Genomic DNA, 72,089 nt, shown 5'->3' on the forward strand with positions numbered 1-72,089 from the left:
GGACATACTGCCAAATTCTCTAAAACTACGTTGGAGGCGGTGTTTATGGTAGAGAAATTAACATTCAATTTTCTGGCAACAGCTCAATAAACAAATGTGTGCAAAAAATGTCAGCGAAATAGTATTTTTGTTTTTATGGAAAATTTCGGGGAAATGTTATTTCTGCCCATGAAACATGGTACCAACACTTTTCATGTTGTTTTAATATTTTTGATCTGTGTAGATGAAGAACATGACTGAGTTTTTTTGGTTGTTACACTTCTCAGCATTCTTTAGAGTACATTTACAGTTAGTGCATTGACTGTAGCTGGAGAGGTCAGACTCTTAGTGGATAAACTTGTACACCCGGGTCTTTGGATTCAGCTTGTGCTCTAAAAGACATGGCGTGTATTTTCTTTTTATTGGGTACATACTGTATCAATGGAAGAGCAATGACACAAAGCATCTTCAACTGTGCTCTTGTGGTGATGGAAAATATTCTCTCTGTGTTCAGATAGGAAAACTTCATTGTCTTTTCAGTGATGAAGAATGGTGTATCTCTCTATCATTATATGTTCCCATGGGTGTCAAGGGCAGAAGCATGAGTGAAGGATTTCCTATTGCGTGTTTTCATTTTCACTGAAGTCTCTCTTTGTGTAGGTGTTTCACTCCGTTTGTGTGTGTGTGGCTGTTTGAGAGAGAGCATTTCTGTGTCTACTCTACACTATTCTCGATTCAGTGTGAATACAGCACCCAATGACACTTGTAGAAACCTGTGTAAACTGAAATCACTCTAAGCCCAAACCAACTGGACGTCCTCACAGACAGACACATAAATCCAAGATAAAAACATTAGTACAGCTGCACCATCAAGAGCATCCTGACCGGTTGCATCACTGCCTGGTATGGCAACTGCTCGGCATGTGAGCGCAAGGCGCTACAGAGGGTAGGAGGGTAGTGCGAATGGCCCAGGACATCACTGGGGCCAAACGTCCTGACATCCAGGTCCTACAGTTGATGTCGGAAGTTAACATACACCTTAGCCAAATACATTTAAACTCAGCATTAGTTAGGATCATCACTTTATTTGAAGAATGTGAAATGTCAGAATAATAGTAGATTTATTTCAGCTTTTATTTATTTCATCACATTCCCAGTGGGTTAGAAGATTACATACACTCAATTAGTATTTGGTAGCATTGCCTTTTAAATTGCTTAACTTGGGTCAAACATTTTGCGTAGGCTTAAACACAAGCTTCCCCTAATAAGTTGGGTGAATTTTGGCCCATTCCTCCACACTGAGTCAGGTTTGTAGACCTCCTTGCTCACACATGCTTTTTTTAGTTCTGCCCACATATTTTCTAGAGGATTGAGGTCAGGGCTTTGTGATGGTCACTCCAATACCTTGACTTTGTTGTCCTTAAGCTATTTTTCCACAACTTTGGAAGTATGCTTGGTGCTATTGTCCATTTGGAAGACCCATTTGTGACCAAGCTTTAACTTCCTGACTGATGTCTTGAGATGTTGCTTAAATATATCCACATAATCTTCCTGCCTCATGATTCCTTCTATTTTGTGAAGTGCACTGGTCCCTCCTGCAGCAAAGCACTCCCACAACATGATGCTGCCACCCCCGTGCTTCACGGTTGGGATGGTGTTCTTCGGCTTGCAAGCTTTCCCCTTTTTCTTCCAAACATAACGATGGTCATTATGGCCAAACAGTTCTATTTTTGTTTCATCAGACCAGAGGACATTTTTCTAAAAAGTACGATCTTTGTCCCCATTTGCAGTTGCAAACCGTAGTCTGACTTTTTTATGGCGGTTTTGGAGCAGTGGCTTCTTCCTTGCTGAGTGGCCTTTCAGGTTATGTCGATATAGGACTCGTTTAGCTGTGGATATAGATACTTTTATACCTATTTCCTCCAGCATCTTCACAAGGTCCTTTGCTGATGTTCTGGGAATGATTTGCACTTTTCGCACCAAAGTGTGTTCATCTCTAGGAGACAGAATATTTCTCCTTCCTGAGCGGTATGACGGCTGCGTGGTCCCATGATTTTATACTTGCGTACTATTGTTTGTACAGATTAATGTGGTACCTTTAGGCATTTGAAAATTGCTCCAATCGATGAACCAGACTTGTGGATGTCTACAATTGTTTTTCTGAGGTCCTGGCTGATTTCTTTTGATTTTCCCATGATGTCAAGCAAAGAGGCATTGAGTTTGAAGGTGAGCCTTGAAATACATCCACAGGTACACCTCCAATTGACTCAAATGGTGTCAATCAGAAGCTTCCAAAGCCATGACATCATTTTCTGGAATTTTCAAGACGTTTTAAGATAGTCAACTTAGTGTATGTAAACTTCTGACACACAGGAATTGTGATATAGTGAAATAATCTGTCTGTAAACAATTGTTGGAAAAATTACTTGCGTCATGCACAAAGTAGATGTCCTAACCGGCTTGCCAAAACTATAGTTTGTTAACAAGAAATGTGTGGAGTAACTGAAAAAATGAGTTTTAATGACTCCATTATAAGTGTATGCAAACTTCCGACTTCAATTGTATATGCTAGGTGTTGTCAGAGGAAGTACTGGAGCGCCAAGTCAGGGTCCAAAAGGCTCCTTAACAGCTCTTACCCACAAGCCATAATACTGCTGAAGAATTAGTCAAATGGCCTCCTGGACTATCTACATTGACCCCCCCCTTGTTTTTACACTGCTGCCACTCGCTGTCTATTATCTATGCATAGTCACTTTACCCCTACCTGCATGTACAAATTACCTCGTCTATCCTGTACCCCTACACATTGACTCGGTACCGTCACCCCCTATATATATAGCCTCGTTATTGTTATTTTGTTGTTTTACTTTTTATTAATTATTTTCACTTTAGTATATGTAGTAAATATTTTAATAACACTATTTCTTGAACTGTGTTGTTGGTTAAGGGCTTGTAAGGAAGCACTTCACAGTAAGGTTGTATTCGGCCCATGTGACCAATAGCATTTGATTTGATCAAGGCACCTCCATTTTCACCTAGGACATTCTCTTTTTTTTTCTCCCTCTCTATTTCCACGCAGGATGTCAGCCTCCCTTTCTCATATCCATCTAACATCTGAGCGGCAGACAGCTGGTCCAGACCGAGATCTATTACCTACCCATAATTCACATGAAACAAGTTGTTAAAGCAAGTCCCATTGCCTAAGTGTTCCATCCCTAAACTAAAGCCTCTGTGAGAGCTGCTTGGCACCAGTAGTAGCAGACAGTTACGTAACCTGTATTTAACTAGGCAAGTCAGTTAAGAACAAATTCTAATTTACAATGACGGCCCACCAGGGAACAGTGGGTTAACTGCCTTGTTCAGAGGTAGAATGACAGAGTTTTACATTTTCAGCTTGGGGATTTGTTCCAGCAACCTTTCGGTTACTGGCCCAATGCTCTAACCACTAGGCTACCTGCCACACCCCCAAAAATAATTGTAAAAAATCATTACATTTTTTACTTTTTTTTAACTGAAATAAAAATAAATGTTAAAAGGCATAAACAGAATACATCCAGGATGAAATCAATCCCTTCCATTTGAACACATTGAAAATGTAACAATGCACAGTAATATGGAAAATTCACATGGACGTTGTATGGATTATATACATTTAGACATTATTATTGTGACTTGTGAATGGGTTTTAAAATATGGGGGACAAAAACAGAGTAAAGGACTGTGATTATACAGTAATTTATATTGGCTTCTGTACCAACATTTTCATTGTTTAGATTCTGGAGATCAAACCGTTCATATAGCCAACTGTACACCATCACATCTCAAGGACAATTCTACAATGTCTCACATACAATTCCACAATGTTTAAACTGAATGTGAACAGCTTTCACGAGGGGCAGTGAAATCCCAAACATTTTCACAACCTACAGAAACAACTACAGTCACTTGACATGACTCACTTTGCCTATGTACATGTACAGTATGTAATATGTGCCGTATGTCAATTATATGACACATCGTCAACTTACCATTTCACATAAGTTAGAATTTTTTTATCTTAAAAACAATATTTGTTCTGACCTGAGGCAACCTCTCCACCTCTCTGTAGCTATGTGAGTTTTGGGCTCCAAGGCAGGGCTACCAGGCTTTGTCCACTCACCCCCCTTGAGTGACATGAGTTCTTCTCTGGTCTAGTCTGCTGCCACCTCCATTTAGTCCTTAGCTTGGCATCTGCCAGTCTTTCTTTCCAGTTTCCAGTCTCCCCCAGGCCTCCTCCCCCACCATCTCTTCCATCTCCCCTGCCTCCCCCCCTGCTGCCTCACCCCCACTTCCTCCAGCCTCCCGAGTCCCCTGTCTCCACACTCCTCCCCCAAGCTGAAGGTCAGTGATGTCTGAAGGATGTAAAATACTTGTCTAAACGAGAAGAAAATGTTATGTCTCATTTTCCTAGAACAATATCTGCTTAGCCCTTTCTGGTTATCGATAATTGTAAGGAGGGGGCACTCTGAATAGGTAATTCTCTATTCAGACAATTTAGATGTTTTTTCAACAGATGGCTGCATAGTCACGAAACTGGCGTTTGTTTTATTTGCTTTTCATTATGTCATACGGTAGGTTTTCAGAGCATCTGATTCTTAACCCTATAGTTATGAGAGGAAACAGAGCTTGGGAACACTTACAGTTACATTTCAAATCCGATCCGTTTGTGCCACACTACTTAGACACTCAGGGACATAACAGTACATCATGCCAAAGACTATTACCATCAGTCATTAGCCAGGGCTCCCCCTCAGACCATGGCAATCTGAATGAGAACCATTCTAGGAATTCTATTTCTGTGGGTTGTTCCATCTCCAGGCAGGATGAATCTCCTCTGCAACCACATGTTAAATCCTGACTCACAGGCCAACAACCGCCATGCTTGTCACACACACACACACACACACACACACACACACACACACACCACAGAACAGTGTTAGCGTTGATATCAGCGTCACATGCCTTGTGGCTTAAACAGAAGCCTCTCTCTCTCTTTTCATCTGTCTCTGTCGCTCTCTCGTTCTCTCTCTCTTCCTTGCATCCTGCTGTGATCTACATCCATGTTAAACTGCCAGAGGTTAATGGTCAGCTAAAGGTTATAGGGGACTCTGACGTTTTTAAGTGTCATAACTTCCTGCATGACCTTGTTAAAGCTCATTCACTACACTCCCATCTCTCAGAACATGATTGCCTTCTATGTAGATGGACAATGTATACCAGCATTCTACAATATTCCTCTTTCTCACATTTTCTTCATAGAATACAAAGGAAATGTATTCATTCTCATGAATGTCATAAACAGATATTTCTCCTGAGTAGTTTGAACTCGGCCACCTTGGGCTGATGAGTCGTGACGTGTGACATGTTCAAATTGCATTGTGCCATTATTCAATCAATTATTCATTTTTCATTCCATTCTGAAAAGTAGTTCCTAAAATGGCACCCTATTCCCTACATAGTACAAGTGTTCTGGCCAAAAGTAGTGCACGATTTAGGGTGCCATTTGAGACGCAATCCATTTTGTTAGGGATCCACGATGAGAAGATGATAGTACACAGAATGGGCTTGAAATGCTCTGTAATTCTGACAGTGTAGAGTTTAGGCGTGATTTACCAGGCGCTAATGGGTTGAGGTTCTTTTGAAAGTGGATCACAAAAAAACAAACACACATACAACGCCCTCTAGCCTCTGTCTTTTCTTCTCTCTCATTTACACACATGCATCCACAGATATTTCCCTCCCTACCTGCAGGCTAAAACACAAATCAGTGCGGACTGTGGAATGACTTTACGATTATTTCAGTGGAGGAGGAGGAATCCTGGTGAGGAACAAAGAATTCATCCAACTGCTACAGCTACTGCCTCAATGGGCAACATGCCCACATCTCATTAACATCCCTGTTCCCTTCTGAGCCTGGGAATTGATGGGTACCTGGATAGAGGCAGCTCCATCACTACTGATTCTGGTGGATGGATTGAGTAGTGTAGGCTCCTCTCCATCTACTATCTGATCCAGATGATGGATTCAGTTGTGGACCGTCCATCTATCACTCATTTCACCCTCTTTCTGTTGTCTCTCTGGCTTTCTCACTAACACTGAAATCTAATGAAAATCTATTCTCCCAGACATACAGTACCAGTCAAAAGTTTGGACACACCTACTCAATCAAGGGTTTCTTTATTTTGACTATTTTCTATATTGTAGAATAATAGTGAAGACTACAAAACTATGAAATAACAAATATGGAAGTGTGTGTTAAACAAGTGTTAAACAAGTCAAAATATATTTTATCTTTGAGATTCTTCAAAGTAGCCACCCTTTGCCTCGATGACAGCTTTGCACACTCTTGGTGTGACCGACGTGAAATGGCTAGTGTAACATTATAACGTTAAACCGTCCCCTCGCCCATACCCGGGCGCGAACCAGGGACCTTCTGCACACATCAACAACAGTCACCCACGAAGCATCGTTACCCATCGCTCCACAAAAGCCGCTGCCCTTGCAGAGCAAGGGGAACCACTACTTCAAGGTCTAAGAGCAAGTGACGTCACCGATTGAAATGCTATTTAGCGCGCACCGCTAACTAATCTAGCCGTTTCACATCCGTTACACTCACCCCCCTTTTGACCTTCCTCCTTTTCCGCAGCAACCAGTGATCCGGGTCAACAGCATCAATGTAACAGTATAACTTTAGACCGTCCCCTCGCCCATACCCGGGCGCGAACCAGGGACCATCTGCACACATCAACAACAGTCACCCTCGAAGCATCGTTACCCATCGCTCCACAAAAGCCGCGGCCCTTGCAGAGCAAGGGGAACCACTACTTCAAGGTCTAAGAGCAAGTGACGTCACCGATTGAGACGCTATTTAGCGTGCACCGCTAACTAAGCTAGCCGTTTCACATCCGTTACACGAGCACACTTTGTACAAAATAATACAAAGCAGTACTACAGGATATTTCTTAAGGTAGCTCTTTATTAGATAGCTACAACTGGCATGTTCACGTATTGCCAACCAGGATCAAAGTGATCATGACCTAACCATTTGGGTGGTCTTAACCATTCATAGCACAGTATGTTATGGCGGTAAAATGCATCCAATTTCAATTCAGTATGTTTACACATATGAATATACTATACTATACTATACTGTTACAATGGCATTCTCTCAACCAGATTAACCTGGAATGCTATTCCAACAGTCTGGAAGGAGTACCCACATATTCTGTGCACTTGTTGGCTGTTTTTCCTTCACTCTGCGGTCCAACTCATCCCAATCCATTTTACTTGGGTTGAGGTCGGGGGATTGTGGAGGCCAGGTCATCTGAAGCAGTACTCCATCACTCACCTCCTTGGTCAAATAGCCCTTACACAGCCTGGAGGTGTGTTGGGTCATTGTCCTGTTGAAAAACAAGTGAAAGTCCCACATGTGGTAACCAAAAAAGTGTTAAACAAAATGAGAGATTTCAGGGAATGCCAAGAATGTGCAAAGCTGTCATCAGGGCAAAGGGTGACTACTTTGAATAATATAAAATATAAAAGGCAAACTGTTTTGTTAACATTTTTTGGTTACTACATAATTCCATATGTGTTATTTCATAGTTTTGATGTCTTCACTATTATTCTACAATGTAGAAAATAATAAAAATAAAGAAAATGTAGGTGTGTCCAAACTTTTGACTGGTAATGTATATCTTACATTGACCATTGACTTCACCTCTTGCTGTCTTAATGATTCAATGTCAACAGTACATGGAAGCCTGTGTCAATGAAGCGCAGGGTTCTCTAACCTTTTCTAGCATGAGAGCGACATTAAAAACATTTTATATGTCGCGAGCTAGCTTTCAAATAGGCACATTATTCTCTTCCCCGGGTCTTTGGTGTACAAAATGTATTTTCTGTTAACATACCTAGTCAAATAATGGTTAATAAACAACTCCAAGGGGCCCCATAAAATGTGATTTTTGAATATTCCTGAATTCTTAAAAAAAAAATCCTGGATTTGTATCTTTAAAAAAAATGTACTCTCAATATGATAATTATTAATAAAGAAACACTGAATGTATCCATGTCAATTCTTAAACCACATCAGAAGACAGATTTTGAGGTCTGGAAAAACAACCTGTAATTTAAATTGTTTTTTTATGGATTGCATGTAAGGGACATGACAAAAATAACTTGTTTACAATTTTCTTTTCCACGTGTGCAATCTAAGTGTCACATGATCTGTCAAATGATCTCAGTGTTTATATATATACCTGTTCTGAAATGCCCCAGAGTATGCAACACCACTAAGCAAGGGGCACCACCAAGCAAGCGGCACTATGAAGACGAAGGAGCTCTCAAAAAAGTTGTGGAGATGTACAGATCGGGATTGGGTTATAAAAAAATCTGAAACTTTGAACATCCCACAGAGCACCATTAAATCCATTATTTAAAAAATTGGAACAATATAGGACCACAACAAACATGCCAAGAGCCCACCAAAACTCATGGACCAGGCAAGGAGGGCATTAATCAGAGAGGGAACAAAGAGACCAAAGATATACCTGTAGGAGCTGCAAAGCTCCACAGCGGATATTGGAGTATCTGTCCATAGGACCACTTTAAACCATACACTCCACAGAGCTGGGCTTTATGGAAGAGTATCCAGAAAAAAATAAGCAAACACGTTTGGTGTTCACCAAGAGCCATGTGGGAGACTCCCCAAACATATGGAAGAAGGTACTCTGGTCAGATGAGACAAAAAATGTAGCTTTTTGGCCATCAAGGAAAATGCTGTCTGGCGCAATAAAGTCACCCTGAGAACACAATCCCCAGTGAAGCATGGTGGTGGCAGCATCATGCTGTGGGGATGTTTTTCATCAGCAGGGACTGGGAAACTGGTCAGAACTCAAGGAATGATGGAGGGAGCTAAATACAGGGAAATTCTTGAGGGAAACCTGTTTCAGTCTTCCAGAGATGTGAGACTGAGACGGAGGTTCACCTTCCAGCAGGACAATGACCCTAAGCATACTGCTAAAGCAGCACTTGAGTGGTTTAAGGTGAAACATTTAAATGTCTTGGAATGGCCTATTCAAAGCCCAGACCTCAATCCAATTGAGAATCTGTGGTATGACTTAAAGATTGCTGTACACCAGCGGAACCCATCCAACTTGAAGGACCAGTTTTGCCTTGAGAATGGGAAAAAATCCCAGTGGCTACATGTGCCAAGCTTATAGAGACATACCCCAAGAGACGTGTAGCTGTAATTGCTGTGAAAGGTGGCTCTACAAAGTATTGACTTTGGGGTGAATAGTTATGCACGCTAAAGTTCTGTTTTTTTGTCTTATTTCATGATTGTTTCACAATAAATAATATTTTGCATATTCAAAGTGGTAGGCATGTTGTGTAAATCAATTGATACAACAACCCCCCTCCCCCAGGTTGTAAGGAAAGAAAATAGTAAAAATGCCAAGGGTGGTGAATACTTTCGCAAGCCATTGTATCTTAAAGTGTGTAAGGGAATAGGTTACAAGATAATAACCTTGGTCAATGATTTACAGTTGGTGTGACTACCACTGCAAGTCACTCTAATGCTTGATCACACCGACAGCATCAATGCATTTTGGTACACCAGAATTACATTCATTTCCAATGAAACGCTGTTTGCCTTGCAGCATTGAATTGCAGTTGCAGTGCGTTCAGCGTGGTGCATCAATCGGAGTCATTGTCGATCAGAAGTTCCTTGCCTCTTATGGAAGGTCTGTTAGTTTTTTTCAGACACTCATATGCAGTCTTATTCTTGTAATCTATGGGGTCTATTTCTCTTGCTATCAGGTCATAATTTATTCTTCTCATGTCTTACTGGTGTATACTGTTAGACATCATCCTTCAGCACAGGTAGACTATTTGTAGGTTTCGTTTTTTTGTACGTTTATGGCACTCTCACTGCATGCTGCAGATGCATCAGGGGAAAAAAACTCTAGACCACCTTTACTCCACACACAGAGACACGTACAAAGCTGTCCCTCGCTCTCCATTTGGCAAATCTGACCATAATTCCATCCTCCTGATTCCTGCTTACAAGCTCAAATTTAAGCAGGAAGCACCAGTGACTCGGGCAATAAAAAGGTGGTCAGATGAAGCAGATGCTAAGCTACAGGACTGTTTTGCTAGCACAGACTGGAATATGTTCCGGGATTCTTCTGATGGCATTGAGGAGAACACCACTTCAGTCACTGGCTTCTTCAATAAATGCATCGATGACATAATCCCCACAGAGACTGTACGTACATACCCCAACCAGATGCCATGGACTACAGGCAACATCCGTACTGAGCTAAAGGGTAGAGCTGCCGCTTTCAAGGAGCAGGACTCTAACCCGGAAGCTTATAAGAAATCCCGCTATGCCCTACGACGAACCATCAAACAGGCAAAGCTTCAATACAGGACTAAGATCGAATCGTGCTACACCGGCTCCAAAGCTTGTTGGATGTGGCAGGGCTTAAAAACTATTATAGACTACAAAGGGAAGCACAGCTGAGAGCTGCCCAGTGACACGAGCCTACCAGAAAAGCTAAATTACTTCTATGATCGCTTTAAGGCAAGTAGCACTGAAACATGCCTGAGAGCATCAGCTGTTCCGGACAACTGTGTGATATCGCTCTCCGCAGCCGATGTGAGTAAGATCTTTAAACAGGTCAACATTCACAAGGTTGCAGGGCCAGACAGATTACCAAGACGTGTACTCCGACCAACTGGCAAGTGTCTTCACTAATATTTTCAACCTCTCCCTGTCTGAATCTGTAATACCAACATGTTTCAAGCAGACCACCATAGTCCCCGTGCCCAAGAACATTAATGTAACCTGCCTAAATGACTACCGAACCGTAGCACTCACGTCTGTAGCCATGAAGTGCATTTAAAGTCTGGTCATGGCTCACATCAACACCATCATCCCAGAAACCCTAGACCAACTCCAATGTGCATACCGCCCTAACAGATCCACAGAGGATGCAAACTCTATTGCACTCCACTCTGCCATTTCCCACCTGGACAAAAGGAACACCTACAGTGGGGCAAGAAGTATTTAGTCAGCTAAGTTCTCCCACTTAAAAAGATGAGAGAGGCCTGTAATTTTCATAATAGGTACACTTCAACTATGACAGACAAAATGAGAAAAACAAATCCAGAAAATCACATTGTAGGATTTTTATGAATTTATTTGCAAATTATGGTGTAAAAGAAGTATTTGGTCAATAACAAAAGTTTATCTCAATACTTTGTTATATACCCTTTGTTGGCAATGACAGAGTTCAAACGTTTTCTGTAAGTATTCACAAGGTTTTCACACACTGTTGCTGGTATTTTGGCCCATTACTCCATGCAGATCTCCTCTAGAGCAGTGATGTTTTGGGGCTGTTGCTGGGCAACACGGACTTTCAACTCCCTCCAAAGATTTTCTATGTGGTTGAGATCTGGAGACTGGCTAGGCCACTCCAGGACCTTGAAATGTTTCTTACGAAGCCACTCCTTTGTTGCCCGAGCGGTGTGTTTGGGATCATTGTCATGCTGAAAGACCCAGCCATGTTTCATCTTCAATGCCCTTGCTGATGGAAGGAGGTTTTCACTCAAAATCTCATGATACATGGCCCCATTCATTCTTTCCTTTACACGGATCAGTCGTCCTGGTCTCTTTGCAGAAAAACAGCCCCAAAGCATGATGTTACCACCCCCATGCTTCACAGTAGGTATGGTGTTCTTTGGATTAGCATTCTTTGTCCTCCAAACACAACGATTTGAGTTTTTACCAAAAAGTTATATTTTGGTTTCATCTGACATTCTCCCAATCTTCTTCTGGATCATTCAAATTCTCTCTAGCAAACTTCAGACGGGCCTGGACATGTCCTGGCTAAAGCAGGGGGACACGTCTGGCACTGAAGGATTTGAGTCCCTGGCGGCGTAGTGTGTTACTGATGGTAGGCTTTGTTACTTTTGTCCCAGCTCTCTGCAGGTCATTCACTAGGTCCCCCCATGTGGTTCTGGGATTTTTGCTCACCGTTCTTGTTATTATTTTGACCCCTCGGGGTGAGATCTTGTGTTGAGCCCCAGATCAAGCGAGATTATCAGTGGTCTTGTATGTCTTCCATTTCCTAATAATTGCTCCCACATTTGATTTATTCATACCAAGCTGCTTACCTATTGCAGATTCAGTCTTCCCAACCTGGTGCAGGTCTACAATTTTGTTTCTGGTGTCCTTTGACAGCTCTTTGGTCTTGGCCATAGTGGAGTTTGGAGTGTGACCGTTTGAGGTTGTGGACAGGTGTCTTTTATACTGATAACAAGTTCAAACAGGTGCCATTAATACAGGTAACGAGTGAAGGACAGAGGATCCTCTTGAAGAAGTTACAGGTCTTTGAAAGCCAGAAATCTTGCTTGTTTGTAGGTGACCAAATACTTATTTTCCACTTTAATTTGCAAATAAATTCATAAAAAAAAACTACAATGTGATTTTCTGGATTTTTTCCCCTCATTTTGTCTGTCATAGTTGAAGTATACCTATGATTAAAATTACAGAGAACTTGCACAATTGGTGGCTGACTAAATACTTTTTTGTCCCACTGTATGTGAAAATGCTATTCATTGACTACAGCTTAGCATTCAACACCATAGTGCCCTCAAAGGTCACCACTAAGCTAAGGACCCTGGGACTAAACACCTCCCTCTGCAACTGGATCCTGGACATCCTGACTGGCCAGCCCCAGGTGGTAAGGGTAGGTAACAACACATCTTCCACTCTGATCCTCAACACAGGAAGCCCTCAGGGGTGCATGCTCAGTCTCCTCCTGTACTCCCTGTTCACTCATGACTGCACAGACAGGCACGACTCCAACACCAGCATTAAGTTTGCCAATGACACAACAGTGGTAGGCTTGATCACCGACAATGACGAGACAGCCTACAGGGAGGAGGTCAGAGACCTGGTAGTGTGGTGTCAGGACAACAACCTCTCCCTCAATGTGATCAAGACTAAGGAGGAAAAATTTCTGAGCTGGACCCAAGGAAAGAAACAAATATCCAAAAATATCCCTAAACTAGACTAGCCTACTTCCATACAGCTAACTAACTAACCAAAAATACAGTGGGTGGTCCGCCCAGTTCTAAACTAGTGTTCTTAGACAAAGTAGTCCTACGGGTAGTGTATGCCCATGGGCAACGTGGGGACAAAGTGATCTGGAGGTACTAAAACTAAACAAAAAAAACTAAATCCAGAGAAAGAGAGAGAGCGATATTGCGAGAGATTGAGACACAGAGAGATTGAAACACAAAAAGATTGAGCTCCAGAGGAAACAACTGAATGGGTTTTTAAATCAAAGGAAAGGGGATGTGATTGGGTAATGGAAACAGGAGGAGGTGTGTCTTCTGATTGGGGAGTGATGATTGCCACCTGTGAGGGGGGGAGAAGGAGAGAAAAGAAATACACACACAGGATCCACACACAGGACACCTGTATCCGTAACACACACCACGACAGTCGTGAAGAGGGCACAACACCTATTCCCCCTCAGGAGACTGAAAAGATATGGCAAGGGTCCTCAGATCCTCAAAAGGTTCTACAGCTGCACCATCGAGAGCATCCTGACTGGTTACATCACTGCCTGGTATGACAACTGCTCGGCCTCTGACCACAAGGCACTACAGAGGGTAGTGCATAAGGCCAAGTACATCACTGGGGCCAAGCTTCCTGCCATCCAGGACCTCTATACCAGGCCCTAAGAATTGTCAAAGATTCCCTCCAACTTAGTCATAGACTGTTCTCTCTGCTACCGCAGAACTTCTAATCAAATGGTTACCCAGACTATTTGCATTGCATTGCCCCCCTTTGACACTACTCTTACTCACTGTTATTATCTATGCATAGTCACTTTAATAACTCTAGCTACATGTACATATTACCTCAATTACTTCGACTAACCGGTGCCCCCCCGCACATTGACTCTGTACCAGTTCCCCCTGTATATAGCCTCGCTATTGTTATTTTACTACCGCTCTTTTATTTCTTATTATTTGTATTATTTATTTAAACTGCATTGTTGGTTAAAGGCCTGCAAATAAGCATTTCTCTGTAAGGTCTACCTGTTGTATTCGGCACATGTGACAAATAACATTTGATTTGATTTGTTACTGCTGAGCAATTTCAGTAGCACATTAGGCTATTTAGATAAGGTGGGTGCGTGGCTATCTTTAAGTTATGGTTTTGGGGGTTTGTTAGTAGTACGTTGTCTTATGCCATGACATGTCTGAGCTGTGCCACTCTGCAGCAGTCTATGTACTGTCTTCTCTCTGCACAACGTCTTCAGTTATAACTACGTAGGCCTTTATCTATGCCAATTTCAGTCAGGCAAAGGCTGCCTTTTCCAGAGGCCGTCCATATAATGTCTTTAAGGGTTCTTTTATCTGAACACACAATGTTCCTTCCCTTTAATTTTGCATGATCTTTTTCGTATCTCTTCAGTTCTGTTAGCATTTATGGACTCTCACATGTGGAACATTGTCGTTGTCACCAGAACTAACACTGCTTTGTCCTCTCTTTCATGTTATGCTGCCTGCATGCTGAGCAAGGGCAGCATCTGGCAAACCTCTGTTAAACATTGACGCTGGCAACTCCTCACAGCTCTGGTTCCTTCGTCAGCGCTGAGGGGCTAGCTTTGAGCTATTGGTGCCCAATTCTGAATCAGCGCTGCTACTGCTTCTCAGTTGATGCTGGCTTCAATCTGATCCTCTGCTTCTACTATGTTACAATTTATTTATTCTGATATTGTGACACTACCGGAGTTTTTTCAGTAGTGCTATGATCATGATTCTGTCAGCCCCGTGGTTCATTAGCTATGTTACATTGGTAGAATATCCTCATACACCAAGATTACATTTCTGCTTCAAAAGAGACATCTTCAGGCAATGACAAAGGTTACCTATCTCTGTCACTCTATACACAAATGGATTAATGTTAAGGAAAGGGTGTTTCGCTCGCAAAATGATTTTTATTAGAAGCAGTCTTATGACTTTCTATGGGTTTTACGATTGGGGAATACACTAAGTATTCCTTTATCTTTAATCATTGCATGATCTCACAATTTTTCAGATTTGAACTATGGACACTCACATGTTCACCGTGTTGGTTAAGCATTCCCAAACTGATAGAAAGGGTAAAGGTACACCAGGTGTCATATTTCTCAAACTAACACTCTTTTCTGTCCTCTCTTCCATGTTATACTACCTGCAATGGCGAACACTGACCATGCCGGGGATCCATTATTTATCACTGATTCTAGCAAACCAATGACGAGATACTGTTTTTTCATCACGGCTTCATCTCCTCTGCCACTGCAATCTCCTTAGATACAGTCTCCCTTTTCTTCATACTAGTCCCCTGTGGGAATCGAACCCACAACCCTGGCATTGCAAGCGCCATGCTCTACCAAATGTGATACACAGGTCTGTAGCTGGTCTATTTAAGCAGTAAGGCCCAAGGAGGTGTCGTGCCTAAAAACCACCCTTAGCCATGGACTATTAGCCATCTACCACACCTTCTTGGGCCTTATTGCTTAAATCGTCCAGCTACAAGACCGCCGATAGAGATGGCAACTTCGCTTCTAGTCCTTAGGAAACTGTGCGGTATTTGTTTTTTTAATGTATTATTTCTTACATTGTTAGCCCAGAAAATCTTAAGTGTTATTACATTCAGCCGGGAAGAACTATTGGATATCAGAGAGATGTCAACTTACCAGCAGTACCAGCACTACGACCAGGAATACGACTTTCCCAAAGCGGATCCTTCGTCTGCACCTTCCAGGGCATTTGAACTGATTCCAGAAGCAAACCCAAAACAACGCCGCCGGAGGAGAGGGTGAGGGAGCGGTCTTCTGTGAGGCTTCGTATGCATGCACACCACCCACCTCTTCCGAGTATATTACTCGCTAATGTCCAGTCCCTAGCTATCAAAGTCGACAAAATCAGGGCAAGAGATGCTTTCCAAAGAGGTATCCGGGATTGTAACATACTCTGTTTCACAGAAACATGGCTAGCTGGGGACATGCTGTCGGAGTCTGTACAACCAACGGGATTTTCAGTGCATTGCGGCGACAGGAATAAACAACTCTCTGGTAAGAAGAAGGGCGGGGGTGTATGTTTCATGATTAACTACTCATGGTGTAATTGTAACAACATACAAGAACTCAAGTTCTTTTGTTCACCTGATCTAGAATTCCTCACGATCAAATGTATTATCTCCCAAGAGAACTCTCCTCAGTTATTGTCACCCGGCAAGTGGATACCAAGACGGCCATCAAAGAACATCACTGGACTTTATGCAAACTGGAAACCATATATCCTGAGGCTGCATTTATTGTATCTGGGGATTTTATCAAAGCTAATTTGAGAACCAGGCTAGATAAATTCGATCAGCATATTGATTGCCGTACACGAGCCAGTAACAAGCTTGACCATTGCTACTCTATCTTCTGCGATGCATACAAGGCCCTCCCCCGCCCTCCTTTTAGCAAATCCGACCAGGATTCTATCTTGTTACTCCCCTCCTATAAGCAGAAACTAAAACAGGAAGCGTCCGTGCTTAGGTCTATCCAACGCTGGTCTGACCAATTGGATTCCACACTTCAGGATTGCTTTGATCACGTGGACTGGGATATGTTCCAGGTAGCCTCAGAGAATAACATTGACGTATACTTTGACTCAGTGAGTGAATTTATAAGGAAGTGTAGAGGATATGTTGTACCCACTGTGACTATTAATACCTTCCCTAACCAGAAACTGTGGATTGATGGCAACATTCGCGCAAAACTGAAAGCACGTACCCAAAAATGTTTTGGGGGGGGCAGACGAGGTGTGGGGCTAAGCCAGGTAGCAGACCTGAGCTCACTCCTCGTGCTTATTATAAGCAGCGCGTTACTGGTCAGGCACCGTGTTATGCGGTTAAGTGCACAGTGTCGCCAGTACATGCCCATAGCCCGGTGCGCTATAGGGCAGCCCCCCGAGAGTGTCATGCGAGTGCGGGCATCGAGCCAGGGCGTATGGTGCCTGCTCAGCGGGTCTGGTCGCCGGTACGCAGTTTTGGTCCAGGGTATCCTGCGCCGGCTCTGCGTGCTGTGTCTCCGGGGCGCTGGGAGGGTGCAGTGCGTCCTCTGCCTGCGCTCCGCTCGTGCCGGGCAAATTTGGGAGTGGAGCCTAAGGGAGAGGTGCGCGTAGTAAGCACTAGATCTCCCGTGCTTACCCACAGCCCGGTTCAACCTGTGCCTGCACTCTGGAGGGTCCGGGCTAGAGTGTTTGTCCAGCCTGGGAGAGTGGTGCCAAGGCTGCGCAACAGAGCTCCAGTGCTCCCCCACAGCCCAGTCCTTCAGGTGCCTCCTAACACCAAGCCTCCTGAGGGTCTCCCCAGCCTGGTGGTTCCGGTGGCAGCCCCACGCACCAGGCTGTCTCTTTGTATCCTCCCTGCAGGTGGTCCTGTCTGTCCGGCGCTGCTGCCGGAGTCTCCCGCCTGTCCGGCGCTGCTGCCGGAGTCAGAGGTGCCAGAGCCCCTCAGCCCAGAGTCGCCAGAGCCCCTCAGCCCAGAGGTGCCAGAGCCACCCCAGAGTCCACCCCTCTGTCCCGAGCTGCCCCTCTGTCCCGAGCTGCCCCTCTGTCCTGAGCTGCCCCTCTGTCCAGTGGGGTCATTGAGAAAGGTGGCCATGGTTATAAAGCCACGGAGGCAGACAATGGTGAAGTGGGGTCCGCGTCCCGCGCCAGAGCCGCCACCACGGACAGACGCCCACCCAGACCCTCCCCTATAGGTCAAGGTTTTGCGGCCGGAGTCCGCACCTTTGGGGGAGGGGGTACTGTCACGTTCTGACCTTTATTTCCTTTGTTTTGTATTTTAGTATGGTCAGGGCGTGAGTTGGTTGGGCAGTCTGTGTTTGTTTTTCTATGTTTTGGGGTATTTCTATGTTTCGGCCTAGTATGGTTCTCAATCAGAGGCAGGTGTCATTAGTTGTCTCTGATTGAGAATCATACTTAGGTAGCCTGGGTTTCACTGTGTGTTTGTGGGTGATTGTTCCGGTCTCTGTGTTTTGCACCAGATAGGGCTGTTTTTGGTTTTCCACGTTTATTGTTTTGTAGTGTTCGTGTTTATCTTTTTTTACTAAACATGAATCAATATAACCACGCTGCATTTTGGTCCGCCTCTACTTCACCACAGGAATACCGTTACATCCTCGGTGTACATATCACCGACAAACTGAAATGGTTCACACACACACAGCGTGGTGAAGAAGGCACAACAGCAACCTCTTCAACCTCAGGAGGCTGAAAGAATTGGGTTTGTCACCGAAAACCCTCACTAACTTTTACAGGTGCACAATTGAGAGCATCCTGTCGGGCTGTATCACCGACTGGTACGGCAACTGCACAGCCCACAACCACAGGGCTCTCCAGTGGGTGGTGTGGTCTGCACAACTCATCACCGGGGCCAAACTACCTGCCCTCCAGGACACCTGCAACACCCGATGTCACAGGAAGGCAAAAAAGATCATCAATATCAATAACCACCTGAGCCACTGCCTGTTCACCCTGCTTCCACCCAGAAGATGAGGTCAGTACAGGTGCATCAAAGCTGGGACAGAGAGATTGCAAAACAGCTTCTATCTCAAGGCCATTAGATTGTTAAACAGCCACCACTAACACAGAGAGGTGGCTGCCTACTTACAAACTTGATATCATTGGCCACTTTAATAAATGGAACACTAATCACTTTAATTATGTCACTTTAATTATGCCGTTCAAGAATGTTTACATATCTCGTATTACTCATCTCATATGTATATGCTTTATCCTTCACTATCTATTCTTTACTATCTATTGCATCTTAGCTGCTCTTTTACTGCTTATCCATATATTTTATACTTATATATTCTCATCCCATTCCTTTACCAGATTGTGTTTTTTAGGTTTTGTTGTGGAATTTGTTAGATATTAGGTTTTGTTGTGTAATTGCAAGATATTACCTGTTAGATACTGCTGCATTGTCGGATCTAGAAGCATAAGCATTCCGCTACACTCACAATAACATCTGCTAACCATGTGTATCTGAGCAATAACATTTGATTTGATATATCACAAATCCTCAAGGTGCCTTATTGCTGTTATAAACTGATTCCCAACGTAATTAGAGCAGTAAAAATACATGTTTTGTCATACCCATGGTATACGGTCTGATATACCACGTGCTGTCAGCCAATCAGCATTCAGTGCTCGAACCACCCAGTTTATAATGATATCTTAACACCGCTCTGGCGTAGCTAAACAGTTGTTTGGCGTAAGGTTCTGCTGTTTTGGGGGATTGGTATAGTTTACAGCGCTCCCTGCCTGTAGGCTATTTTATTTTGATGCTTTGCTTGGCCAGTGAGCTACCCTGAAGGAGCAAAGCCTACTGTATATTGCCAAGACTTGCATTATCCATTGCTTAATAAATGGTTTGACATATTTCAATGCTTTCTTTCTGTAATACAAATGTCTTAAACCCTATTTGGATGGGATTAGTTTTATGTCGGGATGTCGGGTAATGTAATTATGTGCACAAAACACCACCATCTGTAATTTTAGTCCTGTGCAAATCTGCCATGTCAGTACTTGTCACACAGAGGGAGGGTAATAATTCTAAACAGAATTCCCTGTTTTTTGCCAAACTCCAAGGTCCTCTGATAATGGGTATCCCATGTGAATCGCGTAAATCGCCATCCCTGTGTTTTGAGGGGTATTACAACATTTTAACAGGTGCAGTTTGGGTTAGAACATTGTGAACAAATGAATGCTTAAAACAAAGTGCTATGCACGTAGCCTACAGACAAATCATCTTTCGTCATATATTAACTTTCCCAGTGCGGATGATATTGTGCCTGTTAATTGATAAATTGCCAAATACGGCAGTTAATTGAATGTTTGCATTCAGTTCATGGTTCTTACTGATATTATTTTGACTTTCTCTGAACTGAAAGAAAATATTAGGCTATCCCAATTTGAAATATATTCACTCCTAGAACAGCCTTCCGTCATAACGGTACATTTTGAATGAAAAATTGAATAATAATTACAGGGGGCAGTTTGGTACAACAAATCCACTCTTAGTTGTCCACTGGAAAAACAGACATGCTTGGGTAATAATTACATAACCAACGTTCTGTAATACAAATCCTGTGTCAATAGCGCTTTATTCACAAGGCAAAGGAAGTGTGATCCAACACAAGCCCATATTAGGAGTTAGCTTGTGAAGTTAGTGCTGGTTGTATAAACTGAACTTTTGAAGAACTGTGATGCATATTGTAATGCTACAGTGGAGACATGCAATTAATGAAAATCAACTCTTATTGTGTATGACTCTGCTGCCTTGGTGAGTGGGTGTTGATCTATGCAATGTAATTGTGTTTGTGTGTGTGCTTATGTACTTTCATGTCTTTGAGAGATTGTGTTCCTTCTCATTTGAGACAAATTGTCCCCATCAATCACAGCACTGTATCTGGCGCCTCACAGAACCTACTGCTGTTTCTCTACTCCTTAGTTATGAATTCCAGTCTTTTAGATGTTCTCCATACTGATGGCATTGATATATTACTGTCTGTGTACTCTCTGAATCAGCTCGGCCTTGAGTCTGTGTGTGGTTGCAAGGTTTCTTTATTCTGTGAGTAGGTAGCGGTATTATTAGTAGTAGTGGTGGTAGTTGTCACGTGACCGGACTGTGACAAGTGGGGGCTCATCTGTAAGTTAAAGTTAATTATACTTTAGTATTTTAGTTTACTTTAACATTTTGTTATAGTTGGTTAAGGTTTTGTCTAGATTGTCTTTGTCTTATTATTGGTATGTTTGTTTACTTGTAATTTGGCTTATTTGATTATTGTTTTGTAGTTAACTTGGGTTAGTTTAGTTTGCCACATTTTTTTGTTTGAGGGGATGTTTGGTTGGGCCAATATTGTTGAAGAGAGAGTTGAGAGCCATGTGCTCTTTTGGTTTAGTTAGCTTGGTAGCTAAACTTGGTTAGCAATTCACTCTGGGTTTTTCTGGGTTTTGCTCAGGTGGGAGTCCTCTCATGTTCAGGCTTATCAGCGAGTGTCAATAGGAGGCTCTTGGTGTTTTTGTTTTAGCTGGCAGTGAATGTGGGTAGAGCATCCCCTTCCCTTTTCCCCTACATCGGCTCGGGAGCACCTCTGTGGTCATGGGGGCGCCAGTTACTGGTTGTCTTTTCCACTCCACTGGTTTTGTGTGAATAAAACCCCACCACATATGACTGCACGAAGAGCAGGGCCAGTTAGTTTGTTGTTTTTGGAGGATAGTGGGGTGTGGCTCCTGTCCTTGAACCCAGACTGACAGAGGTGAGTTGTGTGTGTTTTTTTTAGCATTTGTAATAGTTGTATTGGTTGAGTAAAATGTCTTCCATTCTGAGCAGTTTTGTTCAAGCTCCTTCAGAGGTAGCCTTAGAGTTGTGTACTAAGGAGCAGTTAATTGAAATTGCTGAACATTATCAGATTGAGATTGTTGATTAAAAAAAATAAAGAGACTGTTAAAACTAGATTAAAGCAGGGTCTTAGAGAAATGGGTGTTTTTGGGGTCAGTCTGCTGGTAGTGAGGGTGCAGGTTTTCAGTCTCGTCCTTCATTAACTTTTGAGCAGCAGAGGGAGCTGTTGCAAATGCAGTTGGAGATAGCATTTCTCAATCGCACTAACAGACCAGAAGGACTACCACAGTTTGATGTTTCACAGAATCTTTGTTTGTTGCCTAAATTTGATGAGTCAGATCAAGACACATACTTTGCTTTATTTGAGCGTATTGCGGAAGCTAGAGCTTGGTCAGATTTGGACATGACTATGTTGTTGCAATGTGTACTTACAGGTAAAGCATGTGAGGCTTTTGCAGCACTGAGTGTAGCTGACAGTAAAGTTTTTGCTAAAGTTAAATCAGCAGTTCTGACGGTCTACGAGCTTGTGCCAGAGGCATATCGTCAATGTTTTCGTTACAGAAAAAAGTTAGATTCACAAACCTATTCTGAGTTTGTTCGTGATTTAACTTCTGCATTTAATGGTTGGTGTACAGCTTCTGATGTTAGTACCTTTGAGGGTCTGTCTAATTTGATTGTGTTAGAACAGTTAAAAAATTCTGTGTCTGACCAGGTTGCTACATACATAAATGAATGTAAAGTTACGTCTCCAAGTGATGCAGCAATCCTTGCAGATGAGTACAGGCTAACACATAAGAGCTATTTTGAGTCAAACAGTGACATGTACCATAAAAATAACTTTACTCCTAGGAATAGTAGGTCACCTTTTTTTGGAGCTTCTTTCCAAAGACCTCAGCAGAAGTTTGGTCTGGAGGACTTAAAGCACCGGTTAATGCTAATAACTGTCGCTCCTGTTTAGTTGAAGGACATTGGAAGAAGGATTGTCCTCTGCTTAAATCAAAAAAGTCAGGTCAAGTTAAACCTGCTGTGATGGCAAGTCCTGTTACAGCCTCTGACCACCAGGGTGAGCTTTTTCAGTCACTCGTTGAGTTTGATTCTCAGTCTTCCCTCTGTGATTTTTCAGCCTTTATTTCAGATGGTGTCGTGTCCCTGGTAGATGGCAACCAAAATGTTTCAATCAAGATCTTAAGAGACACTGGAGCTTTAGATTATTTTATTCTGGAATCTGTTTTGCCGTTCTCTAAAGAGTCTGATACTGGCAGTTGTGTAATGGTATGTGGTATGGGTTTAGTTCCATTCTCTTGTCCTTTACATGAAGCCAGAAAGTCTTGAGTTGCCAGTCAAACTCCAGACAGAACAGTTGACTAGTTCTAGAGATTCATTGATGGCTGAGCAAAAGGCCGATACTAACTTGGCTGATCTGTTTGATAAAGTTGTTCCTGATTCAGTGGTGAGGAATTAGTGCTCAGTGTTATTTTCTTCTTGATGGGCTGTTGGTCAGGAAATGGGTTCCACGCTATGATCAGGGTCTAGGAGAACCAGTCTTTCAAATAGTTGTACCTACTACTTTGTGAAATAAAGTGTTGCAAACTTCACATGGTCATGAGGCAGGTCATATGGGTGTTCGTAAAATGTATGATCGCATACTTTGTTATTTTTTTCTGGACATGTTTAAAGCTGGATGTATCTCAGTTTATTAAAACTTGTGATACGTGTCAGTGCACAAGCAAGCCAAACCAGGTTGTAAAGCCAGCACCTTTGTATCCAATACCAGCCGTAGGGCAACCTTTTGAGCATCTTATTATCGATTGTGTTGGGCCTTTACCAAGGTCCAAGTCAGGTCATAGCTACTTATTAATTGTTATGTGTCAAGAAACCAGATATCCTGCAGCTTTTTCCTTGCGTACCATAACTTCAAAATCAGTAGTTAAAGCGTTAACTCAATTTATTTAAACATTAGGGATTCCAAAAATCATCCAGTCAGATCTGGGGTCTAACTTTACCTCCCATGTATTTGCTCAGGTTCTCAAACAGCTTAAAGTTAACAAGTCTACTGCGTTCCAGAGCCAGGGAGCTTTGGAACATTTTCATCAAACTTTAAAATCCTTGCTTCGTGCATACTGTACAGAACTGTCTGCAGATTGGGAGGAGGGGTGACCTTGGCTGTTACTAGCTGCTCGTGAAGTATTGCAGGAAAGCACAGGGTTTAGCCCTAATGATTTAGTGTTTGGTCATAAGGTGGGTGTTCCTTTAGCAGTGTTGCAGGATGGTTGTTTGCCTGAGGAACCACCTCTGAACCTTATTGACTATGTAAATGGTTTTAGGTTGAAGTTGTATAGGGCTGGTGAACTGGCGAAAGAAACTAAAATCTTCTCAACGGAAAATGAAACTGAAATATGACGGACAGGCTGAGCTGCGTGAGTTTAGTCCTGGTGATCGTGTGCTTTCTCTTCTGCCTCTTGTAAGTTTACCTTTTCAGGCAAAATACTGTGGTCCTTTCACTGTGTTGCGTAAAGTGTCAGATTTGAACTATCTTATTGAAAGCCCTGGTCATAGGAAGTCCTTTAAATTATGCCATGTGAACCTGTTAAAATGTTATCACTCCCGGGATCTAAGCAAAGTTGAAGGCACTCCAGCGGTGAGGTCAGCATTGACTGCTGCTCCAGTCATTGCATCTTGTGGCTTTAATTTGGTGGAGGGGGGAGAAAAGGAGGAAGTTAGGGTTTCGGATGAGGTCTTACAAGGTCGGTTGAAAAACTCCCAAACTTTGCAAAACCTTGGGGTTTTTGTAGATCATTTAGACTCTGAGAAACGTGATGAATTGGTAGCTCTTATTAGAAACTATCCTGTTTTGTTTTCTGACACTATCGCAAACCCACTTAATTGAGCATGATATAGACATCGGAGATGCTAAGCCTATCAAACAGAGATTTTATCGTGTATCTGAGGAGAAGATTGGAAACAATTGGAAACAGAGATGCAGTATATGTTGGACAATGGTATTGTGGAGCCATGTTGTTCAAATTGGGCTTCACCCTGTCTTTTGGTCAAAAAGTCTGATTCCACTTTCAGACCTTGCACTGATTATAGAAAAGTTAACAATGTTACTAAAGCAGACCTTTACCCTCTTCCTAGTATGGAGGATTGTATTGATCAAGTTGGGTCAGCAAAGTATGTTAGCTGATTTGATATTTTAAAGGGATATTGGCAAGTACCCCTTACCAAAAGAGCTTGTGAGATTGCTGCCTGTATAACTCCATCTGGTTTATTCTCTTATACAGTGATGCCTTTCGGCTCCAGGCACCTTCCAGAGGCTAATGAATCGTGTGGACTCAGGTCTGGAAGAGTATGCCGTGTATTTGGACGACGTGGTCATCTACTCAGACTCCTGGCAGGAGCATGTTTGGAGAGTGCAAGCCCTGTTCGAAAGACTGGTGTGGGCCAGGTTGACTATAAATTTGGCAAAATGTGAGTTTGCCAAAGCTACAGTCACATACCTAGGCACGGTTGTTGGTCAGGGTTTTGTCTGTCCCGTGGAAGCCAAGGTCCAGGCTGTGAAGCAGTTCCCACAGCCCTCCACAAAGAAAGAACTGATGCGCTTCCTGGGAATGGCGGGGTACTACCGTGCTTTCTGTAAACTTCTCGGTAGTAGTGTCCCCCCTGACCAATCTGTTGATGGCCAAGGCTGAATTTATCTGGTCCACCCAGTGTCAAGAGGCATTTGCTGCAGATAAGGCTCTTGTCTTTGGCACCTGTGTTGGCAGCACCACATTTTGGGAAACCTTTCAAATTGCAGGTAGACGCCAGACAAATCGGTGCTGGGGCTGTGCTTCTCCAGGAGAATGATAACAATGTTGAGTGTCCAGTCATTTCTTCTCCCGGAAATGTAATAAGTATCAGCAAAACTATTCTGTAATTGAAAAGGAGGCTTTAGGTCTCATGTGGGCTTTACAGTCTATGGTCTATGTTTAGGTCTATGTTGGTTCAGGTTTGACCCCTTTAACCTCTAGCGATGAGCAATCCCGTATCCGGGAGCGTAATCATAGCCTCAAGCGCATTACCATAACGCAACGTTTCCTATTCATGAAAATCGCAAATGAAATAAATATATTGAAACACAAGCTTAGCCTTTTGATCACAACACTGTCATCTCGATTTTCAAAATATGCTTTTCAACCAAAGCTACACAAGCATTTGTGTAAGAGTATTGATAGCCTAACATAGCATTAAGCCTAGCATTCAGCAGGCAACATTTTCACAAAAACAAGAAAAGCATTCAAATAAAATAATTGACAATTTACAAAAAAAGGTATTATCATGTGGGCTCCCTCTCTGGCCTCTAGGTCACCAGGCTGCTCATTATGGCACACACCTGTCACAATCATTACGCGCATCAGCGCATTATGACACTCACCTGGACTCCATCTCCTCCTTGATTACCTGCCCTATATATGTCACTCCCTTTGGTTCCTTCCCCAGGTGTCATTGTTTCTGTTTCATGTCTGTGCGTTGTTCGTGTTCCTTGGTTTGTATTATTTTTTGTTTATTGATTAAATCATGCACTCCCTGAACTTGCTTCCCGATTCTCAGCTCACTTTACAGAATGATACCTCATCAAAGGGAAGCATCAGGAAGTGTTTTTTGTTTGTTTTTGAGATGTTGTCCGGGTGGCAGAACCGGGGCTACCTGGGAGGCCTCAGCCAGTTTGTCGGATTCCCATGCCTCGGCGGGTCCGACGGGTTCCCCTGCCTCAGCTGGCTCGACAGGCTGCAATGCCTCAGTGGGTTCGATAGGCTCCCGTGCCTCAGCTGGGTGAACAGGTTCCTGTGACTCGACCGAGCCAACCGGGGAGGCTCTCACATCTCAGCCGGTTTGTCAGGTTTCTGCGCCTCAGCGGAGGCGACCGGTCCGCTCCTGATCCCCTGGGTCATCACTGTGGCTGGAGCCGAACGCGCTGGGGAGGGGGTACTGCCACGTATGCTCTCTCTCTGGCGCTCTACGTTGCCATGCTCCCACGCCTCAGTTGGATCGACAGGTTCCCGCGCCTTAGCAGAGGTGACCGGTCCGCTCCTGATCCCTGGGATCATCGCTGTGGTTGCCATTCTGCGGCTGGAGCAGGACGCACCGGAGAGGGGGTACTGCCACGTATGCTCTCTCTCTGGCGCTCTACGTTGCCATGCTCCCCTGCCTCAGTTGGATCGACAGGTTTCCGCGCCTTAGCAGAGGTGACCGGTCCGCTCCTGATCCCCAGGATCATCACTGTGGCTGGAGCCGAACGCGCTGGGGAGGGGTTACCGCCACGTATGCTCTCTCTCTGGCGCTCTACGTTGCCATGCTCCCACGCCTCAGTTGGATCGACAGGTTCCCGCGCCTTAGCAGAGGTGACCGGTCCGCTCCTGATCCCCCGGATCATCACTGTGGCTGGAGCCGAACGCGCTGGGGAGGGGTTACCGCCACGTATGCTCTCTCTCTGGCGCTCTACGTTGCCATGCTCCCACGCCTCAGTTGGATCGACAGGTTCCCGCGCCTTAGCAGAGGTGACCGGTCCGCTCCTGATCCCCCGGATCATCACTGTGGCTGGAGCCGAACGCGCTGGGGAGGGGGTACTGCCACGCATGCTCTCTCTCTGGCGCTCTACATTGCCATGCTCCCACGCCTCAGTTGGATCGACAGGTTCCCGCGCCTTAGCAGAGGTGAACGGTCCGTTCCTGATCCCCGGGATCATCCCTGTGGTTGCCTTCCTGCGGCTGGAGCAGGACGCACCGGGGAGGGGGTACTGTCACGTGTGCTCCCTCTCCGGCCTCTAGGTCACCAGGCTGAACGGGGGAAAGGGAGGGCTGCCCTTGAATGAGAATAGGCTGTCTTAAGTCTATTTTCCTATGACCGTATGGGTGCAATTTTGTTCTTTATGGAGTTGTTAAGGTTAGTGATTCGATGTATTTATTTTTAACCAGTAGTAGTGTTTATTTTTTACACAACTCACATTGTGAGTCATGTGTCAAGATGGGGGAATTAACAGTCCTCTGAGGTTTTTGGATGGAAGTTTACACACCACAAGGGATATGTAGGAGTGTATCGAGTGATATAGGTACCAGGTGATATAGGTACCAGGTTGATTTGAGGTCTATACACTGCTAAATGTATAGCAATTTAGATTAAGAGTGCATTAAGGTACTGATCTGTAATTATAATCGTGATAAGAACATTTATACTAGAATTATAGGATACCTATACTGTATGTTAATGTACATTCTACCAATGTTGATGTGTGTTATGTTGAGGGTTTTAACTTTGAGTGATAGGACCAATGTGAATCACTAAGAATTGTCATTCAAGTTTTTGGTTGGATAATTAATTGGGTTTTGATTATGATTTGTAAACTGACTGATTGATTTGCGTAATTCGTTAGTATGTTAATAACTATATGAGTGAAGAAATGAATGTATTATGGATTGTTTTAATTGTTGTTATACTAATTGTGACATGGGTAGAGAAGTTGTGTGAACTAAAGTTGTTGACACTATTCTCAGCATGCCCTGGTGAATCGAGAGGGTGAACTCTGATTCTGAGAGTGACACTGGTCCTAATCTATTTGACCTATACCCAGGACCAAATTACATTTTTAATGATAATACTCAGGAACTATAGCAGGTTTATGCTAATAGGCATTGCTTTATAAATAGTGGAATCACAATGTTTGTCCTGTGAATCAATACTTGGATTTCTCCAGCAATATATGATGATTTTAGTTTCTACAGATGGTGTTATTGGGATGGAAATAATTATTTCCACTATACTGACGAATGGGAGTGTGCTCCGTATCAAAATAATGATTTATTTTCTTACTGATGAAAAAATGTACTCCGACTTAGATTGCTGAGATTTTTTTAAACAATATTTTAATATGTATATAATTTCCAATTAAGGATATTTTAAGTTTAACCTCTTTTGGGTAGGGGGCAGTATTTTCACGTCTGGATGAAAAGCGTGCCCAAAGTAAACTGCCTGTTACTCAGGCCCAGAAGCTAGGATATGCATATAATTGGTAGATTTTGTTAGAAAATACAACATTTCTAAAACTGTTAAAATAATGTCTGTGAGGATAACAGAACTGATATGACAGGCTAAACCCCGAGGACAAACCATAACCCCCCAAAAAAAAAATCGTCCTACCTCTATTTTCAATGGCCGTCACTTTTATTATAAGGCGAAGTCCTCCCAGATTGCAATTTCGAGGGCTTCCACTAGATGTCAACAGATTTTAGAAAGAGTTTCAGGCTGGTTTATGGAAAAATGAGCCAGGAAAAAGTTTATTAGTAACATTTGGGATTCATTTTGTATGCATTTTGTTGGAGGGAAACTGGGTGGATTATTGACAGAAGCGCGCCAGCTAAACTGAGTTTTATGGATATAAAGAAGGACATTATCAAACAAAAGGACCATTTGTGATATAACTGGGACTTTTTGGAGTGCCAACAGAAGATCATCAAAGGTAAGTCATTTTTTATATCGCTATTTCTGACTTTTGTGTCGCACCTGCCTGGTTGAAATATGTTTTTCATGATTTTGTATACGGGCGCTGTCCTCACGGTGTGCTTTCGCTGTAAAGTATTTTTGAAATATGACACAGTGACTGGATTAACAAGAAGTTTTAAGCTTTATTTTGATGTATTACACTTGTGATTTTAATATTGTGATTCTGTAGTTTGAATTTAGCACTTTCACCAGATGTTGCCCATAAGAAGTTAAACTCAATGAACCAACGGATAGTAATTTCCAATGGTAATATACTAGTGCAAGGATGTTTCTTTCCCCCTATATGTTTGAGTTAGAAGTTTAATATGTTTTTTATTTGTAATTATCTTTTAAATTGAGACTAAGTCTCAAAATGGGGGCATGTTGTAAAATTACAACATTATGTTAACACATTACTTTTATATTAGAATGTATCCCTATATTAGTCACACCTACCTTTGTGCTTGTCTCCACCCCCCTCCAGGTGTCGCCCATCTTCCCCATTATCCCCTGTGTATTTATACCTGTGTTCTCTGTTTGTCTCTTGCCAGTTTGTTTTGTTTGTGAAATATACCAATGTTTGTTTCCCTGCGCCTGCCTGTTTCTTGCTCCTGTTTTCTAGTCCTTCCCAGTTTTGACCGCTCCGCCTGCCCTGACCTTGAGCCTACCAGCCATTCTGTACCTTGCCCTACCTAACTGGATTATTAACCCCTGCCTGTCATTCTGGACCCTTTGCACCCTCTCTGGATTATTGACCCCTGCCTGCCTTTGACCTGTAATTTGCCTGCCCCTATATTAGAAATAAACTTGTTTCTTCGACAGTGTCTGCATCTGGGTCATACCTGAAACGTCGAATTACTACATTCCCACTGTCTGTTATATGTAATAGGCAACAGAATAGTGTTCTTAGAACTCTGTGTCTGTGTGAATTGAGAGGAGCCGCTGAGATTTGAATTCTGACTGTAGATTTACGATCGCTTAGTGATAAGACAACATTCCATTCCATGTTTAGTGTATTTGTGCCTGTCTGTCGGTGCCAGGAAGACCCAATCTCCTTTTCCTCTCCCATATGGATGATGAACACTGAACTTTACTCATTTGAGGGAATGACCTAGTGTCTGTTACATTAGTAACATTTCTGTATAAACAAGCAGTAAATGACCTAGAAACCTGTTGCGATGTAATCCACATGTCTATTGCATGAGAGCACAATGTACCTTTCCCTCATCTGTGATTCGTCATGAACATCCATGAGGATGGACGTTGCTATAAAATGCTGTGGCTTAGTCCCGCTGGTTGAGTTCTCAGTGATCACCTCCAGGTTGGTTACTGACCAACTCCATTACTGCACTAATTAAATAATAAAGTTCTAAAAGTCTATCGTTTTGATGATAATAATTCCACCACAGAAAAAGGATCGCTACAGTAGGCCCATTATTTATGCACTGTACGTCCATAGCTTTCACCATTGTGGAATAACTTTACAATTAATGAAAGACAGTGTTTCAGATCATGGCTTTATTTCTTATCCTGACTCCAACGTGGCCCTGTGGCTGTGATGTTATAGCCTGGGCTTGGCAAGCTGCACACTCAGTCCCTACCTATACAAGTACAGTGCCTTTAAAGTATTCAGACCCCATGACTTTTACACATTTTGTTATGTTATTTAAAATTGATTCAATTGTTTTTTTTCCCCCTCATCAATCTCCACACAATACCCCCTAATGACAAATCAAAAACTGTTTTTTAGAAATGTTTGCTAATTTCATATTTACATAAGATTTCAGACCCTTTACTTCAGGCCTGGGCAATTCCAGTCCTCAAGGCCATGATTGGTGTCACACTTTTCCCCCATGCCTAGCAAACACAGCTTATTTAATCTAATTGCATTTTTAACTGAAGATCATGTTTAGTTTATTATTGGAGACAGGTGTGTTAGCTGGGGCTGGGGCAACGGACTGGAGATGCCCAGGCCTGCTCTACTCAGTACTTTGTTGAAACACATTTTAACAGCGATTACAGCCTTGAGTCTTCTTGGGTATGACACTACAAGCTTGGCACACCTGATTTGGGGAGTTTCTTCCATTCTTCTCTGCAGATCCTCTAAAGCTCTGTCAGATTGGAAGGGGAGCGCTGCTGCACAGCTATTTTCAGATCTCTCCAGAGATGTTCAATCAGGTTCAAGTCCAGGCTCTGGCTGGGCCACTCAAGGCCATGCAGAGACTTGTCCCGAACCACTCCTGTGTTGTCTTCGCTGTGTGCTTAGGGTCATTGTCCTGTTGGAAGGTGAACCTTAGCCCCAGTCTGAGGTCATGAGCACTCTGGAGCAGGTTTTCATCAAGGAACTCTCCGTTCAACTTTCCCTTGATCCTGAGTAGTCTCCCAGTCCCTGCCGCTGAAAAACATCCCCACATCATGATACTGCCACCACCATGTTTCACTGTGCCAGGTCTGTGGTCTGTGAGTCTTTGGATGCCTTTTGGAAAACTCCAAGCAGGCTGTCATGTGCCTTTTTTACTGAGGAGCTTCCGTCTTTCCACTACCATAAAGGCCTGAATGAAGGAGTGTTGCAGAGATTATTGTCCTTCTGGAAGGTTCTCCCATCGCCAGAGAAGAACTGTGGAGATCTGTCAGTGACCATCGGGTTCAATTTAAGAATGATGGAGGCAACTATGTTCTTGGGGACCTTCAATGCTGCAGACATTTTTTGGTATCATTCCCCAGATCTGCGCCTCGACACAATCCTGTCTCGGAGCTCTACGGGCAATTCCTTTGCCCTTGTGGCTTGGTTTTTGCTCTGACATGCACTGTCAACTGTGGGACTTGCTATAGACAGGTGTGTTCCTTTCCAAATCATGTCCAATCAATTGAATTTACCACAGGTGGACTCCAATCAAGTTGTAGAAACATCTCAATGATGATCAATGGAAACAGGATGCAGCTGAGCTCAACTTCAGGTCTCATAGCAACGGGTCTGAATACTTATGTAAATAAAGTATTTCAGTTTTTTCTTTTTAATACAATTGCAAACAACTTAAAACCTGTTTTCCTTTTGTCATTATGGGGTATTGTGTGTAGATTGCTGAGGAAATCCATTTTAGAATAAGACTAACGTAACAAAATGTGGAAAAAGTCAAGGGGTGTCAATACTTTCCGAAGGCACTCTGTGTTTTTATTTGAGTTACACGTGCCAGTGTTTTTTCAATGTGTCTTACAGTATGTGTCATACTGCGTACGTATAACAAATCACAAAGTTGTAAACATTGCATTAAAAATAAAACCAAGATACTAACCAGGTGGGAACATGAGACTAGGTGGGAACAAGATACATGAATACTCACATCTTGGAAGGAGTTTACTTCCAAGAGAATCTTAGATTTCAATACTGCAGCACAGTCTGCCCGAAAGTCATTAAGAAATCAGATGTTTCTTCCCCACCTTCTTCACAATCAAATGCATATGTATTGTTGGCATTTGTTTCATAGTGAGGTGTGATATGACAACTCTTTAGAATATTTCCTGTTTTAAATCATTTGTAATAATTTCCACCCCATCTTTGATGAAAACGGTAAAGGGCTCATTAAATGGCTTTTTAGCTTGCCTCGTCGCGGCGCAAGGATAGTGGCCCTGCTAAATTACCATAGTATAAAAACCTGGTCATTTCCCACTTCTAATTCCTATTCAGCATTTCAACTCTGCCGATTATCAGGCAATTTCATCTCAGGGCTACACAGATACCGGAGCAATACTGGGCTGTGTGTGTGTGTGTGTGTGCGTGCGCGTGCGCGTGCGCGGGGTGCTCAGTATATCACATTAGACAGGGTTGGAAGGTCAATTGAGTGTGATGTAGTGGTATATCTGCCTGAGTCAAGGGGAGATATCAAATCACATTTTATTGGTCACATACACATGATGAACAGAGGTTATTGCGGCTGTAGCGAAATGCTTGTGCCTCTAGCGCCGACAGTGCAGTAATATCTAACAAGTAATATCTAACAAATTACACAATATATACCCAATACACACAAATCTAAGTAGGAATGAAATAAGACTATATACATACGGACGAGTGATGTCAGAGTGTAACGGACTAAGATACAGTAGAAAGGTACAGAAAAAAAGTAATGCAAGATATGTAAGCATTATTAAGTGAATGAGATGCCGTACAATAGTATAGAATACAGTATATACATATTAGATGAGTAATGCAAGATATACTTTGCCCCTGGTAATGCGTTGGGCAGACCGCACCACCCTCTGGAGAGCCTTGCGGTTGAAGGTGGTGATACAGCCCGGAAGGATGCTCTCAATTGTGCATCTGTAAAATTTGTTAGGGTTCTTCAACCCTCCTGAGTTTGAAGAGGCTCTGTTGTGCCTTCTTCACCATACTGTCTGTGGGGGTGGTCCATTTCAGTTTTTCAATGATGTGTACGCCAAGAAACATGAAGCTTCCCACCTTCTCCACTGTGTCCCATCGATGTAGATAGGGGGGTGCACCCTCTGCTGTTTCCTGAAGTTCATTATCATCTCCTTTGTTTTGTTGACGTTGAATGAGAGGATGTATTCAAGGCACCACACTCCCAGAGCTCTCACCACCTCCCTGTAGGCTGTCTTGTGATCGTTGGTAAATAAGCCTACTACTGTTGTGTCAGCTGAAAACTTGATGATTAGAGGCGTGCTTGGCCACACAGTCATGGGTAAACAGGGAGTACCGGAGGGGGCTGAGCATGCACCCTTGTGGAGCCCCAGAGTTGAGGATCAGCAGAGTGGAGGTGATGTTTCCTACATTCACCACCTGGGGTCGGCCTAGGAACCAGTTGCACAGGGCTGACCCAGAGCCTCGAGCTTAATGATGAGACTGGAGGGTACTATTGTGTTGAATGCTGAGCTATAGTCAATAAACAGCATTCTTACATACAGTTGAAGTCGGAAGTTTACATACACTTTAGCCAAATGCATTTAAACTCAGTTTTCACAATTCCTGACATTTAATCCGATTAAAAATTCCCTGTCTTAGGTCAGTTAGGATCACCACCTTATTTTAAGAATGTGAAATGTCAGAATAATAGTAGAGAGAATTATTTCAGCTTTTATTTTTTTCATCACATTCCAAGCGGGTCAGAAGAACAATTAGTATTTGGTAGCATTGCCTTTAAATTGCTTAACTTGGGTCAAACGTTTCAGGTAGCCTTACACAGCTTCCCACAATAAGTTGGTTGAATTTTGGCCCATTCCTCCTGACAGAGCTGGTGTAACGGAGTCAGGTTTGTAGGCCTCCTTGCCCGCACAAGCTTTTTCAGTTCTGGCCACATATTGTCTATGGGATTGAGGTCAGGGCTTTGTGATGGCCACGCCAATATCTTGACTTTTTTTATCCTTAAGACATTTTGCCACAACTTTGGAAGTATGCTTGGGGTCATTGTCCATTTGGAAGACCCATTTGCGACCAAGCTTTAACTTCCTGACTGATTTCTTGAGATGTGATTTCAATGTATCCACGGAATTTTCCTGCTTCATGATGCCATCTATTTTGTGAAGCGCACTGGTCCCTTCTGCAGCAAAGCACCCCCACAACATGATGCTGCCACCCCCGTGCTTCACAGATGGGATGGTGTTGTTTGGCTTGCAAGCCTCCCTCTTTTTCCTCCAAACATAACGATGGTCATTATGGCCAAACAGTTCTATTTTTGTTTCATCAGACCAGAGGAGATTTCTCCAAAAAGTATGATCTTTGTCCCCATGTGCAGATGCAAACCATAGTCTGGCTTTTTTATGGTTGTTTTGGAACAGTAGCTTCTTCCTTGCTGAGCGGCCTTTCAGGTTATGTCGATATAGGACTTGTTTTACTGTGGATATAGATACTTTTGTACCTGTTTCCTCCAGCATCTTCACAAGGTCATTTGCTGTTGTTCTGGGATTGATTTGCACTTCTTGCACCAAAGTGTGTTCATCTCTAGGAGACAGAACGCGTCTCCTTCCTGAGAGGTATGACATCTGCGTGGTCCCATGGTGTTTATATTTGTGTACTATTCTTTGTACAGATGGTGGTACGTGGTACCTTCAGGCATTTGCAAATTGCTCCCAAGGATGAACCAGACTTGTGGAGGTCTACAATTTTTTGGCTGAGGTCTTGGCTGATTTCTTTAGATTTCCCATGATCTTAAGCAAATAGGCACTGAGTTTGAAGATAGGCCTTGTAATACATCCACAGGCACACCTCCAATTGACTCAATTGATGTCTATTAGTGGAAGTTTCTAAAGCCATGACATAATTTTCTGGAATTTTCCAAGCTGTTTAGAGGCACAGTCAACTTAGTGTATGTAATCTTCTGACCCACTGGAATTGTGATACAGTGAACTATAAGTGAAATAATATGTCTGTAAACAATTGTTGGAAAAAAGACTTGTGTCATGCACAAAGTAGATGTCCTCACTGACTTGCCAAAACTATAGTTTGTTAACAAGACATTTCTGGAGTGCTTGAAAAACCAGTTAATGACTCCAACCTAGGTGTATGTCAACTTCCGACTTTAACTGTAGGTATTCCTCTTGTCCAGATGGGATAGGGAAGTGTGCAGAATGGAGATTGCATCGTCTGTGGATCTATTGGGGCGGTAAGCAAATTGAAGTGTCTAGGGTGGAAGGTAAGGTAGAGGTGATATGATCCTTGATTAGTCTCTCAAAGCACTTTATGATGACAGAAGTGAGTTCTATGGAGCGATAGTCATTAAGTTCAGTTACCAGTGTACAGGAACAATAGTGGTCATCTTGAAGCTTGTGGGGACAGCAGAATGTGATAGGGAGAGATTTAATAAAGCTTTGAGGATGCGGCTAGGGATGCCGTCTGGACCAGCAGCCTTGCGAGGGTTAACACATTTAAATGTTTTCCTCACATCGACTACGGAGAAGCAGAGCCCACAGTCCTTGGTAGCAGGCCGCGTCGGAGGCACTGTGTTATCCTCAAAGCATGCCAACAATGTGTTTTGCCTGTCCGGAAGCAACACGACGGTCTTGCGACGTGGCTGGTTTTCCTTTTGTCGTCTGGTTAGGGTAGGTTTTAATAGTCACGGTGGGTACTACATCTCCTAACAGCTTTGCCGCCCTGGATCCAGAGGTTCCGGCACCTTCGTCCTTGGTGGCTTCCCAATTATTATTTATTTTATTTTATTTAACCTTTACTTAACTAGGCAAATCAGTTAAGAACAAATTCTCATTTACAATGACGGCCTACCAAAAGGCAAAATACCTCCTGCAGGGCAGAGGGCTGGGATTAAACATTTAAAATAATATATATATATAAATATAGGACAAAACACATCACGACACTAGAGACAACACAACATAAAGACAGACCTAAAACAACAACATAGCAATGCAGCAACACATGACAACACAGCAGGGTAGCAACACAGCATGACAACAACATGGTAGCAACACAACATGGTAGCAGCACAAAACATGGTACAAACATTATTAGGTACAGACAACAGCACAAAGGGCAAGAAGGTAGAGACAACAATGTATCACGCAAAGCAGCCACAACGGTCAGTAAGAGTGTCCATGATTGAGTCTTTGAATGAAGAGATGGAGATAAAACTGTCCAGTTTGAGTGTTTGTTGCAGCTCGTTCCAGTCGCTAGATGCAGCGACCTGAAAAGACGAGCGACCCAGGGATGTGTGTGCTTTGGGGCCCTTTAAAAGAATGTGACTGGCAGAATGGGTGTTGTATGTGGAGAATGAGGGCTGCAGTAGATATCTCAGATAGGGGGAGTGAGGCCTAAGAGGGTTTTATAAATAAGCATCAATCAGTGGGTCTTGCGATGGGTATACAGAGAGAACCAGTTTACAGAGGAATATAGAGTGCAGTGATGTGTCCTATAAGGAGTATTGGTGGCAAATCTGATGGCTGAAGGGTAAAGACCATCTAGCCACTCAAGAGCACCCTTACCTGCTGATCCAGAAATTATGTCTACGTATTCTAGCATGGGTAGGATGGTCATCTGAATCAGGGTTAGTTTGGCAGCTGGGGTGAAAGAGGAGCGATTACGATAGAGGAAACCAAGTCTAGATGTAACTTTAGCCTGCAGCTTTGATATGTGCTGAGAGAAGGACAGTGTACTGTCTAGCCATACTTCCAAGTACTTGTATGAGGTGACTACCTCAAGCTCTAAACCTTCAGAGGTAGTAATCACACCTGTGGGGAGAGGGACATTCTTCTTACCAAACCACATGACCTTTGTTTTGGAGGTGTTCAAAACAAGGTTACGGGTAGAGAAAGCTTTGTTGTAGAGCATTTAACACAAAATCCGGGAAGGGTCTAGCTGAGTATAAGACAGTATGTATCATCTGCAAATAAATGGATGAGAGAGCTTCCTACTGCCTGAGCTATGTTGTTGATTTAAATTGAGAAGAGTTTGGGGCCTAGGATTGAGCCTTGGGATACTCCCTTGGTGATAGTTCAGATCCTCGAAGCTCCCAGCCTCACCAGAATGTGAGGCTGCCTGAGAGACCGGCCCATTCAATATCACCAGCTGTCATCATAGGCAACTCTATGGTGAGAAACATCTCAGTCCCCAAGGCAAAAACCCTGTGCTACCCAGGAGTTCGAGTACAGGACATAACAAGGCTGTTCTGACTGTTCTACCACAGATGCCGGGAGCTGACACTGTTGTAGTCCATGTGTGGTCAAATGACATCAGGAGGGCTAGGTCGGAACATTTGAAAATTGTTTTTAAAGAACTGATTTTAGCATTAAAAGACTCAAAAAAATTGCCAATAGTTTCAGGTCCAGTACCATCATTGGGCCACGGGTGTGAAAGAATCTGTAGACTGCTGGCATTACACATCTGGCTAAAAGACTACTGTAGCTCTACTGGAGTCACTTTTATTGATAACTTTGACACCTTTTGGAAACAGAAGACACTCTAGAGAAGACACTCTATAGGAATACAGAGTCCATCCAAATCATCTTGGCTCCTGTCCACGCATTTCAAGGCTGTGTTAAAACAAGGACTGGTAAATGATCCAAGACCAGCTCAGTTAATCCCTACCATTGTGACAATAAGTCGTCATAATGCTGTATCACATGTACATGATCTTAGGTGCATTGGCAAACACAATGTAAGTAATTTAATTTATGTCCCCTAATTGCACCGAATACATATGTTTATCCTACAGCTATTTTTAGCAGAAATCAAGAGCCTATAAACCAGAGTTACACTGTTAGCACTGAGGCGGTGTGCAATAGTAGGAAGACCACTTTATGCAGCTTACCCTGCACCAGAGGTGGGACCAATTCATTGTTTTACAAGTCACAAGTAAGTCTCAAGTCTTAGCACTAAAGTCCCAAGTCAAGTCCCATGTCAAGAGAGCAAGTCCGAGTCAAGTCTCCAGTCAAGACCGTCAAGTATCAAGTCAAGTCTCAAGTGTGTGTGTGGTTACAGTAGACTAACATATGTCAGTGGCTTTAGGAACTGCAGTAACATCAGGCAGGATTTAGGCTATCAATTGCCTAGCCATTTGTAGCTCAATCTTGGGTGCAATGATCACATTCCCGCACTGATTGACTGTGTGGAGGCTCATTGCTTTTAATGTTACGTTGCCTACATGCTACACTAGTAAAGTTCTAAATTATATATATTCGCCACGACTTACCATTCTTTGTGCAGCTTCAAATGTCCAACAAAGTTGTTGTGCCTCCGTCTGTAATTTTCTTCCCACATGTTTTGCAAGTTGCAATCCATTTTTTCTTGATACAGCATCGTCTTTATATCAGAAAAGAATCATTTTGGGTATCATCTTTCCAAGGGCTCCATCTGAATTCACTCGCTGATGTTCCTCTGCACTGCCACGCACAACTTTTTCTCAGCTGGCACAATTTGATTGGCTGCTGTCCGACTCAAACTGTAATCCGTTAAATGAAGAGTTGATGCGCTGCACATTTTTTTTAATAGCATCATTTTTTATACTTGGGCTTCGGGAGTCAGGACGGGAGTCAGGTATCAAGTCAGGTCGAGTCAAAAGGCTCAAGTCCAAGTCAAGTCACGAGTCACTAGTGTTAAAGTCAAAGTCGAGTTCCAAGTCATCATATTTATGCCTCGAGTCTGACTCGAGTCCAAGTTATGTGACTCGAGTCCACACCTCTTCCCTGTACTATCAGCTCCAATGTAAATAACAGGCGTTAGTCTACCTCTAATAAGCTTCCCAGTAAAGCATTAAAAACAATCAAGCAACCCAGAAAAGTGCTACAAATAGCCCATATTAACATATGTAGCCTAAAAGACAAGGTCCTTGAAGTCAGTAAGTTGCTGGTAACGGATAACATTCATATTCTGACTAACTCTGAAACTTTCTTAGATAATACCTTTGATACAGTGGTAGCAATACATTGTTATAACATCTACCGAAAAGACAGAAATGCCAACGAAGGCGGTGTTGCGGTCTATATTCAGAACCACATTCCTGTAAAGCTTAGAGACGGTCTAATGTTAGATACTGTTGAAGTAATATGGCTACAGGTTCATCTGCCTCACCTAAAGCCCATTCTTGTGGGAAGCTGCTATAGACCTCCAAGTGCTAACAGTCAGTATCTGGATAATATGTGTGAAATGCTTGATAATGTATGTGATATCAACAGAGAAGTATATTTTCTGGGTGATTTTAAATATTTACTGGCTTTCCTCAGCTGCCCACTCAGGACAAGAATTCAAACTGTAACCAGTGCCTTCAAGCTGGATCAGGTTGTCAGTCAATCTACCAGGGTAGTTACAAACAGCACAGGAATTAAATCATCAACATGTATTGATCACATCTGTACTAATGCTGCAGATATTTGCATTTCAGCGGTATCCAAATCCATAGGATGTAGTGATCACAATATAATAGCCATATCTAGGAAAACAAAAGTTCCAAAGGCTGGGCCTAATATAGTGTAGAGGTCATACAAGAAGTTTTGTAGTGATTCATATGTTGATGATGTAAAGAATATTTGTTGGTCTGTGGTGTGTAATGAGGAGCAACCAGATGCTGCACTTGACGCATTTATGGAACTACTTATTCCAGTTACATTAGCATGCACCCATGAAGAAAATGACTGTAAAATGTGTTAACCTGTTAGTCCTATAGGGGCAGTATTTCATTTTTGGATAAAAAGACGTGCCCGTTTTAAGCGCAATATTTTGTCACGAAAAGATGCTCGACTATGCTTGGAATTGATAGTTTTGGAAAAAAGACACTCTTACGTTTCCAGAACTGCAAAGATTTTCACTGTGAGTGCCCTAGAACAAATGCTTCAGGCAAAAACAAGATGTTTGACCGACCAGGATTTCTGAGGCTACGTTTTCCATGATCGCCTTATATGGCTGTGAATGCGACAGGAATGAACGGACACTTTCTCTTGTTTCCCCAAGGTGTCTGCAGCATTGTGACGTATTTGTAGGCATATCATTGGAAGATTGACCATAAGAGACTACAATTGCCAAGTGTCCCGCACGGTGTCTGCGTGGAAATTGGTGCGCAAAAGTCAGCTACCAGTATTTTTCCATCCGAATCAGAGAAGAATGCAGGCTTCCAGGGACGGCATTTCAATGAAGAGATATACGACAAAACACCTTGAGGATTGATTCAAACAACGTTTTCCATTTTTCAGTCGATATTATGGAGTTAATTTGGAAAAAAGTTTGACGTGTAGGTGACTGAATTTTCGGTTAGTTTCGGTAGCCAAATGCATAGTAACAAAACGGAACGTTGTGTCCTACACAAGAATCTTTCAGGAAAAACTGGACATCTGCTATGTAACTGAGAGTCTCCTCATTGAAACATCTGAAGTTCTTCAAAGGTAAATTATTTTATTTGATCCCTTTGCTGGTTTTTGTGAATATGTTGCGTGCTAAATGCTAACGCTAAATGCTAAGCTAGCTATCACCACTCTTACACAAATTATTGATTTTCTCTGGTTCTAAAGCATATTTTGAAAATCTGAGACGACAGGATTGTTAAGAAAAGGATAAGCTTGAGAGCAGGCGTATTTATTTCATTTAATTTGCGATTTTTTGAAATCGCTAACGTTGCGTTATGGTAATGAGCTTGAGGCTGTAGTAACGCGACCGCATGCGGGGTGGGGCGGACTATGAGGTTAAATCCCCTTGGATTGATGAGGAATTGGAAAATTGTATGGTTGAGAGGGATGAGGCAAAAAGAATGGCAATTAAGTCTGGCAGCCCAGTTGATTGGCAAATGTACTGAAAACTAAATTAAAATAAACTACACTATGAAACAATTAAATTATATAAAGAATGTTAGTAAAAAGCTTTTGGGCACCTTAACTTCTTGCGTCGAGCAATCCCCCGTATCCGGGAGCGTAATCATAGCCTCAAGCTCATTAACATAACGCAACGTTAACTATTCATGAAAATCGCAAATGAAATGAAAGAAATATATTCACTCACAAGCGTAGCCTTTTGTTAACAACACTGTCATCTCAGATTTTCAAAATATGCTTTTCAACCATAGCTACACAAGCATTTGTGTAAGAGTATTGATAGCTAGCATAGCATTAAGCCTAGCATTCAGCAGGCAACATTTTCACAAAAACAAGAAAACCATTCAAATAAAATAATTTACCTTTGAAGAACTTCGGATGTTTTCAATGAGGAGACTCTCAGTTAGATAGCAAATGTTCAGTTTTTCCAAAAATATTATTTGTGTAGGAGAAATCGCTCCGTTTTGTTCATCACGTTTGGCTAAGAAAACCCCCCGAAAATTCAGTCATTACAACGCCAAACTTTTTTCCAAATTAACTACATAATATCGACAGAAACATGGCAAACGTTGTTTAGAATCAATCCTCAAGGTGTTTTTCACATATCTATTCGATGATAAAATCATTTGTGGCAGTTGGAGTAAAGAACTTTGGACTTTGAGTAAAGCCAGAGTGTCTATGTATGCGCATGACTCAACACTATACACGTCAGCTACTACAGCAACTGAAATAACTGCAACACTCAACAAAGAGCTGAAGTTAGTTTCAGAGTGGGTGGCAAGGAATAAGATACCTCAAAATATTTCTAAAACTAAAAGCATTGTACTTGGAACAAAACACTCATCAACTAAATTATCCAAAGACTGAACATTAGCGAGTAATATACTTGGAAGCGGTGGGTGGTGTTCTCGCTTCCTATGTCGAACCAGAAGGCCGTCTAAAGGAGTGCCTCTCCTCCACCGGCGATGTTTTGGGTCGGCTTCTGGAATAAGTTCAATTGCTCTGGAGGGAGTCGAACAAAGGATCTGCTTCAGGGAGGTTGTATTCCTGGTCGTAATGCTGGTATTTCTGGTGAGTTACCGCCGCTCTAATATTCAATAGTTCTTCCCGGCTGTATGCAATGAAACAAAACATTTCCTGAGCTAGTAATGTAAAAAATAGTACATAAAAAAAATTCTGCAAAGTTTTCTAAGAGCTAGTCGCAATGCTGCCATCTCCGCCAGAGCCCAAATCATCTGGGGGCTCTATCCCACAGTAGAGTCGGAGTGTTTTAATATAAGTAAGATTGTTAAAATGTTCTTTACAGCCCCTAGCTGATGGCTGTTTGCCACTACTTCATGGCATGTTCTGCTGTGGATGTTGAATGGGTAGTGTTTGTATTTGCTTCACGTAGATGTGCCATTACAAAGCAATAAGACTAGCAAGCTTTACGACAGGGCACTGAAAATACAGCAGAATAAAACCTTAGTCATCAAACCCGTTGTTGTGTCCCAAATCTAACGGGACACATATATCTAATCTCTGAGCCCTGTCCAACTAAGATCATGACCCTTGTGAACAGTGTGCAGTGTCAGGGGATGCCCTCCAAAATAGTTGTAGCTGTTAGAAAACAGCATTCTCTTACATAATACTGGGGTGCAGCCAACTTCCTTCTTTAGTTATGCCCTGACACTTAGTGCCTCAATGACTAATGTTGATTGGAATCCCTATGCCTGGTTAATTATTATCTTATTAAAAGTCATGTCTTAGCAAAACAAATTGCAACCCTCTCACAATATTACCTTACTGAGAATATCTGAACAGCATGGGATATTAGGTGAGAAGGACATCTCCAAGAAAACTCGCTACGGTGATGACAACTAGGTGATTCACTTCAGATAGAATGACTATAGGATTCTTTATTATATGAGGATATGCTTTCCCATGCATTAAATGAAACTGAGACAGTAAACGACTCCACCAAATGCAACAGACATCAGGTTCAAGATCTGTATTATCACATCTTCAATGTACCACATCAAAATAAATACAAATAATAAAGCAAAATGAGTCGTGCACCAACCACGTCCAAATGACCTGCAAGCTTGTTGAACAACGTTGGCGCGCGTTGGAGCTCCAAAAAATGTCGACAAACATAAAGTCCCGAAGCACCCCACCTATGTAGTCACTCACTTCTCGTACACATTTCCTCAGCTAAGTATAGCAGTTCTGTGCAGGGGTCTTCACAAGATCCACAGCAAGCACAGCTATCAATGCAGATAGTACTCCTTAGCAACAACGGATGTCCCATGGAAACATGAACTCGTTAATCTTCCACAAGCAATTCTCTCCAGGTCTCGCACAATGCTAGGCTAACCGCGAGGCTGTCAAATACCTCCACCATGAGACGGAAGCTTCAGTCTCTACTAAGTCTTTCTTAACAAAATAATAATACTCTCTTATAAAATAAAACTGAGTAGGTTATGGGTTTTGTTCTATTTTCATTGTCTTCTTTTGTCGTTTTTCTTCACCAACACTCATGTCTCTCCATCTTTCTTTCTTTCCAAACCCCCTTCTTTTCCCCCAGGCCTCCTGTTTAACCAGGTCAACTCTCCCATTGGCCACAACATAACAAGCTACCTCATTGGTATAACTTCAACTTAAAAGTAAACCAACCTATTCACTTGTACATTTAAATAAATATTTATTCAAAAGAAAGGTATTGATGACATTCAAATTCAGGAGCAATTCGATCACCTTTGAATCTAATACCAATTAATTATAACAAATGAACTCTATACTTGTTAAAACCAAGGGTATTACAAATGTATCAAACTGCATTACACTTAAAAACGATTTCAACTACCACCATGGATTTCTACATGGCTAGCTACTGTATACTATCAGTTTATATGAACGGCAGTTAGAATGTATGATTTAGCAGACCTCTTTTCTAAACCAGAAAACAACTAATTCCAAATATTGTGTAGCCAAACATATGGCACCCTAGTCCTCTAGCAGTGCACTATGTAGGGGATAGGGTGCCTTTTGGACACAGCCCCAGGCTGACAGATGGAGACATTTGGCTATTGTTATTCTATATGTCAGATTGTAGATTGAACTATTTATTTTTAATACTGGACACTTCACACCATTTAATTTGCTATTCCATAAACAGGACATAACTATAGTATGTTGAGTGGCCCACAGGACTCAAAAACAGTGACAGGCAGTGTTGACTTTGGGTTCATGGTCAAATCTGGTGTCTCTTTGTCAGTCCTCTTCCCAACGTCCAAGGCCATTTTGCATTGTCATTTATTTTCTTTATGTCTGTTTGTGTGGTAATCTCGAGTATCCAGCCTCTCTAGTCGTATCAGTAGTCACCACTGGTCTCAGGCTGCTTCTGCAGAGGAGGCCAAATGTTTCTTCTTATCACTAGCTAGTGTCAGACCTCAGGGAGCCACCCCGGCTCTGACAGACACCAAGACCAGAGACAGGACATCACAGGACTAATCAGTTGAAATTACAGCCCATTTCTGTCCAACTCTCAAAAGACATTCTAGATTGTATTAGGCAAACAAAGCTGTCCTTCACTGTAGGGAATCCAAACCTAAACAAACCTTGAAACAAGATCAGTGGTGCATTGAGGCTGGCAGGGCCGTACTTTCAGAATGTGCTGTTTGTAAGGCTAACAATGACAGCAGACAAGCAAGTAGATAGGACTCACAGCACAGAAGCCTCAAGGCTGAGACTGCATTTTCCTCAACACGATAGAGGATTTACATTTTGGCATTCTGAAGAGGGACCTTCATAGCTAGCTGCGTGGATCTGCGAGAAGTGATTGGTGTGTGCGTGTGCGTATGTGGCAGGTAGAGCCTACTAAGTGATATGTCGATTTGCATTTGAGCAAGGCACTTAAACCTAATTAATCCTGTTGGTCGCTCTGGATAAAAAAAAAATGGCTGAAATGGAAGTGTGTGTATCACTACATGAATCCCAAAGTCTTTTACTGCCACAACATACAGTAAAATCGAAGCCATATGGAGATACAGTATATTCACTGGAGACTTTCTGAGCACCAGAAGGAGAAAGTTTTTTTTTTTTTTTAACACAGCAACAGTGCTATTAACTCTGAAGACTCAATATGTTTTATACATTGTAGTCTTTCACAATCATGAAAGGTCGGGCTCTCACAGCTTGAGTTAGAACATCAGATAGGGTCCAACTTTTCTTAGTATCAGAAACAAAAAGTAAGCAAACCCACAGCTACTTAGCCTGAAGACAGTATTTCTGCTTATACATTTCGGCCTTTCACATGGGGCTAGGCTGTCACAGCTTGAGTTGGAACACCAGCTGGGGCCATGTTGGTAATGGACCAATCATAGTGGGTACAAACGTAATTATTGTGCATCAGTGGAGGAACCTACTGTGCTGTGCTGTTCTGTGTTGTGTCTGCTACCATGTCAACTTCCATGGTATGATTGTAACGATACCAGTATCATTGCAATGGTGCCAGGAAAATAACGAGTACGTGCCAGGAAAGTAACCTCTCCCTCAATGTCAACAAATCGAAGGAGCTGATTGTGGACTACAGGAGACAGAAGTTATTTTGCTGCAGGATTCATTTGCTGAGACAATATAGGTCCAATTAAGATCCATCATCTGTAGGTAAAAGGTCTTCCTGTCATCAGGTTTATAATTCAACTCATCAGGAAGGGTCATTACAGGAAGGGTCATTACAGGTAGGGTCATTACAGGAAGGGTCATTACAGGTAGGGTCATTACAGGTAGGGTCATTACAGGAAGGGTCATTACAGGAAGGGTCATTACAGGAAGGGTCATTACAGGAAGGGTCATTACAGGAAGGGTCATTACAGGAAGGGTCATTACAGGTAGGGTCATTACAGGAAGGGTCATTACAGGAAGGGTCATTACAGGAAGGGTCATATCCCAAAGGACTCTCCTTACACTTAAGAGAGCTAGCTGTTTCTGGGAGAAGGAAGGAGCGAGAGGAGAGAAGGAGCGAGAGGAGAGAAGGGGAGAAGGATGGAGCGAGAGGGGAGAAGGAAGGAAGGAGGAAGGGGAGAAGGAAGGAAGGAGCGAGAGGAGAGAAGGAAGGAAGGAGCGAGAGGAGAGAAGGGGAGAAGGAAGGAGCGAGAGGAAAGAAGGGGAGAAGGATGGAGCGAGAGGGGAGAAGGAAGGAAGGAGCGAGAGGAGAGAAGGGGAGAAGGAAGGAAGGAGCGAGAGGAGAGAAGGGGAGAAGGGAGGAAGGAGCGATAGGAGAGAAGGGGAGAAGGAGCGAGAGGAGAGAAGGGGAGAAGGAGCGAGAGGAGAGAAGGGGAGAAGGAAGGAGCGAGAGGAGAGAAGGGGAGTAGGAAGGAGGGAGAGAAGGGGAGTAGGAAGGAGGGAGAGGAGAGGAGAGAAGGGAAGAAGGAAGGAGCGAGAGGAGAGAAGGGGATAAGGAAGGAGGGAGAGGAGAGAAGTGGAAAAGGAAGGAGCGAGAGGAGAGCAGTGGAGAAGGAAGGAGGGAGAGGAGAGCAGTGGAGAAGGAAGGAGCGAGAAGGGGAGAAGGGGATAAGGAAGGAGCGAGAGGAGAGCAGTGGAGAAGGAAGGAGCGAGAAGGGGAGAAAGAGAAATGCAGCTACTGTCTGAGACTGACCTGCTTTGACACTTTGGATTCTCCCTGACTAACTTGTCAACTTACTGGATTTGTAGCCCCCTGTGCATGTGTGTGAGTGTGTGTGCATCCATGTCTGCATGTGTGTAGATTGCAAACGTTGTCAGCAGAAATGTCCAATCCCATGCATTCATCCAGAAATAAAGAAGTAAACCCTGATATGAATTCTCCCCAGCTTTACCCAACACACCTCTCTGAAGACTGGGGATAACACTTTACAGATACAATCTTGTCAGGGAAAAACTCTTATCGATCTATATTCTACAGCCCTACAGCTGTTTCTGCTCCAGTATTGTGGCTGTATCTGTCTCCCTGATATGAAATCAGAAGACCCATTAGTGGTGATGAGTTAGTTTAGAAGAGATGCTTGATCCAGGTAGTACACTGTGCAGCAGCAGATGTTACTGAACCTTCATTATTGTGGTGCTGAATTCATTATTGCATTATTCTACTGTTTCACTGTTATGGTTGTGTTTCTCTGTTATGGTTGTGTTTCTGTTATGGTTGTGTTTCTCTTATGGTTGTGTTTCTCTTATGGTTGTGTTTCTCTTATGGTTGTGTTTCTCTGTTATGGTTGTGTTTCTCTGGTATGGTTGTTTCTCCGTAATGGATTAACATTTTTGCTGATGATATCGTTTGTTGTTTCCCAGTCTTGATACGTTGTGAGACCAGACTGTTACTCACAATACTGTCTAAACTTAACAGCAGTTTTTATGATTCAGTTTCGCAAGTTCAAGGCCATTGCATTCATAGAATAGGTAATGGAAGCAGTAAAGAGTGATTTTAACAGTACTGCTATAAACCTTTTGGATCACCTCTGTAAGCTACAGGTACTACATATGGACCTTGGTATCACCTCTGTAAGCTACAGGTACTGCATATGGACCTTGGTATCACCTCTGTAAGCTACAGGTACTGCATATGGACCTCGGTATCACCTCTGTAAGCTACAGGTACTACATATGGACCTTGGTATCACCTCTGTAAGCCACAGGTACTGCATATGGACCTTGGTATCACCTCTGTAAGCTACAGGTACTGCATATGGACGTTGGTATCACCTCTGTAAGCTACAGGTACTACATATGGACCTTGGTATCACCTCTGTAAGCTACAGGTACTGCATATGGACCTTGGTATCACTTCTGTAAGCTACAGGTACTGCATATGGACCTTGGTATCACCTCTGTAAGCTACAGATACTGCATATGGACCTTGGTATCACTTCTGTAAGCTACAGGTACTGCATATGGACCTTGGTATCACCTCTGTAAGCTACAGGTAATACATATGGACCTTGGTATCACCTCTGTAAGCTACAGGTACTGCATATGGACCTTGGTATCACCTCTGTAAGCTACAGGTACTACATATGGACCTTGGTATCACCTCTGTAAGCTACAGGTACTGCATATGGACCTTGGTATCACCTCTGAAAGCTACAGGTACTACATATGGACCTTGGTATCACCTCCGTAAGCTACAGGTACTGCATATGGACCTTGGTATCACCTCTGTAAGCTACAGGTACTGTATATGGACCTTGGTATCACCTCTGTAAGCTACAGGTACTGTATATGGACCTTGGTATCACCTCTGTAAGCTACAGGTACTACATATGGACCTTGGTATCACCTCTGTAAGCTACAGGTACTGCATATGGACCTTGGTATCACTTCCGTAAGCTACAGGTACTGCATATGGACCTTGGTATCACCTCTGTAAGCTACAGGTACTGCATATGGACCTTGGTATCACCTCTGTAAGCTACAGGTACTACATATGGACCTTGGTATCACCTCTGTAAGCTACAGGTACTGCATATGGACCTTGGTATCACCTCTGTAAGCTACAGGTACTGCATATGGACCTTGGTATCACCTCTGTAAGCTACAGGTACTGCATATGGACCTTGGTATCACCTCTGTAAGCTACAGGTACTACATATGGACCTTGGTATCACTTCTGTATGTCGGCTACGGTTGTTTTAATGTAAAGGTTTTTTATTCCATTTTCACCTTTATTTAACTAGGCAAGTCTGTTAAGAACAAATTCTTATTTACAATGGCGGCTTACCCCGGTCAAACCCGGAAAATGCTGGGCAAATTTTGGGCCGCCCCACGTGCCTCCCAGTTGCAGCCGGCTGCGACAGAGCCTAGACTCAAACCCAGAATCTCTAGAGGAACAGCTAGCACTGTGATACAGTGCCTTAGACCACTGCGCCACTCGGGAGGCCTGAAATTGTGTTTTATACATTAGATAAAAGCAGAGACACAGAGCTACAAAATGGTACTGTATATCATACACTGTATTTGAGGAGTCGTGGAAAAGTAATTCTGCTTTGAAAGTTAATCTTGTAAACCCACTTTTAAGAAAACTGCCTTGAATGTTTTAGTATTGTACTGGAGAGCTCTTCTTTGTCTACCCCCATTCAACATTGTTCACACCCTCTTAAGCTTAAGCCCCACCCAAACTCTGACCATTTTACTACCTCAGGCAGCCAAGCCTATACAACACCCCTACTCAGCCGCAATCCCAAATACTACAAACCCCAATACGAAAATCAATATATAAACCCATGTCACACCCTGGCCTGACCAAATATATAACGAAAACACAAAATACAATGACCAAGGCGTGACAGAACCCCCCCCTAAGGTGCGGACTCCCGGACGCACCTCAAAACCATAGGGAGGGTCCGGGTGGGCGTCTGTCCATGGTGGCGGTTCCGGCTCTGGACGTGGACCACACTCCATTAAAGTCATAGTTCCACCCCTTCGCGTCCTGGGAAAATCCACCCTCACCGCCGACCATGGCCTAATAGTCCTCACCCAGAACCCCACTGAACTGAGGAGCAGCTCGTGACTGAGGGGCAGCTCGTGACTGAGGGGCAGCTCGTGACTGAGGGGGCAGCTCGTGACTGAGGGGCAGCTCGGGACTGAGGGGCAGCTCGGGACTGAGGGGCAGCTCGGGACTGAGGGGCAGCTCGGGACTGAGGGGCAGCCCAGTACTGAGAGGAAGCCCAGTACTGAGAGGAAGCCCAGTACTGAGAGGAAGCCCAGTACTGAGATGAAGCTCAGGCAGGTAGTAGGCTCCGGTAGATTCTGGCTGGCTGGCGGATCTGGAAGAGACTGGTTGACTGGCAGATCTGGAAGAGACTGGTTGACTGGCAGATCTGGAAGAGACTGGTTGACTGGCAGATCTGGAAGAGACTGGTTGACTGGCGGATCTAGCTGCTCTATGCAGACTGACAGCTCCTTGCAGACTGACAGCTCTGGCTGCTCTATGCAGACTGACAGCTCCTTGCAGACTGACAGTTCCTTGCAGACTGACAGCTCTTTGCAAACTGGCAGCTCTTTGCAGACTGACAGCTCTTTGCAGACTGACAGCTCTTTGCAGACTGACAGCTCTGGCTGCTTCATGCAGACTGACAGCTCTGGTTGCTTCATGCAGACTGACAGCACCTTGCAGACTGACAGCTCCCTGCAGACTGGCAGCTCAGGCTGCTCCGAACAGGCAGGAGGCTCCGGCAGCGCTGTAGAGGAGGAAGGCTCTGATAGCCCTGAACAGACAGGAGACTCCAGTAGCGCAGGAGGGAAGGAAGGCTCTGGCTGTGCTGAACAGGCGAGGCGCACTGACGGCCTGGTGCGTGGTGCTGGAACTGGTGCTACAGGATCGAGGACACGCACAGGAAGCCTGGTGCGGGGAGCTGCTACCGGAGGACTGGTGTGTGAAGGTGGCACAGGATGGACTGGACCGTAAAGGTGTACTGGAGAGCCTGAGAGCAGGACTGGCACAGGACGTGCAAGGCTAGGTAGGTACACAGGAGGCCTGGTGCGTGAGGCTGGCACATTTTTCACCAGCTGACTAACACGCACCTCAGGACGAGTATGGAGCGCTGACCCAGGTGCCATCAAATCCCCGACACGCTCCGTCGGACGAATATCGTACCTATAGCACCATTCTAGCAACTCCCTCATTACTCTCTCCTCCACTTTCCCCATTAACTCCTTCACAGTCTCTGCTTCGCTCACCTCTAACACCGGCTCTGGTTCTGGTCTCCTCCTTGGCTCCTCACGATTAACAAGGAGAGTTGGCTCTGGATAGACCGGACCGTGCAGGTGCACTGGAGCTCTTGAGCACCAAGCCTGCCCAACCTTACCTGGCTCGATGCCCACTCTAGCCCGGCCAATACGAAGGGCTGGTATGTGCCGCACCGGGCTATGCACCCGCACTGGAAACACCGTGCGCTCCATAGCATAACACGGTGCCTGCCCGGTCTCTCTAGCCCCCAGGTAAGCACAGGGAGTTTGCACAGGTCTCCTACCTGGCATAGCCATACTCTATTTTAGCCCCCCAATAATTTTTTTGGGCTGCTTTTCGGGCTTCCTTGCAAACCGTGTTCCCTCGTATCGTCGGCTCCTATCTCCGGCTGCTTCTGCTCTCCTTAGTGCCTCCACCTGTTCCCATGGGAGGCGATCTCTTCCGGCCAGTATCTCCTCCCAAGTGTAACAACCTTCACCATCCAACACTTCTTCCCATGTCCATTCTCCGAATAATTCATCCTCCTTTTGCTGCTCCAGCTGTCGCTGCCTGTTTCCACGCCACTCGGTCCGTGTGTGGTGGGTGATTCTGTAACGGCGTTCTTCGTTTGTAGAAAGAGAGTCGGACCGAAATGCAGCGTGGTGGTTACTCATGACTGTAATGGAAAAGTGACACATGAAATAACTATACAAAATACAAACACCTAATTACAGCCTATCTGGTGAAACTACACAGAGACAGGAACAATCACCCACGAAATACACAGTGAAACCCCGGCTACCTAAATACGGTTCCCAATCAGAGACAACGAGAACCGCCTCAGGCAGCCAAGCCTATACAAGACCCCTACTCAGCCGCAATCCCAAATACTACAAACCCCAATACGAAAATCAATATATAAACCCATGTCACACCCTGGCCTGACCAAATATATAACGAAAACACAAAATACAATGACCAAGGCGTGACACTAAGATGTATGTACACTTCCGACTTCAACTGTATATTAATATGGGCTATTTTCAGCCCTTTCCTGGGTAGCTTATCAGAGAGAGACATAATATTGAAAAGAGCAGACAACGCAAGTTAAAAATATATACATTCAGCATTAATCAATTGGTGTGTGTGTGTGTGTGTGTGCTGAGGGGTTGAGGCTACGAACCCATAGGCCTGGCTCTCTCACCTCTTCCAGGCTTCTGGGAGGGAAGGTGGGCAATGAGTCTGTTTATTTACCACCATAGACAGATGCTGGCACTAAGACCGCACTCAGTCAGCTGTATAAGGAAATAAGCAAACAGGAAACCACTCACCCAGAGGCGGCACTCCTGGTGGCCGGAGACTTTAATGCAGGGAAACTGAAATCAGTTCTACCAAATCTCTATCAACATGTTAAATGTGCAACCAGAGGGGAAAAAAATTCTAGATCAACTGTACTCTACACACAGAGACACATACAAAGCTCTCCTTCGCCCTCCAGTTGGTAAATCTGACCACAACTCTGTCCTCCTGATTCCTGCTTACAAGCAAAAAGGAAAGCAGGGAGCACCAGTGACTCGATCGATAAAAAAGTGGTCAGATGAAGCAGATGCTAAACTACAGGACTGTTTTACTCCCACAGACTGGAACATGTTCTGGGATTCTTCCGATGACATTGAGGAGTACACCACATCAGTCACTGGCTTTATCAATAAGTGCATCACTGCCTGGTACGGCAATTGCTCGGCCTCTGACCGCAAGGCAAGGTAGTGCGTACGGCCCAGTACATCACTGGGGCTAAGCTGCCGGCCATCCAGGACCTCTACACCAGGCGGTGTCAGAGGAAGGCCCTAAAAATTGTCAAAGACCCCAGCCACCCCAGTCATGGACTGTTCTCTCTACTACCGCATGGCAAGCGGTACTGGAGTGCCAAGTCTATAGGACAAAAAGGCTTCTCAACAGTTTTTATCAAATCAAATTGATTTATATAGCCCTTCGTACATCAGCTGATATCTCAAAGTGCTGTACAGAAACCCAGCCTAAAACCCCAAACAGCAAGCAATGCAGGTGTAGAAGCACGGTGGCTAGGAAAAACTCCCTAGAAAGGCCAAAACCTAGGAAGAAACCTAGAGAGGAACCAGGCTATGTGTGGTGGCCAGTCCAATTCTGGCTGTGCCGGGTGGAAATTATAACGGAACATGGCCAAGATGTTCAAATGTTCATAAATGACCAGCATGGTCGAATAATAGTAAGGCAGAACAGTTGAATCTGGAGCAGCAGCATGGCCAGGTGGACTGGGGACAGCAAGGAGTCATCATGTCAGGTAGTCCTGGGGCATGGTCCTAGGGCTCAGGTCCTCCGAGAGAGAGAGAGAGAAAGAAAGAAGGAGAGAATTAGGAAACAGGACACAGAATAGGACAGGAGAAGTACTCCAGATATAACAAACTGACCCTAGCCCCCCGACACAAACTACTGCAGCATAAATACTGGAGGCTGAGACAGGAGGGGTCAGGAGACACTGTGGCCCCATCCGAGGACACCCCCGGACAGGGCCAAACAGGAAGGATATAACCCCACCCACTTTGCCAAAGCACAGCCCCCACACCACTAGAGGGATATCTTCAACCACCAACTTACCATCCTGAGACAAGGCTGAGTATAGCCCACAAAGATCTCCGCCACGGCACAACCCAAGGGGGGGGCCAACCCAGACAGGATGACCACAACAGTGAATCAATCCACTCAGGTGACGCACCCCCTCCAGGGACGGCATGAGAGAGCCCCAGTAAGCCAGTGACTCAGCCCCTGTGATAGGGTTAGAGGCAGAGAATCCCAGTGGAAAGAGGGGAACCGGCCAGGCAGAGACAGCAAGGGCCGTCTGTTGCTCCAGAGCCTTTCCGTTCACCTTCACACTCCTGGGCCAGACTACACTCAATCATATGACCCACTGAAGAGATGAGTCTTCAGTAAAGACTTAAATGTTGAGACCTAGTTTGCGTCTCTCACATGGGTAGGCAGACCATTCCATAAAAATGGAGGTCTATAGGAGAAAGCCCTGCCTCCAGCTGTTTGCTTAGAAATTAGGGACAATTAGGAGGCCTGCGTCTTGTGACCGTAGCGTACGTGTAGGTATGTACGGCAGGACCAAATCAGAGAGATAGGTAGGAGCAAGCCCATGTAATGCTTTGTAGGTTAGCAGTAAAACCTTGAAATCAGCCCTTGCTTTGACAGGAAGCCAGTGTAGAGAGGCGAGCACTGGAGTAATATGATAAAAAAAATTTGGTTCTAGTCAGGATTCTAGCAGCCGTATTTAGCAAGTTTATTAGCAAGTTTATTTAGTGCTTTATCCGGGTAGCCAGAAAGTAGAGCATTGCAGTAGTCTAACCTAGAAGTGACAAAAGCATGGATTAATTTTTCTGCATCATTTTTGGACAGAAAGTTTCAGATTTTTGCAATATTACGTAGATGGTAAAAAAGCTGTCCTCGAAATGGTCTTGATATGTTCTTCAAAAGAGAGATCAGGGTCCAGAGTAACGCCGAGGTCCTTCACAGTTTTATTTGAGACGACCAAGCCATAAGACTCCTGAACAGGTAATCAAATGGCTACCTGGACTATTTGCATTGTGTGCCACCCCCCCAACCCCTCTTTTACGCTTCTGCTACTCTCTGTTCATCATATATGCATAGTCACTTTAACCTTTAACCATATCTATGTCGCCTCGCTACTTTTATAGCATCGCTACTGTATATAGCCTGTCTTTTTACTGTTGTTTTATTTCTTTACTTACCTATTGTTCACCTAATACCTTTTTTGCACTATTGGTTAGAGCCTGTAAGTAAGCATTTCACTGTAAGGTTGGTTCACTGTAAGGCACCTGTTGTATTCGGCGCACCTGACAAATAAACTTTGATTTGATTTGATTCCATCCAGGTCTCATGTGGAGATTCTGAAATTCCGTCCACAACAATGTTGCTTTGATTGTCCCTCGAGATCTGATTTATCTGTCATTGTAATCATGGATTGACGCACAGAACTGATCTCCTCTTTCAATGACCTACAGATTGCTGTCATCTTGCCGTTCTCCTGTTTCGTCGAGCTGACCTTGTTGTGAATTGTTAGATATTACTGCACTGTTGGAGCTAGGAACACAAGCATTTCGCTACACCCTCAATAACATCTGCTAAATGTGTGTGACCAATAAAGTTTTTTTGTTTTTATTTTAATAAACTTTACGCCAAAAAAGCCTCACACATTGTCTGCTTCACAAATTGCATCCCATTCCCTTTATAGTGCACTACTTTTGACCATGGCCCAAAGGGTACACATGCACCAGTAATCCCTGTGCCAATTCAAATCATACTAAGTTTACTCAAATATAGTTGAAGTACTGTCACGAATCCCGACGAAGATGGTGCCTCTTCCTGTTCGGGTGGCGCTCGGCGGGTCGATGTCGCCGGCCTACTAGCTGCCACCGATCCCCTTTTCTGTTTCATTTAGTTGTCTGATTAGTTGCACCCGTTTGGTGTTTTGGTTGTGGGCTATTTAAACCCAGTAGTCCCGCTGGCTTCTGTGCAGGCTTGTTTTTCTGTTTATGGTGTGTGGTTATTTTGTGGCATTCATTTTTCCGATCAGTTTCGTCCTGTTGTTTGGACTGGGTCTTTACGCGCCCTTGTGTGTGTGGCGTGACAGTCTCTCTGTTTTTTTGGAAAATAAAGATCCACATCTTTTTGAACTACCCTGCTCCCTGCGCCTGACTCCTCCACCCACTACTTATAGAAGCCGTGACAAGTACTACTTAAGTCATGTTTTGAGGTATGTGTACTTCACTATTTACGTTTTTTGATAACTTTTACTCCACTACATTCCTAAAGAAAATAATGTAACTTTTACTCCATACATTTTCCATGACCCCCCCAAAAGTACATTACATTTTGAATGCTTAGAAGGACAGGGAAATGGTCCAATTCACACACTTATCAAGAGAACATCCCTGGTCATCCCTGCTGCCTCTGATCTGGCAGATTCACTAAACACAAATGCTTAGTTTGTAAATTATTGTCTGTGTTGTAGTGTGCTGCTGGCTATCCGTGTCACGCCCTGGTCTTAGTATTTTGTGTTTATATATTTATTTGGTCAGGCCAGGGTATGACATGGGTTTATTTTGTTGTGTTTTCGAATTGGGGTTTTAGTAGGCATTGGGATTGCGGCTGAGTAGGGGTGTCTAGCATAGGTTATGGCTGCCTGAGGCGGTTCTCAATCAGAGTCAGGTGATTCTCGTTGTCTCTGATTGGGAACCATATTTAGGTAGCCTGGGTTTCACTGTGTATTTTGTGGGTGAATGTTCCTGTCTCTGTGTAGTGTTCACCAGATAGGCTCAGTCACTTTGGTTTTTCTTTTTTCCTTGTTTTGGAAGAGAAGAGAACGAGCGCCATTCTCCTTGTGGAGATGGTGCTAAATACATCAACACGGTCGGTCCCTGGGATTGGGCTGGCAAACACGATTCGTTTTGCTTGGAAGGAAAACGAATCGGAGCCTTTAGGACGGGAAACTTTTGGAAGGATAATATTGATGGGGATTCTAAAGCTGACGGTGAAGGACGTGTTTTGTTTCCAAGGCAACTCGTTGGAGGGAGCATACGAAGTCGCACTATATACAGAGGAGAAACACGATGATATCCTGAGAAGGGCAAGAGCAGTGGGAGGTGAGAGGCCGATGAGCCACTACGGAATAACAAGCCTGGCGAAGAACAACTTTAGGGTTGTAACTGTCAACATTTACAACCCTTACGTTAAGGACGAAGAGGTGAGGGCTTTTCTGGGGAGATACATGGATAACGTCTCCTCAGCAAGACACCTCAAAGACTCCCTTGGGTTTTGGAATGGGAGAAGAGGCTTCCAGGCCCTCCTCAGAGAGGACCCAAAGGGACATGGTGGCTACCTCCATCCTCCTGCTATGTTCTCCCTAGGGGCTGACAGGGGGACGTTTTTTTATGCACGTCAGCCCCCATTTTGCAGGCGCTGTATGGCCTACGGACACATATTCGCCTCGTGCAGCACAAGAAAATGCAGATTTTGTGGATCTGAGGAACACGAGGCAAGGGATTGTGACAAGCCTAAGACGTGCCATGGGTGTGGCTCGTCAGCACACCTGTGGCAGGGGTGCCCGGCCCGTCAGAGGTCATATGCGTCTGCGGCTGGGGGGGGGAGCAGGGGGGGATGGGGGAAGAAGAGGAAGGGAAGGAAGCACGCCTCATGACCAGAGTACAGGTCCAGAGGGGAAGGCCACAAGGAAGGAGGAGAAGCAAGAAGCGGCGGATGGAAGAGAGAAGGAAACGGAAGGCACGGGAGTAGGAGAACCAGGAAAAGCGGCGGAAGAAGGCAACTGAGTGGAGGAGCATGAGAGAGAAGAAAGCGAGGGAGGAGTGGTGGAGAAGGAGACGGTGGAAGAGCAATTGGACTGGGGGGAAAGTGCCCTGGTGGAAGAGATGAGGGGTATGGTGGAGGAACTGGCGGGGGGGTATCTCTCCACTGCCGCCATCACCAAAGAAGAGAATGAAGAGGAGGGTGCGATTGGCCGACGGTGAGAGGGAGGGGATGGCCAAGAGAGTGATGGGGGTGGGAGAAACCTCTGGGTTGCTGCTGGTTTCCCCAGGCCCTCAACTTTTGTTGGGTGGGGACACACCTAACAAGACTGGGTACAGGAGGAGGTGGGGAGTTTTTTGTTTGGGGACTCAGCCTCCCCGATTTTTTCCCAAACCAGCTGCAACACTGGGGAGGGGGAGGATTGTGGGGGTAAACCCAGGGTGCAGGGCAACCCGGAGCCAAACACTATTCCTGCATCCTGGGATGGTGAGATGGAGGAAGAGGGGGGGGGGATGTCGGGAGTACGGATGGTGTTCTCACCGGTAGATATGGAGCAGGGGAGCATCGGGTGAGTCTCCTGTTTTTGTTTTTTTTCTGTCTGGGTTTAGAATTTGAGTGTATTACATCTAATTTTACTTTTGTTAGTTTAAATGTAAGGTGTTTAAGGGATTTTGTTAAGAGGAGGGCGGTTTTTAGTTATTTGGAGGGTGTGGGGTTTGATTTTTGTTTTTTACAGGAGGTTCACCTGAGGGATGGAGGGGATGTTAGTAGGTTTAAGAGGGAGTAGGACAAGGGGGAGTCGGTTTGAGGTATTGGGGGGGTGCACTCATCGGGGATAGGGATTTTGTGTGGGCACAGGGAGGTAAAAGTGGAGGATTCTTTTGTGGTAATGCAGGGGAGGGTTATAGGGGTGGATGTCACGATAAGGGATTGTAAATTTAGATTAGTGGTGTATGGGCCACAGGTGGTGGCAGAGAGGAGGGAGATGGTGGACTGCCTGACACCCCTGTGTGTCACAAATAGGAAATTAGTGATAGGGGGGATTTTAATACTGATTTAGGAAGAGGGGGGGATAGCAGTGCAGGCGCCATTGCCGGGCTAATGGCTTGCCATGGTCTGGTAGATGGTGGTCTGCACACTACTCCGAAAATGGACGGTCCTACATATTCAACTATATTTTTGTACCCAGGTCTTTGGGTAAGTTGTCTGGGCGGCTGTTGCCTGTTTTCTTTTCGGATCACGACGGGGTGCTCCTGCAGGTGGGGTCGCCTGTCTGCCTCTTTGGTAGGGGGTACTGGAAGTTAGATCGGGATGTGCTGGAGGAGCAGGCTTTTGTTGACAGGTTTTATGGTTTCTTTTGGAGGCTTGAAGGCCTCCGGTCCATGTGCGAGGGGGTGTTAGAGTGGTGGGAATTAGTTAAGGTGAGGATTAGGGCTTTTATAATAGGGTATTGCAAGAGGGAAAAAAGGGAGGAGAGGAGGGAGGTGGGTCGTATCCAAAGGTTAATTGAACTCGAATACGAGGCAGGCAACCTCGGCGGGTCGTTTGACTGGGAGAGATCCGCAACCCTAAAGGCGCAGCTCAGGGAGTTGCAGGAGCGGAAGGCTCGAGCTTTCCTGGAGCGTGCGCATCGTGGCTTTCTAGAACATAATGAGACTTGTTCTGCTATGTTCTTTAAGTGGGTTAGGGCCAGACAGAGTAGGAAGGTAATGCATGGCGTTAGGGAAGAGGATATGGTCAGGGTGACAACTGATCATTTCCAAGGTTTATTTAAGGAAAGGGAAATAGATGTAGAGCAGGGAAATGTGTTTTTAGAACACTTGTCCAGGCGGTTGCCGGAGGACATTAGAGAAGTGATGGAGGCCCAGATTTCACTAGAAGAGGTTGAGAGCGCTTTTCGGAGGATGGGAAAAGGGAAGGTGCCTGGGATGGATGGGCTGCCGGCTGAGTTTTATCTCAAGTTTTGGGGTATACTTGGACCAGTGGTCCTCGAAGTCTTGAAGGCCATCCTTGAGACGGGGTCCCGGGGGATCCGGGAGCAGTTCTGAACCATGCAAAGTCTTCCGTCAAGTTTTTCGGAAGATGGCGCGGTAGAACGGATGTGCCTGGGGGTTATCTCTCTGTGAGGGGGCCCTGAGGATTCTCAGGGTCCATTTTGAGACCTCCGGCTCAGCGACGCTAAACTGGAACATGCGTATCGCAGTGGTACAGAGGAAGCTAGCAATGTGGAAGGCTAGGTATTTGTATTTTATGGGCAAAGTCCTGGTCCTAAAGGTGGATGTGTTGCCGTCTCTTTTGTATTTGGCATACATCTACCCATTGCCGGCTTGTCTGAGGAGGCCTCTAGTGAGGCTTGTGTTTCAGTTTATGTGGAGTGGCAGGTGCGAGTGGGTCGCCAGGGCACGCATGATCTCTCCCATCGGGGAGGGAGGTAGGGGGGTACCACATTTCCCCCTCAAGCTGGACACAATTTTTGTTTCTTTCTTGTTAACGGAGCTTGCTCAGCCAGTGATACACCCGTCCGGTTACCTCCTGCGGGTGTTCTTCTCGTATCAGGCGAGAAGCGTAATGGTGTGGTCTAACACGGGTCCTCGGGCAAAACAGCTGCCGTGGCACTTTGGTCAGGCGGCCAAGTGGCTGCGTGCGCACCCTGAGGTTGAAGTTGCCCGAGTAGGTTTAGAGGAGGTCAGAAAGGCAGGGAGTCCGGCGCCTGTAGTGGGCCTCTCGGAAGTGGTCTTGGAGGGAGTGCAGGCGCGGGGTCTGGACAACAGGCTCAGGGACCTGAATTGGTTGAGCCTCCATAAGTGCTTGCCGGTACGTTCCATCATGTACCAGTATAGTTTGGTGCAATCCCCCACCTGTCCAAGATCCTCTTGTGCGCTATGTCTTTTGGGACTGTGCCTTTGCCGAAGTAGTATGGGCTAGTGCACGGGTGTTGTTAGGTTTGGTAAGGGGGGATTTTGTATTGACGTGGGCCAGGTTAGAGAGAGGTGTAGGGAGAGCGAGAGGGACGGATAGGGACAGGTTTCTGCTCTGGCTTCTCATGAGTCTCTTTAAACGGGGGCTGTGGGAAGCCAGGCAGAACATGGTGAAGACAGGGAGAGATTGGGGGGTGGAAGGGATAGTGAGGAGGGTGGAAGGAGATTTGAGGGGGAGGATGAAGAGGGAGGAGAGGAAGTGGGGGCAGCATGCTGCTCGGGAGAGGTGGAAGGGGGTTTAGGGCTGGGTGTCATTTAGATTTGTAAGGGGATAGATTAGGGACAGGGAGATAGGGAAAGGTATTTTGTAGGGTGACGGGGAGGGAAGATGCTCCCCTGAGGTTTTGTTTGGGGTTTATGTTTAGTTAAATTAGTTTAATTAAAATACCATTATTTGAGTATGTATGAAAATTATGAGTTGTAAAGAATTAATGGTATTGAAGATAATAAATTATTTTTGATAAAAAAATAAATTTAAAAATACATTTTAAAAAAGATAGGCTGTATAGGTTTTCACGTTTCGTTTGTTGTTTTGTATATTTAGTTATTTCATGTATCGTTCATTTTTCATTAAAGAACATGAGTAACCACCACGCCACATTTTGGTCCGACTCTCTTTCAACAGACGAACGCCGTTACAGAATCACCCACCACACCTGGACCAAGCGACGTGTCAACAGGCAGCGACAGCAGAAGCAGCGAAAGGAGGAACGGACATGGGAGGATGAATAGTTCGGAGAAGGACCCTGGGATCAGCCTGGAGAATATCGCCGCCCCAAAGAAGAACTGGAGGCGGCGAGAGCTGAGAGGCGCTGGTATGAGGAGAAGCAACAGCGGCAGCAGGAGCAACAATATCGGGACTACACTACTTCGTTCATTTTTCATTAAAGAACATGAGTAACCACCGCCACATTTTGGTCTGACTCTCTTTCAACACATGAACGCAGTTACAATCCGTAACTGTACAAAACAATAAAAAGTCTGGTTTTCTTAATCTAAGGAATATTAAATGATTTATACTTTTACTTTTGATACTTAAGTATATTTAAAAGTAGTAGGTTTCTGGATGACTTTCACTTTTACTTGAGTCATTTTCTATTAAGGTATCTTTACTTTTACTCAAGTATGACAATTGGGTACTTTTTACACCACTGTGAAGAAGCCAGTTGTTGAGGGCTTCTTGGTCATGAAATGTTTGCATCCTAATAAGTGATATTCGTGACACCAATTAGAAAGAGGACAAACCACTCTGCATCTTCATCCAGACTTAACTCAATAGTGCTTACAGTCCCCCCTGACAATGTCCACTGGTTAAGGCTGTAGTGTCGAATGTAGTGTACCCTTAAACATATTCGGTATTCTGATTTTCTTCATGGAAGAGAAGTGTTATGGGGAAAGGGTGACTTTAATTGAATTGACAAATGATACGCAACTGGCAGTTGTTGATGTGTCACAATACAATGTCCCTGACATACACAATCAGTACAGTAAGTGGAAAAACATGACAAGTATCTCATAAATGAGGCAATTGTGAACAGCTATCTCAGATTTCGAGCTTTGCCTGACAGGGACAGAACCCAGAAGGGAGTTATCATGCAGCTGGCATCTATCTATGTAGTTCAGCCTGAGTGAAACAATGTAATAGCTGTATCATAGATAATCATTGAGGGTGATAGAGAGGAGAGAGAGAGGGTGGGAGAGATTAAGACACTGAGGATGAGAGTATGGAGAGTGCATTCACCACAAATGTTTGCTCCCATCTTGCCTGATGATCGTTCATTGATCTCATGCCCAATTAGAACTCTTCAATACCATTATTATCACATTATCATTACCAAGAACATTGGTTACTTTCAGTTGAGTGAACCTTTCTATTAGGGAATATCTATGCCTCTTGTCTCCATGGTTACACTTCATGAATCTAATGATTATAAGTACCCTTTATTACACAGTTTACATGCTAATAGTTTTCTGCTCTCGGCGGTGATCAAATATTAATGGTTGAATGATGTTTCTCCTCCTTTCAACGGTGTTTACTGTGAAATGATAATCATTATTTACATTGAACAAAAATATAAATGCAACATGATCAATTTCAACGATTTAACTGAGCTACAGTCAACATAAGGAAATCCGTCAATTGAAATCAATTCATTGGGCCATAATCCATGGATTTCACGTGACCGGTCATAGATACCTTTAAAAAGAAGTAGGGGTGTGGATCAGAATCAGTCAGTCAATATCTGATGTGCTTAATGGGTGACATGTTTGGTGAGTATGCAGTCTAAGGAAGAACTGGGAAATGCTCAGCTTTCAGCAATTGTGTCAGATCCTTATGACATGGGGCCCGTGCATTATCCTGCTGAAACATGAAGTGATGGTGGCAGATGAATGGCACGACAATGGGCCTCAGGATCTTGTTACAGTATCTCTGTGAATTTAAATTGCCATCAATTTGTGTTCAATTGTGTTCAATTTGAATTGTGTTCGTTGTCCATAGCCTATTCCTGCCCATACCATAACTTGTCACTCTGTTCCAGTGGTGATTTTAACATGTTTCTTGATGGGGCAAACCCCCCATTTTTTTTAGATGTATCCCAGCAAAGCCACTACACAACACAACACTAAACAATACATCAATTGCACTATAACGGTGACAAACGGAGCCCACAAACTGTTAGGGCCTGTTAGAGTCCCAACACCTTACCACTGCTACACCTGGCTATCAGCGGAGCCTTCTGATTCTCCTGACAGTGGATCAAAGGACCCATCAGGGAGGCAAATGCTTGAAGATAGCCAGACCTCCTCTCACTCAAAGAGGAGGGGAAGGAAGGGGGGCGGTGCCGGTCTTGACACCTTAACACTGGGTCGTAAATTTAGAGAGAATTTTCTCTTCTTTGCCCTGCAGTACTGGAAGACTGGAACTCCTTTGTTACAGAGAGACTTTTGGTACCAAAACCTTTTTCTCAAAGAGAAGGAACTTTGGAACAATATTCGTAAAATAGGAATGTTAAGAATGGTCAGGGGGGATCTAAAAAAATCATCCTGTCACATTGTTTATTGATTTGGGATGTTATAAAGAATGCTATTGTCACGCCCTGTTCTTAGAGAGCCTTTTTATTTCTCAATCTGGTTAGGTCGGGGTGTGATTTGGGTGGGAATTCTAGTTTTCCTTTTTCTTTGTTTGGCCTGGTATGGTTCCCAATCAGAGGCAGCTGTCTATCGTACTTGGGCAGCCTTTTTTCCCCCTTTAGTTTGTGGGATCTTGATTATGTATAGTTGCTGTGTAGACTGCAGAACTTTACGGTCGTTTTGTATTTTGTTGTTTTTCGGTGTTCATTTGAAATAAAGTAAGATGTTCGCCGACCACGCTGCACCTTGGTCTAATTCATCCAACGAACGTAACAGAAGATCCCACCACAAGAGGACCAAGCAGCTTTGCCAGGAGGAGCAGGGATCCTGGGCCCGGGAGAAAAATGAGTGGAGGACATCATGGACATGGGAGGAGGTTATGACGACACACAATTAATCTTCTCCTTTCCCCCTTCTGATGACCAGGTGGCGAATCGCATCTCTGCATGTCTGGCAGACATATCAGTGTGGATGACGGATCACCACCTCAAGCTGAACCTCGGCAAGACGGAGCTGCTCTTCCTCCCGGGGAAGGACTGCCCGTTCCATGATCTCTCCATCACGGTTGACAACTCCATTGTGTCCTCCTCCCAGAGCGCTAAGAACCTTGGCGTGATCCTGGACAACACCCTGTCGTTCTCAACTAACATCAAGGCGGTGGCCCGTTCCTGTAGGTTCATGCTCTACAACATCCGCAGAGTACGACCCTGCCTCACACAGGAAGCGGCGCAGGTCCTAATCCAGGCACTTGTCATCTCCCGTCTGGATTACTGCAACTCGCTGTTGGCTGGGCTCCCTGCCTGTGCCATTAAACCCCTACAACTCATCCAGAACGCCGCAGCCCGTCTGGTGTTCAACCTTCCCAAGTTCTCTCACGTCACTCCGCTCCTCCGCTCTCTCCACTGGCTTCCAGTTGAAGCTCGCATCCACTACAAGACCATGGTGCTTGCCTACGGAGCTGTGAGGGGAACGGCACCTCAGTACCTCCAGGCTCTGATCAGGCCCTACACACAAACAAGGGCACTGCGTTCATCCACCTCTGGCCTGCTCGCCTCCCTACCACTGAGGAAGTACAGTTCCCGCTCAGCCCAGTCAAAACTGTTCGCTGCTCTGGCCCCCCAATGGTGGAACAAACTCCCTCACGACGCCAGGACAGCGGAGTCAATCACCACCTTCCGGAGACACCTGAAACCCCACCTCTTTAAGGAATACCTACGATAGGATAAGTAATCCTTCTCACCCCCCTAAAAGATTTAGATGCACTATTGTAAAGTGGCTGTTCCACTGGATGTCATAAGGTGAATGAACCAATTTGTAAGTCGCTCTGGATAAGAGCGTCTGCTAAATGACTTAAATGTAAATGTAATGGCAGGGGACAAGACCCTGCCATGGAAGCAGGCGGAGGCAGCGAAGGAGGACCAACGGCGACTCCGAAGTTCGCGACCACGAAGGAAGCCCGAGAGGCAGCGGCACACGGGTTGGTCGGCATAGCCAAGGGGCGAGTTTGAGAGTGAAGAGGAGTATTGGGATAGACTGAGTGAGGAGTATTAGTTGAGGGGAGTGATAATGGTTTGGTGTCTGGAGCAAGACAGTCACCGTGAGGAGTGTGGGACCAGTCAGGCACCATGTTATGCGGAGATACACAATGTGTCTCCAGTGCGCATCCATAGCCCGGTGCGTTCTGTGCCATCTCCTCGCACTTGCCGTGCGAAAGTGAGCATCCAGCTAGGACGAGTTGTGCTGGCTCTACACTCCAGACCTCCAGTGCGTCTCCACGGTCCAGTATATCCTGCTCCGGCTCTATGCACTGTGTTCCCAGCGCGCCTCCACAGTCCAGTACATCCTGTGCCTCCTCCCCACACTCGCTCTGAGGTGCGTGGGAGAGATATAAAAATAGTATCCATGAGTCTGTCGGACTCTTGGTAAGTCGTTTTTTTCCCCTCCAAATTCCAAAGTATCCCTTTAAGTTGTCAAAGTTTGACATGCAAGGCAGTATAGCAAGGTAATGGGGCTTTTGATCAAAAGGTGATCTCAGCTCAAGCTTTATCACAGTGCCCCTTGTCACTGTCACTAATTAGCGAGGTTTCACTTTCACTTTAGTGAAAAAATGAAATACAATCCACAGCTATCATTCAGCAACCTAAAGTCTAAAGCTGTTAGTGCTGAATGGTGAGGAGAGAAAATTAGGGTGTGATGGGGTTCAAAGGAACAGGCCATTACAATGGGGGGGGGCTCCTGCTGTTGAGAGGTGTGGGGCTCCTGCTGTTGAGGGGGGCACCCACTGTTGAGAGAGAGAGACACACACACAGAGAGAGGAGAAGCAGTCCGGTAATGATGTTCCTTCCCTCTGGTCTCAGGGTGCTGGATGATCTAATAGGGCTTTCAGCCAGAGTTTCAGCCCTGATTCGTCCCAAATGCAGGTACACTAATGACTGCAATTAAAGAATGAGGGAGGGAGCGTAGGAAGTGGCTCCTGCGTACTGCTTGTATTAAGAAATAGCAGTGAGTGGCTATTAACAGTCTAGACTGGGTTGAAGACTTGAAGCAGTACTGTTGGTACTCTAGCTCTTTCCTGTCTACTGCTAGGTTTTCCCCCTCATCACCCTGTGTACTGTCGCTAGTGAAAGGCTACACACCCCTTGCACAGTCTTCACATTTTGCTGACTTAAAATGACGTTTAAAAAGGGAATGCATTTGATTTATTCTCCAATCAAATTTTGAAAATTCTCTACATTTTTCTTTAATTTGTAAAATGTGGAGTTGGTTGTGTACATCAGTAGGAACAAAATATAACGTAATTTTAAGGTAGCAAAATGTTAAAACTGTGCAAGGGGTGTGTAGACTTCCACTAGGCACTGTATGTGTCACGACTTCCGCCGAAGTCGGTCCCTCTCCTTGTTCGGGTGGCGTTCGGCGGTTGACGTCACCGTTCTTCTAGCCATCGCCGATCCACCTTTAATTTTCCATTTGTTTTGTCTTCCAACACACCTGGTTTCAATTCCATCTTTACATGTTGTGTTTTTAACCCTCTGTTCCCCCATGTCCTTGTCTGGAATTGTTTATTGTAGTGCTTGTGCACGTTATGCTGGTGTGTAACGGATTTTGTTAACCCATTGATTTATTGTTCTGTTTACGGTGGTTTTGTTTATTAAACTGCACCTTTGTTTTTGCTCTCCTGCGCCTGACTTCTCTGCCGCCAGTACGCACCCCTTACAGTATGTCACTTTTGAGTGATGAGTGGGGTTATGAAGGGATAAATTCTCTCCTGGTACATGACATGACATGACATGTCCAAAGGGAGAAAACAGATTGCAGTAGAAATCAGTTCCTGAGACAAAGTGTCCATACAGTGAAGTGACACTGTATTGTATGAAACTGGCACTGCTGTGTTGTATAAAACATGGGGAATAAACACCAGTGACAGGTACCATTGATTACTACAGCACAAGAAATTGCAGTGTAGATATTGGGGGAAACAAACATGTTTTACATTTAAAATGCTGTTCCTGCAATTCTATACAGTTTGACATAACTATATTGAGGTGTATTTTGAAAACACAGTATAAGTGGAAGGCCCCCCAATCCCCAGAAATATAAACATTTTGTCATGGGACAGAGTAAAAATAAAAAATGTGCAGTTTTATAATGCTATTCTACACATTTTGTAATGTGATAAAATAAAAAAAATACAGTAAATATATAGTTTTACATATATAGTTTTACAGCTAATTCCTTCAATTATACAAATTTTACCATGGAGCACGGAGAAAACTGTGTTGTTTTATATCTTGTCTCATGCTATTCTTCACATTTTGCCATGAGGATGAGAGAAATTGTAACTGTAAATATATCACTTTTAAAACTTCACACCCAAATAATACCCAAATAATGTTGTTGATTCATCCTATAATCATATTTGTGGACAAAGCATACATTGGAGAAAAACTCCACTTGTATCTCAAACAGTTTTAAAAATGATTGATATTTCCTCATAGAGAAGGATGAGCTGGCCAATCAGCTGTTGTAACGGCAGATTTCCTCCTCTTCGTCTGAAGAGGAGGTGTAGCAGGGATCGGACCAACACGCAGCGTGGTAAGTGTCCATATCGTTTATTATAAAACATCAACTGAACACTAAGAAATACAAAACAATAAATGTGAACATGAATGAAAACCAAACCGAAACAGTCCTGTGTGGTGACAAACACAGACACGGAAACAAACACCCACAAACCAACAGTGAAACCCAGGCTACCTAAGTATGATTCTCAATCAGAGACAACTAACGACACCTGCCTCTGATTGAGAACCCTACTAGGCCGAAACAGAAACCTAAACATAGAAACACAAAACCTAGACTGCCCACCCCAACTCACGCCCTGACCATACTAAATAAAGACAAAACAAAGGAAAATAAAAAGGTCAGAACTTGACAGCTGTCTACCTTTTTTCATCACTGGTAAACGCCAACACCATTCTGTTGTTGGGGTAAGGCCCATACCCTTCTAACACATACAACTACTTTTTAACATATTTAATTACATTTGGCAAGAAAACTATTTCACTCATATTGTAATTAATTATAGGGCATACTGTATCTCATAGAAATCTGTAAAAACTGGACAGTTACTTCAAAGGTTGAATATGGGCTTTAAACTATATAACTGATCAACAAACCATCATACCAGGTCATTTAATGCTTAAAACCCCCCAAAAGTGGTCCTGTGACACTAAGTTGGTAGAGCACGTTACTTACAATGCCAGGGTTTTGGGATTGTTTACTGCTGGGGAGCAGTGTGAGAAAATGGATGCACTCACTACCAATGTTACCTAAAAACAAATAGCCACTGAGCACATTTTAGGTCTGCTGAGTGCAAAGTTGAACGTTGTAAAAATACTGTGTTACTTCCAACATGCGTTTACTGTGGACAGTGAGGCTGTACCTTCTTAAATGTACAGTTTTAACAGTAGCCAAGTGGGTTACTGTGGCTATTTGATCATAATGTATGCTTACCAGAGTGGTCTACCATCACCAACAATGGAGAAAATGCCTCCCGTAACATTTTAACATAGTAGCAGCCAATGTAGGCCTAAATTATATGAGACTTTTGAGAAAAAAACATGCAGGGCTTGACATTGACCTGTTTATCCAATTGTCCTTCAAACAAGGAGGTGACTGAAAATGTTGTTGTTTTGACGCAATTTCCATACCAGTACTACAGAGAATCAGACAAATGATGCTACCTTCTGCCTATTGGCTATTTAGCTTATTCAAGCCTGTCTAAAAATACAACACTGCCGCTTTAAGACAAAAAAAGCTCCTGATTTATTTTCAAACATGTCTAGAAAGGTATACATTTTGTGTTCTTGTAGGAAGCAATCACTTTTATTATTGACTATAACTGAGCTAATAGCTCACTAACTAGCAAAGGATATGAACAAAATGTGGCTACGTGCAGCTCGTGCTTTGATCTCAAAACAAGGGAATCTACTCACGACCGATCATGCTGTAATCAAGGGGTGGGCAATTCCAGTCCTTGAGGTCCTGATTGGTGTCACAGTTTTGCCCCAGCCACAGCTAACACACCTGACTCCAATAATCACCTAATCATGATCTTCAGTTCATAATGCTGTTTGATTAATAAGCTGTGTTTGCTAGGGATGGAGAAAAAGTATGACACCAATCAGGCCCTGGAGGACTGGAGTTGCCCACCCCTGCTGTAAACACAGTCCAGTTCAAAGTAAATAGCACATATCCATATATGTGACCAGGAAACTAGGCGTATGTCGCAGGTCACGACTTCACAGTAGAGCCGTTTGAAAGTAAAAAATATTTTTTTATCCAAATGGGTTTTTTGGTGGAAGCCTTCTCGAACATGTAAACTTTCAATGTATACTACAGTACTAAACTATATTCAGTTGCCCAGGGATATCCTCCTTGCTAACAAGGGCTGGCAGCACGACAATATGCATGTGATAAAGCATAAACCATTACCATGGGATATCCAATAACCATCCACACACACTATAAGATAGTGGAGTTGATGGAACAGGGAAATTTTGTTCTAAGTAATGCTAGAACCTTGAAATATATGACCCTGTTGACTTACCCAGACGTTTCTGTTAAGCGATGTGCTACAGGAAACCCAGCTGAAATAATTCAACTGTACTTTGAAGCGCAGGCACATAATTGTGTAGCGGAATCCCTGATGTTTACCAAACACAGGCCAGACCTAGAGTCTACCCCATTACTAAACATAGTTGGTTCTTACTTGAAAGAATATTTTATAGATGGATCCTGTTATAAGGACCATACGGGAAATCACACGGGATATGTTGTTGTGCAAAAACAGGGAAGATAATTTACTGAAGTAAAAATAGAATATTGTCCACAACCATGCTCAGCCTAGCTAGCTGAATTAAAAGCACGTATTGCCACATGCACACTAGGTAGAGGAAAAATGGTAAATATACATATACTGACTCAGCATAAGCACATGGAGTGTGTCACCTTTTTGGAGCCGTCTGGAAACAGTGAGGGTTCAAGAAAAGTGATGGAACACACATACAACGCCACAAGCAGATTGTTAAATTAATGACAGCATTAATGTACCCCACAAAACTGGCAATCGTGAAGTGTAAAGCACAATAAAAGGGTAATCATTTTGTTATTAGAAGTAATAATGTGGCAGATGAAGTGGCTGAAAAGGTATCAAAAAATGCACCATCACAATATTAACGGCACCAATGGTTATCATTGAATCTGCACCACAACCAGAAGACATAAGAATGCAGGAATGAGCAGGGACTTACAATCAATCAATGTGGCACCAGAGAGGGGTAACCAAAGATATCTATGGAGATCCTATGAAGGGACCATAGTGGCATGGTTGTGCATGGTTTTGACCATTGCGCAAGGGGGAAGTGGTAATAAAAATTAAAAAGCAAGGCTACTGGTCACCATACCTACAGGCAATGGAGGATAATGCATTAGCAAAATGTGAGGTATGTGTGCAAAACAACAATCGAAAGGTAAGGGAAGACCCCCATGAAATGGTCAAAAATTAATGGCAAATTACTGCCATTGGGTGAACCATATACACAATCGCAAATACCACTCAAATGGATGACAGTTCATCCAAACCATATGGCAAGTGAAACATGGCAAATGCCAAGTGTCATAGCCCAAACATCCCAAAGATGGTGAGCGCGCTCCACTGTAGATTGTCATATGGCAAATGGTCACAAAGTCAAGACCCAAGGGTGACATTTTGAAATTCTACAATAATTCTAAATTTTAAAACCTCCAAAAAAGTGCTTTTTGGACTGTTTTTCTGGGGGGTTGATTTTTTTTGTCGTCAATTATACATATGTAATAACCGTATGAACATATATTTGTCTTATTTTATTGAGTTTGTCCATAAGGCCTATGTTTTGTCCATTTGCAATATATGATCATAGGAATTCGGCTTCCAAACCCAAAAGTCAGTGAACTATGTCCAAATGGCATAAGAAATGTCCAAATGGCATTTATACTGACCAAATTATATATATCACTATGTTAAGCCTATATATCACTATGTTAAGTCTATTTGTCATGGTTGATCATAGGAAGTCATATGAAGTAAGAATTTGGTGCAATGAGAGAGGAGTGGGATTGTCGTTTTTTTAAATATCTTTTTTAAATATGTCCAATATGCCATGGACCCCTTGCACTCCCCTAAAGTCATTAACCTCTTGCTCCTACCTGACACGCAGGCGTCTCATCTCGAAATGCAAATGCGCTACGCTAAATGCTAATAGTACTAGTTAAAACTCAAACGTTCATTAAAATACACATGCAGGGTATTGAATTAAAGCTACACTCGTTGTGAATCCAGGCAACAAGTCAGATTTTTAAAATGCTTTTCGGCGAAATCATGAGAAGCTATTATCTGATAGCATGTAACACCCCAAAAGACCCGCAGGGGACGTAAACAAAATAATTAGCATAGTCGTCGCTACACAAACCGCACAAATAAAATATAAAACATTCATTACCTTTGACCATCTTCTTTGTTGGCACTCCTAGATGTCCCATAATCACTATTGGGTCTATTTTCGATTAAATCGGTCCACATATAGCCTAGATATCGATCTATGAAGACTGTGTGATAAACGGGAAAAAATAGCGTCTTATAACGTAACGTCATTTTTTTTAATTAAAAAAGTCGACAATAAACTTTCACAAAACACTTCGAAATACTTTTGTAATGCAAATTTAGGTATTAGTAAACGTTAATAAGCGATCAAATTGATCACGAGGCGAAGTATATTCTTTAGCTGTCCGTCTGGAAATAATGTCTGGGTAAATCTCTACCAAAATATCCGGTCGGAGACCGGAAGAAATGCGCTGCCTTGCGTCTGTTTGACCAAGAAACAAATAGTAGGCAAATGACAAGATTCTAGACAACGTGTGGAAGCTGTAGGTATTGCAATCTCAGCCCCATTAAATGTGGTTCACCTTTATAAATGGGTTCAATTCGCGCATGGATATATTTTTCCATTTTCAGTGATCAGATTTTCCTGCACTTTTCGATGAAACGCACGTTCTGTTATAGTCGTGATTTAACCAGTTTTATAAACGTCTGAGTGTTTTCTATCCACACATACTAATCATATGCATATACTAT

This window comes from Oncorhynchus keta, chromosome 19, assembly GCF_023373465.1.
Source record: "Oncorhynchus keta strain PuntledgeMale-10-30-2019 chromosome 19, Oket_V2, whole genome shotgun sequence".
Lineage (NCBI taxonomy): Eukaryota > Metazoa > Chordata > Actinopteri > Salmoniformes > Salmonidae > Oncorhynchus > Oncorhynchus keta.